The 72,089-nt window shown below is 36.2% G+C and overlaps 4 protein-coding genes, 1 long non-coding RNA gene and 1 pseudogene across 24 annotated transcripts in view; 1 reads left to right on the top strand and 5 right to left on the bottom strand.

Moving 5' to 3' along the window:
• Positions 1 to 6,253: 6,253 nt before the first annotated feature.
• On the bottom strand, positions 6,254 to 9,866 carry LOC127252977 (uncharacterized). Of its 4 annotated transcripts, none has more exons than XR_007839169.1 (6): positions 8,792 to 9,866; positions 8,561 to 8,686; positions 7,877 to 8,435; positions 7,461 to 7,804; positions 7,227 to 7,358; positions 6,254 to 6,987 (listed from the first exon to the last, which is right to left on the bottom strand). It is a non-coding gene; the product is annotated as an uncharacterized LOC127252977 (long non-coding RNA). The 4 variants fall into 4 exon arrangements; XR_007839168.1 differs by having other exon boundaries at positions 7,461 to 7,937; positions 8,064 to 8,435; XR_007839170.1 differs by having other exon boundaries at positions 7,461 to 7,595; positions 8,064 to 8,435.
• Positions 9,867 to 38,120: 28,254 nt separating this feature from the next.
• LOC127252840 (peroxygenase-like) lies at positions 38,121 to 40,581 on the top strand. 6 transcript variants are annotated; one of them, XM_051277165.1, is made up of 7 exons: positions 38,121 to 38,336; positions 39,165 to 39,203; positions 39,379 to 39,528; positions 39,684 to 39,769; positions 39,860 to 39,954; positions 40,080 to 40,205; positions 40,307 to 40,581. In XM_051277165.1, the coding sequence occupies exons 1-7, from the start codon at positions 38,207 to 38,209 to the stop codon at positions 40,488 to 40,490; spliced, it is 810 nt and encodes a 269-aa protein (XP_051133122.1). In that variant the 5' UTR covers positions 38,121 to 38,206; the 3' UTR covers positions 40,491 to 40,581. The 6 variants fall into 6 exon arrangements, with proteins under 6 accessions (XP_051133122.1, XP_051133123.1, XP_051133126.1 ...); XM_051277167.1 differs by lacking the exon at positions 39,165 to 39,203 and adding an exon at positions 38,977 to 39,103 and having other exon boundaries at positions 38,191 to 38,336; XM_051277168.1 differs by lacking the exon at positions 39,165 to 39,203 and adding an exon at positions 38,971 to 39,103 and having other exon boundaries at positions 38,217 to 38,336.
• A 798-nt stretch (positions 40,582 to 41,379) lies between these two features.
• On the bottom strand, positions 41,380 to 46,046 carry LOC127252841 (serine/threonine protein phosphatase 2A 55 kDa regulatory subunit B beta isoform-like). Of its 12 annotated transcripts, XR_007839150.1 has the most exons (6): positions 45,345 to 46,046; positions 43,933 to 44,037; positions 43,763 to 43,840; positions 42,814 to 42,868; positions 41,776 to 41,915; positions 41,380 to 41,624 (listed from the first exon to the last, which is right to left on the bottom strand). XR_007839150.1 is itself a non-coding variant. In XM_051277173.1 (5 exons), exons 1-5 carry the CDS (start codon positions 45,368 to 45,370, stop codon positions 41,898 to 41,900), a joined length of 282 nt encoding a protein of 93 aa, XP_051133130.1. In that variant the 5' UTR covers positions 45,371 to 46,046; the 3' UTR covers positions 41,380 to 41,897. The 12 variants fall into 12 exon arrangements, 4 of the variants coding, with proteins under 4 accessions (XP_051133130.1, XP_051133128.1, XP_051133129.1 ...); XR_007839152.1 differs by having other exon boundaries at positions 41,380 to 41,915; positions 42,814 to 43,147; positions 43,933 to 44,024; XR_007839151.1 differs by having other exon boundaries at positions 41,380 to 41,915; positions 43,933 to 44,024.
• An 891-nt stretch (positions 46,047 to 46,937) lies between these two features.
• Positions 46,938 to 48,247, bottom strand: LOC127252814 (uncharacterized mitochondrial protein AtMg00810-like). Its single transcript, XM_051277143.1, has 2 exons — positions 47,069 to 48,247; positions 46,938 to 47,018 (listed from the first exon to the last, which is right to left on the bottom strand). The coding sequence occupies exons 1-2, from the start codon at positions 48,245 to 48,247 to the stop codon at positions 46,938 to 46,940; spliced, it is 1,260 nt and encodes a 419-aa protein (XP_051133100.1).
• Positions 48,248 to 56,175: 7,928 nt separating this feature from the next.
• On the bottom strand, positions 56,176 to 60,376 carry LOC127252813 (uncharacterized; annotated as a pseudogene).
• A 10,683-nt stretch (positions 60,377 to 71,059) lies between these two features.
• Positions 71,060 to 72,089, bottom strand: part of LOC127252812 (uncharacterized) — a 3,867-nt gene continuing 2,837 nt past the window's right edge. Inside the window, exon 5 of the mRNA XM_051277142.1 lies at positions 71,060 to 71,301. Coding sequence (XP_051133099.1) covers positions 71,060 to 71,301 — 242 coding nt within the window. The remainder of the gene's footprint in view (positions 71,302 to 72,089) is intronic.

The following is a 72,089-nucleotide window of genomic DNA, read 5'->3' as shown; positions in this document are numbered from 1 at the left end:
ACTACAAATGCTCATTTTTCGTAGCAAAAAACTGTGTGTGACGATTTTGTTGCGGAATTTGGTCGGTATGTTTCTCTTTTACTCGAGTAACAAAAAGTATGTGCCGGCACAATTGTTGTAACAAATGACGAGTGGTCAACGTCTGTGGAAGGACTTTTTGTTACGATATTTTGTATGTAGAAAAAGGTCAAATTCTTTTCGGTATAATTCATTGATGTAACAAATAATGCAGTACAAATATTTTTTGACAATTACAATATTTTTTTGTATCAATTTTTGTTACGCTTACTTGTTCATAGCATAAATTAAAAGTTGTTTTGTAACGAAGCATAGTCGTAACAAATAATATATTTCAAATGTTTTATAACATGCAAAAAATCTTTTTGTAACTGTTTTTGTAACAACTTTTCGTGACAAAAATTGATCACTTGTTTCTTAAATAATATTTTGTTACGACCTGAAGAGACAATTGTAATGATTTTTGTAACATATTTTTAAACAATAAACATAATTTTTTTTTTCATATTCCCTACGAAATCCATCATAAAACGTATAGTATAAGGGATCCATAGAAAATTACACTAACGATTGTGCTAACTTACGCGACAGGATTACATAAAGGGCAAACAAGCCAAAATTACATACTTATGAGCAAAATGATCACCCAATAAACTCTAGAGACGGCATAATTATAAACAAGCCTTGTTCAATCCAATATAGTAAAAACAAGTAAGGCATCATTCTAGGTTCAACACGTAAACATGGTGTGTGGATACTCATGAAACGTCAAAAGTACGGCGGAGAAACTCAGGTGTAGTGAACCAGCTGCAATGAATCAGTAGATTATATAAGTATTTAATTGAAAAATGAATAAATTACTACAAAAAATAAACCTTCAAAGATAAATTACATGCATCTTTGTATGTCCATTTGATAGGATCGACATTGACTACCTCACGACGGTACATGCTCCAACAATAGTTGGCAGAATAAATGCGGTCTCCGGAACTGTGGCAACGCCACAACCGTTACAAAGACCTTAACTATTACTAGCATAACACCTACACACATAGATAAAACAAACATGTTATGGTGAAAGTAATCTATCATTTCAACGAACATCTTATAAATAACAAATAATAATAAGAGAAACCATCGCTAGTATTTCATACATAACAAAGATGGTTTGATATGTTTTACAAATGTCGGCAAAGGAGAAGAATTTTCGTTGGCTTAACAAGTACTAAAGGTCAATAATATGAAAGCATATACAACTACACGTTATACCAAAAAAATCCTATCAAATTTATATTAATATCATCTACTAAGTTTGCAATATAATTAACAATGTAACAAAACCGGAATAAAACATTGCATTGTCCAACGACAATAATCAACTCAAAACTTTCTAAGAATACTATATCTAGTAATAATCCAAGACTCACCTAAGTCTCAGCTCTTTAGAATAATAATATTGAAATTATGATACATTTATGGAATATGCACAATTTATATGTACATGCATTCACGAACATGCACAATATTAATGACACTGAAGATCCACCAACAAGACTGCTTAGGAAACACTATACAACAACCAAAAGCACTGCATATATAGGATGCACTGAATAACACTGCATTACATTTAATATTCAACAGTCTATTGAATGGATAAATTCACAATGAAACAAATATAACGAATACAAAAGTAAAACAATCCTAGAAAGCAAGCAGAAATCAAACACACAAACAATGGGTAAAAAAATAAATTTAAATACATTAGATAAATATGTGTCAGGCCCCACAATTATACAAACAACAAGTACGTATTAAAAATTATGCAAACACTTAAAACTCCGTACCTATTAAGTATTAAATTGCGATAACAACCTGAAAGAGGGGTGGACAACATGATCCCAAATCGGTTCCAATATGGCCCTGAATTTACCATCCTGATTTAATCATAGCCATAGGATTTATTTTATAGATTAAGGATTAAAATCATTTGTAGAGGTTGATTAGTAAAATACTTTATATAATAAATAAGACAAACATAAATTCATGCATAATTTAAGGAGATATATATATATAATATTTTTTTAATTGTGAGATCACTTAGACAATCTCAAGCCACAAAAAAATAAAAATAATTATGCTCTCCGCCGATGTTGATCGATCCGAGAAAATAAACTCGTAAAGTTCAAGAAGATGGATCAAAATGATGTTTGTTCCCGTGAGAGTCAGCACCCTGTGGACGAACCTGAGGCTCAATAAAGTCACAAACACGGTAAGTTATTATTATTAGCATTTATCGCAAAAGTATCGTATGACCGATTTATTTTTACATCATATGTGTATTTATTGAACATCAATTATACATATACATACATCATACATTTATTAGTTATCCATCAAATTGTTGTTCTTGTTTTTATGGTGTTGAATCATAACCAAATTCTATAAAAACGAATGCAGATGTGTGGGGGGGCTAAAATATTATTTTTTTAGATCGATTTTAGATTTAATCAAGTTTTGTTGTGGGTAAAATATTACCTAAAAAATCACGATTAATGTGAATGTTATTTTGTAAAAATAATTCCGTTAATTGAGGTTAATCATGCTTTATGTGTAAATTTTGAATTTTATAAAGTGCAGAAGTTAAACTTGCTTATTATAATGATTATTTTAATGTTTAAAAAAACAACATCATAGTGTGAGATTGTGCATATCAATTTACAAAAATATGTATTATGATTACATTACTTTAATATTTGATCGGACGAGTCATATTGTAACAACATAGTTGAAAGATTGATTTAGTATTTACATAGACAATGAGTAGACGAATTAACATCATAATGTTATACTACGTACAACTATTCATGAAATTACATATATCGTATTTTACAATGTTGATTTTCATTCACTTTTCCAGGCGCCGATTACTAGGAGAACGCAACATTTTCAAGCCTAGACGATGCCTACACATTATATTGTAATTATGCACATAGACGGGGTTTTGTTGTGCACAAAAAAAAGCAAAATAATTCGAAGGTCGATCCTCAACAAGTGCAGTACATCCACTTTTGTTGCAGAAAAGAGGGGTACAAAAAAGGAAGTAGGGTTGATCCCAGAAATGAACATCACTCTTTAGAAGGTGTCTCAGGTCCATCTTATACAACCATGCTGAGAAGGAGATACGAAACATGTACTAGGTGTGCAGCAAGGGTGAAGTTGCAATTCAACAAAAAAATCCAAAGATAAACGGTCACCGAATATATGGACGAGCACAACCATGAACTGCATCCACCAGCCCATGCGCACATGCTTATTTCAAATAGGACCATAGATGAAGCCAGATGACAGTAGCTACAATTAATAAAGAGGCGGGACTTTCTTTAAGATCGTCATATGATGTATTGAGAATAGCGGCAGGCAACAAGGAGACGCTTGGCTTTCTTAAGTCTGATCTAAACAATCGAATTAAGAAAAAGAAGAGTGCAAGTCTAAAGTTTGGTGAGGCCGGGGCTATATTGAAGCATTTCAGCCAGAAATCAATTGAAAATCCATTCTTCTTCTACGAGGTTGACGTCGATGAGAAAGACAAGATTGCAAACATATTTTGGGCCGATGCAAAAATGAGGTCTGATTATGCTATGTATGGAGATTCTATTACCTTCGACACCACATATCAAACAAACAAAAACTACAGGCCGTTGGGTGAGTGTGCATTATGCATATGTCTTTTGTTCAATAATGTTCTATAACTAGTTTTGGTAATACCAATTAAATAGCGTACATACATCAATGTATATCTCTTTGCACCGTTCTGATGTCGTATTACATTTTTGAGATATTTGTAGGAGTATTCATCGGGTTTAACAACCACCACCAGACGTGTGTCTTCGGATCAGTTTTATTGTTTGAGGAAACACAAGAGTCTTTTAAATGTGTTTTTACAACATTCTTGAAGTGCATGTCTGGAAAGGAACCAAAAACAATTTTCACTAATCAAGACCTTGCAATGGCTCCTGCCATTAGGCAGACAATGTCAAATTCTTTTCACGTACTCTGTTCATAGCATATCCTGCAAAACGCCAAAAAAATATTTGAGTGCATTATACACGACAAGATATGAAGTTGCGAATTGTGTGATATGTTGTAATTAGAGGTAAAATATAGTGTGTTATTTATTGACGAATGATGTATGTACACGCAACTTTGCTGAAACATTCCAAAGACTCTTCTATGGTGTTCACGATGAATGTCAATTCGAACAAGAGTGGCAAATAATGGTGCAGACATGCTTCCTTAAAGGACAACATAGGTGGGTTGAAGGGATATATTCACTAAGGCATCAGTGGTCTTCTGTGTGGACAAGGAGCCAGTTTACCATTGGTATGCGGAGCACTCAGTTGAGCGAGTCATTGAATTCGTCAGTGAAGAGGTCTCTATACATACGATGTTAACATCGTTATGATATGCTTTCAATACCAAATTAATATATTGGCTTTATACTCATATTATGATGTATATTTAACAATCCATAGGTTCTTGCGTTTGGACAATAACATCGTCGAGTTCTTTGATCAGTTTGAATGGGTTTTGCAGTCTAAAAGAGATGTGGAAGAGTAGAAGGACTTTTACACACGGGATCATCACTTTGCAGCAATAAATCCTTTCAATCAAATTTTGAAATCAGCCTCAAATATTTACACAAAGAATGTCTTTGAGATTTTCCAAGACCAACACCAAAGATCTTTCGAATATATGGTCTAGTGTCTGAATCCAGGGAAAAAGTATGTTGTTTACCACAGTGAATGACTCAATGACCGATACATACTAAATACAGACCTGCAACAGTGCCTGATTGAAAGTACTTGTAAAACGTGGATAGATGTTAGGATATTATGCTCACATTCAATATGTATGATGGAGCTCCTAACAGCAACCGGACATCCGCAATTCAAGACTATTCCCGACAAATATATCTTACGTAGGTGGACAAAGAATGCCAGTCGACTAGAAGGATGTAAAAATGCCACGACGCCTGATATGGACTTCACTACAAGGTATAAGTCACTTTGCCAGCATTTCATGAACTCTGTCAAAACTATTGCATCAACCCAAACTACATATGACGACTTTGAATCAAGTTTTAGGAAGCACTCCGCAGAATATTGATCCATCCATGACTGCTGGTAAATGGTCTCTTACGCAAAAAAACATCTCACTTTTTTTTTATAACATCGTAATGATCTCACATCTTGCATCATATGTTAAATAACCCTATGTCATTATGAACACAGAACATACAAACGAACACATTGAGGCGACAAATCTGTCACTGAAAACAAAGGATACACACTAGGCCAGGGTCCGAAGAACTATGTCCATCAGCATGCGGAAGAAATGTAGACGACTAAACAAAAAGGGCACGGATGTTACAAGGAACACCGAGATCCATGAAATAAATTTGTTCCCACAAAACCCGTCAATGTGAATAGCATGCTTAAACTGACAATAAGAAAAGATCATATTGATATAGTTACCGTCCATTGAGTTTTGAACAATATATCAAACAAGCAATCAACATACATATAGGGAGAACAAAAAAGTTTATTCGTCAATATACCATTCATATAGTATACATATATACAATCGACATCATCTGGTATATTTAGATAGATCATATTAATATAAGATGAAAATCATTGGGTATACCAGTGTAAAAGTTACAATTTGTGCATAAAGATAGGTGTATACATTATATGATTCTATGGCAGCAACCATATCTAATTGCGATATACATCACACAATGAAAATATTTTATGGAAACAAACAACCAGTCACATCTAATATCTACATCATTCAACACTTGTATATATACCAGTAATATATCATACTTATTTAAAAATAGACCTCATCTACTATATACCCCTGATAACGGTATATCCATTGTATGATTCTAATACAGACACCATAATTATTCAAGACATACATCATAAATGCATATTAATTTTAAGCATAAGAACCAAAGTAACATCTAACATATATATTATTTTATCCTTACCTTACTAGAGCATACCAGTAACGTAGCATACCAATTTATGGTTGATATAGTTAAGTCTATATCGATACATCATACAAATATTCAGTAAAAAAAAGTAACATCTAGCATAGTTGTAAATATAATTTATATCCCTGGTTAATATAACAAAAATACATCGTGCAAAAGAGGAAACAATAAGCATTTCATCTATTCGAGATAAAGATATTCAGATAAATTGTAATTTCATCTGCCAGATTACTAACATAGACAAATTTTTTCAACAAGAAAACTAAACAATAATGCCTAATTACGGCCGAGAACATTGCAAAACATATGATGTCATAACAAAAAGGAAACCAAGTATGTTCGCACATCAACCAATCCTGCCCCTGCCCCTCCCCTTACCACGTGCAACAATACCTCTTGTCATATAACGTGATGGACGCTATTTTCTCTTTTCTGCTTCTTCTGCAGCCTTTTTCTTCTGAGCCTTGCCAGCGCACGCTCTTTCGATGCATATGCTCTTCCTTTCTCCCGAACATATTGGCCAAGTGCATTCTCTGGCTGTAAAATTAGCGCAACACAAATCTGTTTCCTCTTCATGTCCAATATGTCGAGTCTGCACATTTGCTCACAGACAACTGGGCAGATTTCGCGTGGCTAGTGCTTCATATAGAACATAGTAAAGACACCACAAATGTTGACATCTGGTTGCGGTATGTGAGGAGGAAGTTCAACGCTATACTCCCCATCCCATTGCCGGTCCGGATATAACGAAGCTCCTGCATGTTTGAAGTGTGAAAACAACTTTGAGAACAAGACCCAGTCACCCTCCCATGCTTCCCTTGGATTCAAGCTATTAAAGTAGGTCTTTTTCCTAACTACCGATATTGCAAACAGTATCCAATGATTCGCATGGCACACGGGAAGAAAAACTGCAACCATACACAAGGTATTCAAAGTTATGGTATTCGAGAAAAGTAAATCACACAATGATAAGACATATTCAAACTAATGTAACAACACTAGTGGAAAAATGATATTCGCAGAAATAAGATATTACGTTAACAATGAACGGCATTGATGTCATTTGTTTGAGCGGGCGTGTGGTGAAAAATAATTTTCCCCAAGAAAGAATCACACATTGCTGTAAAAAGTTGAAGTATTTACTCACATAGTCAGCCTTGAGAACATCCATCCAGTCATCCCCTAGGTCTGAATAAAGGAGAATAAATCTTCAGTCCACAATAACATCATCCAAATCATTTTCAGGTTTTTTGTGCTCAAGCTCTTTCGAAACCAAGTACTACATAAAAAAAAAAGCAGAGTTGATTGTTTGTGTAAGATATGAAGAAAATCAACTAATGAAAAATACACAGCAGAGTAAAAAAAGAAATGTGAAACTCACACTTATGGTCGCGGTAAAACAATATTTCAGCATTGGGCGCTTCTCTTATTTCGAAGCCTGAAGTTCTTTCCGGTTGATGTAAGAAGCCCACATGTCTATTATATTGTTGGAGATGTCGCCCCAAAACTTTAACATCTGCACATCGAATTTGAACAACGGTCGATCATTTTCGTTGTAGACAACAGGCCCGCATTCATCTCATTTGGGAGGATCGCCAAAAAAGGCCCATTTGACAATGCCCTTCTCCTCAGAACCTATCTTAAAAGATTCAGATAGATCATGTGATTTTTCATACGGCGAAGAAAGCATTTTTTACGGCAACCGCTCCCTGTGAAACTTCACTTCTATAACAGGGACAACCGCCATCAGGGGAACATCATTCCTCGTATGATCATAAAACATAGCATCATCCTTACCCATATGTTCACCATCCTCCATGGATTTATTAACCAGGGGATGATCCTTCAACGTAAATTCCTTGGCCAGTGCAATGTCATCAAATGACATGTATTCTTGTTAAGAGTTTTTACAACAAATATATATGCGTTGAACATTATATAATAATGTTGCATACATCATGTAATAGAATAAATTAGTACGTACCATTGCAATTGCAGCCTGGTCAACGATATCGTCTTGAAGCTCTTGTGTCATGCCCAAGAGAATAATTTCTCAACAGGGGTTAGAATTTTTTTAAGACAACTTCTCGAAGGTTTTTTGCTTCTTCATCGGAGGTGTTTCACTGATAGGTATAGATGGGCATTCATTATCCTTCGCAGCATTGTTTGAGGTTCGATATTGCTTGTCCTTCAATGATGGGTCCACAACATCTGTATGAATACGCGGATCAACATATCCTGTCTCCTTAAACTTCTCGTCACGTTCCTCTCTTAAGATACGAGCCTCGTCCAATAATCTTGCGATTTCACTGTCTTACCATTCCTTACTCTTGCTCGTCTCTTTCGCTGGATCACTCTGAAAATGAGTAAGATACAATGAAAAATTTACAATATATTGAATGCATCATAATCGGCATACTAATACATCAAAACATATAACTGAAAACAATATCATTAAAAGTATTAAGGTATTACAACAACCTTTTGATGGGAAGGTTGGGATGGACCCATAATCTCACAAATCTTATCTACAGATAGGGTTCTGAGTGAGCGTGTGTAAAAACGGCCAACCAACTGTTTTTTGTCAACCATGTCAAAGAACATATGCTGCAAAAGTATTGGATAATATATAATAGGTCAACGCACATGGCTTGTCGATCTACCTAACAAATCACAAAAGATGTTGAATATAAACAAGAAAGAGAAACTTACTACAAGAGCGTGCATGTCGCCACTAGGTCTCGCATTTTTCATGTCGTTTGCTTGCATCTTTTTACGGGTAGCCTTTATCCCCGCAATCAACTTGTCCTAGGGAAACCCAGCCCAGTTGTACTCGCTGGCTATTTTCTTAGTTTTAATAAATTCAATAAAGGGATGGCTTATTTGGGCATTTGAACCAGCAGCTAAAAGAGAGCAAATACAATACATAACATAGACTCTCCTAAAGTCTACCTTCCTCACCAATTTTTCACCATCCAGTAAATCTTTCAAATCACTATCTTTCACCACTTTCACATAATCTCCTATTAAACCATACTCCTTAGCAAACTCATCCGCATACCCATAATAATAATCTCCTTCATCTATCGATATAGGGCCCTATCACAACCATATGGCAAGCCATACACCCTATCAAAATCCTCATCTATTAAAACCCACTCTTCCCCACCAGAAAACACAAAACATTTTCGATCGACATCCCAAAAACTAATTAACTTCAAAATAGGATCTACACACATGGGCATCGGATTAACTAAAACAAGACCTCTAAAACTTGTTCCTCTTATAAAATACCTTAAAGCATCGCCGCTAGGGCGAAATAACTTCTCATTGTTGAAGTCGAAAACCTTTTTGGGGACACAAGAAACTTGTATGAACTTACTTCTCTTTGACTTGGACTTCACCGAATGCTTGGGAGCGAGATTCTTAGTTTTGGCCATTGGCGAAAGCGGCGAGTGTGTGGGGAGGGAATTAATTAGGGTGGGTGGCTGGAAATCGTGATTGAGGCTTTCGGTCCAACAGGATTGTGGATTAGGTTTTTTGGGAGGAATACGGGAGGCGAACGATGGCGGGGGTGAGTATTTGCCGGAGGCGACGACTGTCGGTGACGATTCCCGTAACTTTTTTACAACGAATGGGTAGGGCTTGGGTTATTTGGGAGGACAAAGAGATGCGAATGATAGATGTGGGGTGTGGTTCGCGTCAACGGAGTGTTGTCAACGGTGGTGGTACGCGGTCGACGACCGATGTTGGAAGTATGGAGGGGAAGAATCACGCGATGGTTAGGGCTCAGTGATTACCCTGTCGGTCGAAAAGAAAATTATATTAATCAATTAAAAAATATTTTTTTATAATATATTGCTTAACCATCATAACCCATTACTGTAAATATCAATATATTTATGGATAAATATATAATCAGTAGATAATCGTATATTGTTAATTATGAAATATTATTTTAATTAAGGAATATTCTAAAAATAATACATAGAAAGATTGAATTGTGAATATTGATTTTGCAATCATAATTCCGTTAATTGAGGTAAATATTGATTCGTGAATATTGATTTTTCAATCATAGAATCACATTAGTCAAACTTACCCGATATATAGTGCATATTGCCTCTATTTTTCTTATACATCATTATAATGATGCTATGCCAGCATCCGTAAACTGTAAGTACATGATAACGTGTTTTGAATGATTTTTATTTGGAAAGAGTTTAATTGCATACGTTCTTAATTTATTTGGGTTAACATTACCAATTATAACGTAACTATTTAATGTAATTAACTATTCCTAATTAATTGATGTTTAATTATCTTCTTCCAAAATTCCTACAATACTCTTATTGAATAACAACCATTAGATCAGATAATGTTTGATCGGGCGGTTACAATAGGTTTAGGATGGTGCTGAATAAAGGATAGGGTCATAAGGATACCAGCCCCCTTGTCAAATTGTTATGAATTTCAATTAGCCCATTTAAAGACAATAAATGAGGAATCCATTATGAGTTTGTAACCCTAGATAAGGATATTTAGATATCTTGTTTATAGGGTCTTTTCTTTTTTCTGTAAAAAATGATAAATAACCAATTATGAGTTTGTAACCCTAGATAAATACTCACTTCATCACTCCATGCCCGAGCTATTAAGTTCTGAACTATATGTCGGAGTCCAAGGTCCACCATCTGAGCACCAAATGTCCTTTGTGTTGAAAATCCCTAAGAGTCAAGATGACCCCCCTAACAACCTGCAGTTCGACATTCAAGTTATTTAGTTCCCAGTGAAAGATTAGTAATATGTATAATCCATACTCAAAATATAGCCGATATCAAAAGTCTTTCAAAATTGGGAGATTTTTTTAAGTAAACTGAACCATGAAAGAAATAACCGTAAAACTATAAGTTCACCATAATAAACACTATCGGTTACTTTTTCCTTTGAGGAACCTTTAACCAGTTTAATCAACTGTGGAAAGCACCTGGATAGCCAAGTACTCAACTATATAGCAGGAGACACTAGCAACAAATGAGTTCATAATTTATGTCTTTAATTGATACTACAATCAAACACTATAATACAAAAACAACATGTGCAAAAGTGGTGGTTACGATTTGATTTATCCTATGCACATTGGGTATTTGGACACAAAATTTTACATCATAACATGATCAACAAAGGGGCATGGAATTAAATGTTCATCAATAAGTAATTACCAATGCTCTAGAGAACATATATTTCTTGATCTTTATTTTCTAAGAAATTCAATAGTACGTTCTGTCAAATGAAGTCTTTGAGGTCTCGGTTCTAGTAAAACTAATACCATACAAGAAAATAACACCATATATAGGCCTCACTTGAACTTTACTTGGTTCTAGTAAAACTAAAACTATACAAGAATATAAGACCATATATAAGCCTCCCTTGAAGTTTAGAATATAAATACAATATGCCATTTCTGATCTCATAGAAGAGAACTAATACATTTAAGAGCACAAAAACAAACTTGTGAACACAACCATTCAACCAGTTCTTTCAAAATATCATATATAGTTTGATCTTCTTCTCTAAACTTGATGCCCCATTAGCAATGGCACCATCATGAGCTTTAGGTCTTCCACTGGAAATGTAGAAACAAGAATGGTATGTAAGCCATATCTAACTAATAGGATATAAATAGAGAGGCATACCTCACTATAAAAAAAAACAAAAAAAAAAGAAAGTATTTTACAGCTCTTCTCTTGTATAAACCAATTACCTTCAGAGAGCAACCTGCAGAGTAAAAAGGATGAGCATGCAGCTGTTATTATGTGAAAGGAAAACACCAAAATACAAAAAAAAAAAAAAATGCCAATTTTCTGATCATCCTTAAATGTACGAAATTACTTAAAATTTTGAGATATTGAAACGCAAGTTGAATGCATATCAACTATAATAATTCAAACATATTTACAATATTTATTTGTTTTCTATCATCGATAATTCGTGGCCCTGATATATTGTGTTGATTTGGGAAAGTACATCTAAGAGACCTAAATGAACAACAATAGATATAATATGCAACAATAAGTGAATGATGGCCTTAGGAAAAGGCTCGTATATGTCCTCATTAACAATGGTCTTATCATGAAAAAATGTAGCTCTTTTAGAGTTTGCTGCCATTGTAAAATCACAAAAAACGAAAGACATTAGTCACTTGAAATATAAAAGAAAATGAAAATTAAATCCAAATTTGAAAGTTGTACGGTATGGATATGGGTGAGTTGTGAGATTACATTGTAATAGTAAAAGCAGCAGCAGAAGGCAAGCATGTTGGCGTCCCTATTGCCAGTTGACATTTATGTACCACCTATCATCTGCTTTGATTCTAATTTCATTTCTAACTAGTGAACAACTATTGAAATTTTGAACTCCTACTTTATTACTACTACAATTATTTTGTACAGTCCTTTACTCCTAGTGTAGTAAGAATATGGAAATGGTGTAGTAGTTGTCTCCCTCCCATTCCCAGGACAAGAATACAAAATTTACAATCAGTGTGTTGTCTCCCATCTATGATTTATCTTACTTAATTAAATCACCCCACCAAAATAAATAAAGAAATAAATTAGTATTCCTCAATTCTAGCAACTCTGTAAATACTTAGAATGCAAATCTTTTTCGTTGCGACTGAAAATGTGTTATGGCACAATGTGAGATCAGCATTAACATATGCATAAATAGTACACCGCCTAAGCAAAATGGAATCATTTTTCTCATCTGATTTTTCCTTAAGCCTCTAGATGAATGAAAACATAATCACGATCATAGTTCTTCTATGGTTATTGCAAGATAGAAAGTCTGTCAAAATATGGCCAGCAACCTAACTATGTTTACATACACATTTATTTTAATTTCGATGCTATTCGTAAACATTAACTTTATCTCTATTAAATGACTATCTTTTTTCACAAAACATCACATTAAATATAAAAAGTTTCAAAAATTTCAAAGTTGTAACAACTTCTATTTAAAAGCAGCAGATATGAAACTAACTTCCAATGGTCAAAAGAATGAATAAAATAAAATTAAGAAGGTATACATATAGAACAACATGGAATCAAACAATTCCAAGGAAAATCAAACAATATTCACAAATGAATCAACAACCACATCGGAATCTAAGATCACCACATTCCCTCCACATTAAAAAACATCAGACAATCGAAAATTCAGTCAACTAAACTAAAAATAAAAAATAAAATCACAGAAAAAGCCCCAATTACCGTAAGAAAATGAATTCGATTTTAAAGTCTCAGCAGTTCATTCTTTACCTCTTCAAATTAAACTGAACCCTGGTATTAATCCATGCAAGAAGTTTATATCTCCCCACAAAATGCGCACTATCCATCATACCAATATTCGACGCCATTATTCAAAATTTTGACCAGAAAGTAGTACAAATAAAATTTCCCTGTGCAGATTAAATAATTTGTTTCCAAAAAATCAACATTAAAAATTATGGAGAAAATTCAAATATTATTAGTGGTCACAGTTAAACACAAATCCATGGCCAAACGCAAATCCAAATAAAAAAAATTCACAAATTAATTATTCTATGCTTCATTGTCTTTTCCCCTATATAAGGCACGAACACAAATTGAACACAAATTTGGGTTCTACCCCAACCCTGTGGATGGAAAAAATGACAAGCAGTTGTTAAGGAAAGCTTCATGTGGCATTTGTCTAAACTTGCTATTTACCCATTAAATATGTGAACAAGAAGATTATCCAAAAACCTAGAACACTCAACACCTAAAAATTGATTTTCATAGCTACACCATAGAATACCTAGGTTTTAACTCACCGTTTGATTTCATGAGAACAACACCACAGCCAAGAAAATTCACACCGTCAATAATGACTAGCTTCGAACCAAGGACGGATAGAGCAGAGGATGTGACAAAATTATTGTAGCGGATTTGATTTCGCTAGAAAAGGACATTTTTTTTCTTTTTGTAGTGATAATATCTATATACATACTAACATAATATATACTCCATCCGTCCCAAACACCCTGCAACATTTCCTTTTTTGTTTGTCCCAAACTCACTGCAATATTTCCAAATTTAGAAATAATTAATAATATTTATATACATATATTAATATACACTTCACTTTATCTCATCACATCACTCAAATAAAAAAACAAATAATCATTTCTCTCTCCAATCACATCATTTAATATCCAAATTATCTCAAATTACCATACTTAATACTCTCCACCTAAATTCCCGTGCCAAACACAAGTGTTGCACGATGTTTGGGACGGAGGGAGTATAATATATACTATGATCATTCACAAAAAAGTCAATTATTTAATACAAAATATTATTTTTATATTATTGACACGATTTTCTATAACTAATATAAAAAATAAAAAATGAACACACCTATAGATATATGTGTTCATTAATTAGGGTAAAATGTTTTTTAGTCCCGTAAGTGGAGCCTATCGCAAACTAGTCCCATAAGTGAAAAGTTTTCGCTGTTTTAGTCCTCCGGCGCCGGAGATGCCACGTGGCTCGCCGGAGGTGACACGTGGATTTTTTTTATTTTTTTCATTTTTAAAAATTTTTTTTAAAACTTATTTTTAATTTATTTTTTATTTTTAATTGTATTTTTTTTATTTGGTCCAATTAAAAAAATTTAAGAAAATGAAAATAATGAAAAAAAAAAAAATCCGCGTGTCCGCCAGGTGTCGCTAACCTGGCACGACACCTGGCGGACACGTCACCTCCGGCGAGCCACGCGGGCGTCTTCGGCGCTGGAGGACTAAAACAGCAAAAATTTTTCACTTATGGGACTAGTTTGCGACAGGCTCTACTTACGGGACTAAAATGATAAAGGGGTCCAGTTACGAGACTAAAAAAACAGTTTATCCTTTAATTAGAGACCAATTTAGTCTCATTTGAGTGTAAAACTGCTATTTTTTCTTAAATTGAACGGACTGTTTGAGTTAAGATATATTATGGATGTCATTCAAATTTGTAATCAATTTTTTGGTTTTTGAAATGAAATTTTGGAATATTAGCTTTATTTGGCATTATTTTCATATTATTTGAGCTAACGATGAAGTTATGGTGGATTTTGTAAGATCTATACGAAATTTGAGTAAGTTGATCAATTGTTTTTGGTGGTAAGGTGAAGTTCTATCGAACCAAGGTCCACAAATTAGTGGTAGCTGAGTTGGTTAGTTCCCTCTAAGTACGGTAAGTGGTTATTTTGTGCATGCCTGAAATGAATAGGCCATTTAAGTAAGTGCCTAAATTGAATAGGTTATTATGATTATATTTAGTATGTGATACGTGGTGAACTTGTTGTAATATGATATTATTAATTGTTGATGAAAATTGTTATTATATAATGTATGTGATAAACTGTTAGTGGGGTTATTGATGGACATATAATTATCAATAGTTGATGTATGAAAACATTATCTACATGATAAAATATAGTTGGTCGAATTGTTTAAACTATGGCTTTGGCTAGATTTAGCCGTTGATTTGGCAAGCCGATTGATGAATTGTGTGAGCCATAGTTTTGGCTAAACTTAGCCTTTGATTAAAAAGTCTGTTGATATATTTACTGAGCTATAATTTTTGATTAGTTGTAGTTATTGTTTGGCTATCATTAATTGTTGGTATTTTATTTCATGCATTGCTTATTTAATTTCTTACTCAGCTTTAGCTGATATTTACTATATTCTTCCACGCATAGTTGAGTTCCGAACCTTCGTCCAATTGATGTATCATAAGGATGAGACTTTTATCGAGCTTGCATGACTTGTGTATTGGATAATATCTGGACTTCTGATTACATACAATCCATTTTTTTTAGATGCGTTGATAATTTTTGATACATGTAAAAACTTTCTACGATTATGTGTGTTTTTGAAATACTTGTGGATATTGGTAAATGTATTTTAAGATTTCCACAAGGAAAAACTTATATATTCGCTTTTATTGTATTTTAACCTTAACATCGGGGCACGTCACACTTTTGTGTGATGTTGTTATGGTGTTAGCGTGTGACATTACAAGGTTGTTATTTGGGGTGTTACAACTGTACACCTACTGTAATATTGTGACGGGTGATAATATCAAGACTCGAGCATTTGGCCTTGAATCTGGCAACCATCATTATGAAAGAACTTATATTATTCATAGCATGACAAAAATCACAAGTGTTTTGACATATATTGCTACTTTTAGTGACGTCGGTTGTATATTAATTATGTGTTATTTATATACATTACTAAGTATATATTAAAGATGTGCTAATTTTTTTATACGAATGTGCTACTTGATGACCAGTCAATGCTTATTAAAACATATAATCCATCCTTGTCCTTCCGACAAATTTTCAATCAAAAGCATGACCGTCAGTGCCACCATTTTTTGGCATCATCTCTACTACTGAAAATGGCACTTAGAGCCCCGAATGAACCGAAGTTTGGTTCAAAACATTCACTCGCTTCAATCTTCTAGATAAAATGATCAAATTGCACTTCTACGATGTGCAACTGTTAGTTTAAATGAGTATTGCGATAATAAAATCTACCGTGAAACAGAGTCGAGTATGGATCCTCTTTCCGAAAATTAGATACACCCTGGTAGTGCCTCTGGTGGCTGGCGTTCTAACCCAAAGATAAAACAATTTTCATCTCCAATGAGAGTGCTACCTCTGATCGTTGGAGCTCCGACGAACAAAGCGAGAGAGAAACTGAGCTGGGGATGTTTTCGGAAAGCTAGATGAGAGAAAAGACGGAGGAGAGAGTTGTTGGTGTGTTTAGAATGAAGGGGGAGGCTCTTTATATAAGCATCTCCACTCGGCTAAAATGGCAGGGGATCAATTACGATCAAAATTACGACCTTAATTACCAATGTAATTTATTCTAAATTCAAACCTTCCGTTTGAAGCGGAAGTAATTGATTCTAATTATAAACTTTTTGTTTGTGACGATTGTAATTTATTCTAATTTTCAAGCCTTTCGTTTGAACGATTGTAATTTAGTCTAATTTCAAACCTTCCGTTTTAGATTATAATAAATTCATCCAGTGGATAATATTTTATCCAAATAATACTGCGACTTAGGCCATATACCCGGATTTAATTTAGGGATGCACAATTTGGTTTGTTTCGAGACAGACAAAATAGCCAAAATATTAACCAAGCCCCATATATAATAAATAAATAATATTTATTTATTTTTCCCAAACTAATCTAATTAATTTGATACACCTGCCCGTCGCATTTTCACTCACCAATTAATCGGTTGCATAAATAACCGATTATCCAACAATCCCCAACATGAGTGGAAATGCCCATAAAAATGACATAAGCCCAACTCAGACCCTGTGAGACATTGACACATCAGGACAGGTAGCTTATGACTTTGAACGTTCCATAGTCAACATTACAGAGTGTACTGGTGGCCCAGTTGACGTGATGCATTGAACTGTTCCACCTTTGCATGCACTTAGTTAATAATATTGATGTGTCTCTATCTCAGACTCAACTTTATTATTATATTTTGATCTTTTTCGGCCATGGGTCTCTTCTTTGGATTCATAAGTGTTTCATTTGAAGCGGCCCACACTTCACACTTATATAGCTAATTTTATCTCAAGGTATCACACCTTTAGGATCATTAAAGGCCCGCCATTGACTCAACCTTACAACTTTTGCACATTAAAATACTCATTGTTTTTTCAGGGAATTGTAATTGAGTGTTCGTGTCGGGCTCTTACAGCTTAGTTATCCCATTGAACTAAGGCTTGGGATTTCCAAGTGATTTGGTTGGGTTACCACTGTAATTGTCTCTATCTTGTTAATTTCAAACCCATTCCCTTTAGTAGTTTGTACATTTGATCTCTCTGCAACCCTTTGTCAAAACCCCACTGGTGATCAAATGTCTTACAGAGTTATGTCTGCTTCTGATATGTCGGGATTTACCGTTGTAGATTCCATTCTTAGCCTTTGCTATTGCCGTTTGGCTATCGCAGTCAGTCATCACGGGAGGTACTGTTTTTGTCCAGTATGGAATATCATCCATAAAGTTCCTCAGCCATTCAGCTTCCTCGCCAGCTTTGTCCAAGGAGATGAACTTTGATTCCATATGGACCTGCAATTAACGTTTGTTTTGTGAATTTCCACAAAACAGCTCCTCCTCCAATTGTAAATACATATCCACTTGTAGACAGTAAGGTTTTCGCATTGGATATCCAATTGGCATCGCAGTACCTTTCGAGTACCGGTGGATATTTCGCGTAGTGTATGCCTGCCAAAATTCAGAGTAAATTTAAGATAACTTAATACTTTTACTAGCGCATTCCAGTGTTCATGACTGAGGTTGCTAGTGTATCGACTCAACTTTTTTACAGGGCAAGCCAGGTCAGGCCTTGACGAGGACGTCGAATCTTCAAACATTCAAATGCCCGTGGGACCCATCACTCGAAGCCGAGCTCGTCAGTTTCAAAAATCCGTCATTGCATTGATCAGATGATTTTTCATGGAGAATGAATTTAAGGATGATGCTTGGAGACCACTTAGCCCTCACCTGACGCTCCTTCAATGGGACCCGCAAGAATCCCAATTGAAAGATCAAGAGAATCGCTAATCATGGAAGGTTATCAAGGGAATCATCACTTATGAAGAAAATCACTAATCATGGAAGTATATCAAGGGAATCCTCACTTATGGAGAGAATCACTAATCATGGAAGTATATCAAGGGAATCATCACTTATGGAGAGAATCACTAATCATGGAAGTATATCAAGGGAATCATCACTTATGGAGAGAATCGCTAATCATGGAAGATTATCAAGGGAATCATCACTTATTATGGAGGCTTCTAGAAGTACCTTAATATATTTTTCCTTTTATTATAAGTTTCCATATAGTATAATTTCATATCTAAAACTTCCCTAATTATTTATTTCCTTATATTTAGACTTACCTTTTGGTTTGTTTCATTTATTATTTGTTGCCTTTTATTTTCCTTAAGGACCTCTATATTAGCTCCTTGCCTATCATTGTAATGGGAACCTTTTTTACATCTTGAATTGAATTTCACTTTTATAATTTTCTAGTGTTAGGGAGTGATTTCCTTGCATTTAGAATCTCAAATCGGGTCTTTGGAGTGATTCCATCGGTCCGTGGCTTCCAATCCTTTGCAGTGGGATTTAGCCTATTGTTTGTGTTTTACCTATGAATTTATTTCAGGTCCGAGACTTATTCTCATGGTTGGTTATCATCCATACTAAGTCACATTCTCTGCACTATCTTTTCTTCTTCCTTCTCTTTTCTTTTATACATATTCTTAATCCATTTGTTCTGTTGAACTTTGTGGGTAAGAAAGTTATGTTGGTTATAAATATACGCGGCTGGGCCATGTCATCTGGTATCAGAGCTAGTTGATACAATCTCTTGATTAATATCATGGTTCTTATTTGAAAAAAAAAAGAGCAAAAAAAAAAATAGGTAAAAAAAAGAGCAAAAAAAATCGAAAAAAAAGGCAAAAAAAAAAACAAAAAAAAAAGTTATTATCAAATATCAAGATATTTGTTATTTACTTCTAGTTCTCGAATCATCTTTTCTATTATCAAAAAAACAAAAAAATCTATTTAGATTATTTGTCTTTTACCTTCATTCTGAACTTATATTTCTTTTGTTTTCACTATTGTTTTGGATTTTTTGGCTATCGTCTTTGGGAGAATTCCATCGATTTGATTTGAGTCCTTTTTGCGAGATGGAGAGGTACATAAGGTGTGGAGTGATACACGAGAGTTCTAGTGAGGTTATTTTCTTTTTTTCTTTCTTCTATTTCTAATGGCAGGGGGTGTAGGATCCAATTCTCAACAAGTTGATGTACAAGTCTTCTCAATACCATTCTACAAGAGTTCAAAGCTCTTCACTATTCTAGATTGGAATTGATGAATAATAGGATGGATCAACTGGAAGATAATCAACAAAAGTTACAAGAGAATATCCGACCGTTACCGGAAGCTCAGAGGCGAAATGATGTTCAATCGCATTTGAGGCCAAGACGCAACATCCGGCCCCCACCCCCACACAACTTTGACGAACCCGATGATGAGGAGTTTGAAGGAAATTGGGAACGACCTAGGCATCATAATAACTATCACCGACGGGATAGAGATGAGGCTATCAACTCGATCAAGTTTCAAGTGTCACTGTTCCAAGGAAAATCCGACCCTGAAGTATTTTTGTAATGGGAACGAAGGTTAGAACTAATCTTTGATGTTCAAAAATTAACTGACCAACAAAAAAACTCCGTGTGGCCGTATTGGAGTTTTCAGATTATGCCCTTGCATAGTACCAATTGAGCATCAACCGCCACACAAATAGGGAGGCTCCAGTGCGTACTTGGACAGAACTTCGACACTCATGCGAAAGAGGTTTGTTCCTCCTCATTACCATCGTGAAGTATTGCAGAGATTGCAGAGTATACAACAAGGGTCTCAGTCAGTGGAGGAGTACTATGAGGAGCTTGAAACACTTCTTCTACAAGCCGATATCCATGAAGATCAGGAGCAAACGATGTCTAGATTTTCGAATGGGCTTCAAAGGGATATTGCTGATGCGGTAGAGATGTACCAATACGTGGACCTCAAGGAGATGGTACACTTGGCCATAAAGGTGGAGAAGCAACTAAAATCAAAGAGGATGCAAGGTAATTCGTTTAAAGTTGCTCCAATTGTAGGGTTACATAAAGCGCCGCTTCCACAATATATCAACAAAGGAAAAGAGGAGTCCAATTTGAAGTCCTCTTTAGAATCACCCGTAACAAGAGGTACTTTGGATACAAGTGCATCTACTCTTTCATATAGCCTAAGTACCCCACAACCTCTCAAATCTTCATCCTCACCAATAAATACATCTGCCCCAAGCCACTCTCAAAAACTCAACCCTTCTACTCAAAAATCAAACACGAGTGTAGTGATTCAGGGTGAAACTAGCTGGAATCTTAAACACGAGAGTGAAATGTCTAATCTTTTTATGAGTAGGAAGGATGCTTTACGCTTAGAACATGGAGTTCATTGTTTGCTATTACTTTCTAAACCTACTTATTTTTCCATGAATGACTCTAACAAACTTCCATCTAGTTTTTCTAACTTATTGCAGGCATATGATGATATTTTTTCTGATGAAGTACCCCATGGTTTACCACCCACTCGTGAAATTGAGCACCAAATTGATTTTGTCCCGGGAGCATCAATTCCTAAACGGCCAGCCTATCGAGCCAACCCGGATGAGGTAAAAGAAATAGAAAGGCACGTCGAGGATCTACTGAGCAAAGGTTGGATTCGTGAAAGCCTAAGTCCTTGTGTTGTACCTGTCCTATTGGTGCCAAAAACGATAGAGGTTGGCGCATGTGTGTGGATTGTCGAGCCGTCAACGCTGTAACAGTTTAGTATCATCATCCCATTCCTAGATTAGATGACATGCTTGATAATTTGTGTGGTTCTGTAATTTTTTCAAAAATTGATTTAAAAAGTGGCTATTACCAAATTCGGATGAATCAAGGTGATGAATGGAAAACTGCCTTCAAGACTTCTTTTGGTCTATATGAGTGGTTAGTTATGCCATTTGGACTTACTAATGCCCCAAGCACATTCATGCGATTGATGAATCATGTTTTAAGGAATTTTATAAATAAGTTTGTGGTAGTATACTTTGATGACATACTTGTTTATAGTACTTCTATTGAAACACATGTTGAACATTTACAAGCAGTTTTAGATGTTTTACGGGCTATGAAGTTATATGCTAACTTAAAAAAATGCGACTTTTGCGTCGACAAGTGCAACATTTTGGGTTTTATTGTAGGAAAGGATGGAGTATGTGTAGATCCTGCGAAGGTTGCAGCCATCCAAGAGTGGCCTACACCTACTAGCGTACGTGATGTCCGCAGTTTCCATGGCCTTCCAACTTTCTACTGTCGATTTGTGCGGAACTTCAGCACTATTACAGCACCCTTAACTGAAATTACCAAAAAAGAGGATAAGTTTGAATGGGGAAGTGAACAACAAAATTCTTTTGATACTTTGAAATCGAAACTTACATGTGCACCCGTACTTGCTTTACCTGATTACTCTAAACCGTTTGAACTTGATTGTGATGCCTCTGGTGTAGGAATTGGCGCCGTCCTCTCGCAAGAAAAGAATTCCGTTGCATTTTTCAGTGAAAAGCTACATGGCATTGCGTTGAATTACTCAACCTACGATAAGGAATTGTACTCCTTAGTGCGGGCCCTGCAAACATGGCAACATTACTTACGTCCTCGTGAGTTTGTTGTGTACACTGATCATGAGTCCCTCAAGCATATCAAATCCCAAAGTTAGGAACATTTTTTTTGGCCACGAATGAAAGCCAAAGTTGAAGCCGCAATTCGTCGGTGTACAACGTGGCTCTCGTCGAAGTCTACTGTTTATCCTCACGGTTTGTATACTCCGCTACCTATTCCTGAATCCCCTTGGGTTGATATTTCTATGGATTTCATATTAGGTTTGCCTAGGAGTAGGTCTGGTAAAGATTCGATATTTGTTGTGGTTGATCGATTTCAAAAAATGGCACATTTTATTCCATGCACAAAAACCACTGATGCTTCGCATGTTGCTTCATTATTTTCCAAAGAGGTTCTTAGATTGCATGGTGTTCCAAGATCCATTGTTTCTGATAGGGATTCTCGATTTTGAAGTTATTTTTGGAAAACACTTTGGGCTAAATTAGGTACACAATTAATGTTTTCCACATCATACCACCCACAAACTGATGGTCAAACAGAAGTTGTTAATCGAACTGTGGGTAGCTTGTTACGTGCCTTAGTTAATGAGAATTTGAAGAGTTGGGAAGAATGTTTAGCTCATTCTAAATTTGCATATAACCATACAATTCATAGCTCTACGAATTGTTCTCCATTTGAGGTTGTTTACGGTTTTAACTCATTAACTCCTCTTGATCTTATGCCATTGGTACGCAATGAGCACATTTTTTTATGGCAGAAAAAGGATTGAATTTTTTCCAACAACTTCATTCTTAAGGTCGGGATAACCTACGAAAGGTAGTTGACAATTACGCAAAACAACCTAACCGTGGGCACAAGAAAGTTGTATTCGAGATAGGAGATTGGGTTTGGCTACACTTAAGGAAAGAAAGATTTCCAGAATTGCGAAAGTCAAAACTTACTCCCCGTGGCGATGGACCTTTTCGAGTGTTGGAACGCATTAATGATAATGCTTACAAACTTGAAATCCCAGGTGAGTACCAAGTTCATGCTACTTTTAATGTTTCTGACTTAAGGCTTTTTGATGCAGTGGATGATTATTTTGTTCGGGAGAACAAGAAAGCTTTTCAAGAAGGAGGGAATGACGAGGACGTCAAATTTTCAAACATTCAAATGCCCGTGGGACCCATCACTCGAAGCTGAGCTCGTCAGTTTTAAAAATCCATCATTGAATTGATCAGACGATTTTTCATGGAGAATCAATTTAAGGATGATGCTTGGAGACCACTTAGCCCTCACCTGACGCTCCTTCAATGGGACCCGCAAGAATCCCAATTGAAAGATCAAAAGAATCGCTAATCATGGAAGGTTATCAAGGGAATCATCACTTATGGAGAGAATCACTAATCATGGAAGTATATTAAGGGAATCCTCACTTATGGAGAGAATCACTAATCATGGAAGTATATAAATGGAATCATCACTCATGGAGAGAATCACTAATCATGAAAGTATATCAAGGGAATCATCACTTATGGAGAGAATCGCTAATCATTGAAGATTATCAAGGGAATCATCACTTATTATGGAGGCTTCTAGAAGTACCTTAACATATATTTCCTTTTATTATAAGTTTCTATATAGTATAATTCCATATCTAAAACTTCCCTAATTATTTATTTCCTTATAGTTAGACTTACCTTTTGGTTTGTTTCATTTATTATTTGTTGCATTTTATTTTCCTTAAGGACCTCTATATAAGGTCCTTGCCTATCATTGTAATGGGAACCTTTTTTACATCTTGAATTGAATTTCACTTTTATAATTTTCTAGTGTTAATGAGTGATTTCCTTGCATTTAGAATCTCAAATCGGGTCTTTGGAGTGATTCCATCGGTTCGTGGCTTCCAATCCTTTGCAGTGGGATTTAGCCTATTGTTTGTGTTTTACCTATGGATTTATTTCAGGTCCGAGACTTATTCTCGTGGTTGGTTATCATCCATACTAAGTCACATTCTCTGCACTATCTTTTCTTCTTCCTTCTATTTTCTTTTATACATATTCTTAATCATTTGTTCTATTGAACTTTGTATGTAAGAAAATTATGTTGGTTATAATTATACGCGGCTGGGCCGTGTCAGGCCTTGTACAATTTGTTAAGTACATTAGGCTTCCAATAATTTTGGCATAGTCCTCTTGAGCTACGGGGTCTCCCATATTCTTGCTAAACTGCACGCTGAGGTGCATTGGGATTTTCAATGGATTGTTGTCGTAGGCATTGAATTTTCTCTGTATCTGCTTCACATAGTGGGATTGAGTTAGAACAATACATTCGTCTTGTCTTAGAATCTTCATTCCAAGGTTGATGTCGGCTAACCCCAAGTCTTTCATGTCGAAGTTATGATCGAACATGCATTTAACCTCATTGATCAGACTAACATCCTTAGTCATGATCAGTAAGTCATCTACATATAGACAAATTATGATAAGATCGGAAGGTGGTTCTTTGAAGTAGACACACTCGTCACACTCATTTATTTTAAAACCATTTGATAACATGACATTATCAAATGTTAAGTGCCATTGTAAAAGTGCCTGTTTCAGTCCATACAGGGAGTTTGTCTGTTTGCACACATTTTTCTATTGGCCAGGGACAACGTATCCTTCCGGTTGTTCCATATATAACTCTTCTTCTAATTCACCATTTAGAAAAGCAGTCTTCACATCCATTTGGTGGATCTCAAGATTGTTCAAAGAAGCAATCAAGAGAAGCACTCGAATGGATATTATCCTGGTTACTGATGAATATGTGTCAAAGAAGTCAAACCCTTCGGTTTCTCTATACCCTTTACCTACGAGACGGGCTTCGTATTTGCCAATAGACCCATCAGCCTTGAGTTTCTTTTTCAAAACCCATTTGCACTCTAGTGGTTTGCAACCTTCGGGTAGGTTAGATAATAATTAAGTGTTATTATGCATTATTAAGTCTATTTCACTATCTATTGCTTCCTTCCAGAAAGGAGCATCGGGACTAGATAGTATGACATGGCCCGGCAGCTTATAATTATGCCCATAATAATTTCCTTAGCCACAAACTTTAAAAGAACACATGGATTAAGAATATGCATAAAAGAAAAGAGAAGTAAGAAGGAAAGATTGTTCAGAGAATATGAATTTAGTATGGTTGATAACCAACCACGAGAATAAGTCTCGGACCTGAAATCAAACCATAGTTAAAACACAGACAATAGGCTAAATCTCACTGCAAATGATTGGAAGCCACGAATCGATGGAATCACTCCAAAGACACGATTTGAAAGAAGCGAGGATAAAGAAGGAAGGATAGTGCAGAGGATGTGAATTAATATGGATGATATCCAACAATGAGAATAAGTCTCGGACCTGAAATCAAACCATATATTAAAACACAAACAATAGGCTAAATCCCACTGCAAAGATTGGAAGCCACGAACCGATGGAATCACTCCAAAGACCCGATTTGAAAAAAGGGAGGATGAAGAAGAAAGGATAGTGTAGAGATGTGAATTAACATGGATGATAACCAACCACGAGAATAATTCTCGGACCTGAAATCAATCCATAGATTAAAAACAAACAATATGCTAAATTCCACTACAAAGGATTTGAAGCCATGAACCGATGGAATCGCTCCAAAGACCCGATTTGACATATCTAAGTGGGAGGAAGTCACATCATAGCACTAGACAAATCTTAAGAGGGAACAATAAAGAAATTTTATTCAGGATTCACTTTACTCTATTACAATGATATGCAATGACCTTATATAGGGGTCTTTGAGGAAAATAAAAGGCAACAAATAATAAAGGAAACAAACCAAAAGGTAAGTCTAATTATAAGGAAACAAATAATAAGGAAAGTTCTAGATATGAAATTATACTATATAGAAACTTATAATAAAAGGTAATATATAATAAGGTAACTTTGAGATTCTTCCATAATCTGTTGTCTTAGTCTTGAAGTCCCGGTTCTTGTGATCTTGGCCTTGGGATGACTCGGCTGGATGACCTTTGAGTCGGATAATGAATTGTAATGTACAACACATCCATCTTCAATAATCGTTTTTCTGAGCTTGGACGGCCGCGTCATTCCCCTCTTCTTGAAAAGTACTATTGTTCTCCCGAACAAGATATTCATTGACTCTACGGCTCACAAGAAGACTCAATTTTCCCAAAGACAATAGCTAGAAAAATCTGAAACAAAGTAGACAAGGAAAATATTGTAGAGAAAGAAATAGTTAACAAATACCACAAATTGATTTTTTTTATTTATCTTTTTTCGGATTTTTTTGCCTCTTTTTTCGACTTTTTTCCTTTTTATGTTTTCTTTTTTCTTTTTCCAAATAGAACCGTGATATCAGTTAAGAGATTGTATCAACTAGCTCTGATACCAGATGACACGGTCTGGCCGCATATAATTATGCCCATAATAATTTCCTTAGCCACAAAGTTCAAAAGAACACATGGATTAAGAATATGTATAAAAGAAAAGGAAATGAAGAAGGAAAGATAGTGCAGAGAATGTGAATTTAGTATGGTTGATAAACAACCACGAGAATAAGTTTCGGACCTGAAATCAAACCATAGTTAAAACACAAACAATAGGCTAAATCCCACTGCAAAGATTGGAAGCCACGAACTGATGGAATCACTCCAAATACCCAATTTGAAAGAAGCGAGGATAAACAAGAAAGGATAGTGCAGAGAATGTGATTTAATATGGATGATATCCAACCATGAGAATAAGTCTCAGACCTGAAATAAAACCATATATTAAAACACAAACAATAGTCTAAATCTCACTGCAAAGTATTGGAAGCCACAAACCGATGGAATCACTCCAAAGACCCTATTTGAAAGAAGGGAGGATGAAGAAGAAAATATAGTGTAGAGAATGTGAATTAACATGGATGATAACCAACCACGAGAATAAATCTTGGACCTGAAATCAAACTATAGATTAAAACACAAACAATAGGCTAAATCCAACTGCAAAGGATTGCAAGCCACGAACCGATGGAATCGCTCCAAAGACCCGATTTGACATATCTAAGTGGGAGGAAATCACATCCTAGCACTAGAAAAATATTGAGAGGGAACAATAAAGAAATTTTATTCAAGATTCACTCTGCTCTATTACAATGATAGACAAGGAACTTATATAGAAGTTTTTGAGGAAAATAAAAGGCAACAAATAATAAATGAAACAAACCAAAATGTAAGTCTAACTATAAGGAAACAAATAATAAGGAAAGTTCTAGATATGAAATTATACTATATAGAAACTTATAATAAAAGGTAATATATAATAAGGTAACTTTGAGATTCTTCCATAAACTGTTGTCTTAGTCTCGAAGTCCCGGTTCTTGTGATCCTGGCCTTGGGATGACTCGGCTGGGTGACCTTTGAGTCGGATAAAAATGAATTGTAATGTACAACACATCCATCTTCAATAATCATTTTTCTGAGCTTGGACGGCCGCGTTATAGTTTTTTCTTGATCGTTGTTGGATCATTGTCTAGCATATACGTAACAATATGCAGACCAAAGATTTTCTTGACCCTTGTCATTTTGCTACGCCTAGGTTCTGAAGCCTCTTGATCAGGGCTATTGGCCGTTTGTCTCTTTACGCCCCGTAATTCTTCATCTACGGATTTTAGGTTAGACTGTATCCTTTCCTTACAAGGGTAGATATTTTCAAAGAATATGACATTCCTTGATTCTATCGTAGTTCCCTCGGTCATCTCAGGGATTTTCGATTTATGAACTATGAAATTATAAGCACTACTGTTTAGTGTGTATCCCATAAATATGCAATCTACCATTTTTGTGCCGATAGCGAGTTGCTTTGGAGGCGAAACTTCCACTTTTGCTAAGCATCCCCACACTCTAAAGTATTTGTATATGGGTTTCGTACCTTTCCATAGTTCGTACGGGGTAGCATCCTTACCCTTACGTGGAATCTTGTTCAGGATATAATTTCCAGTAAGCACCGCCTCTCTCCACAAGTTTTGCGGAAGTCCTGAACTTATGAATAAGACATTTATCATTTCCTTAAGTGTTTGATTTTTGCGTTCTGCAACACCTTTCAATTGAGGTGAATATAGAGCCATTATCTGATGAATTATGCCACTTTCGTTACATAAATCTTCGAATGGAGCCACGTACTCTCCACCTCTATCACTTCGAAATGTCTTGACTTTACAGCCAAGTTGATTTTCTGCCTCATTTTTTTAAGTTCCTGAACGCCTCAATTGCTTCGTTTTTTTCCCTTAATAGGTTAAGATAGCAATATTTTGTGTAGTCATCGATGAAGGTGATGAAATATTTCTTTCCACGTCTGTTTTGCACAAATTTCAAGTCACATACATCAGTGTGAATTAATTATAATGGCTTAGTTTTCCTTTCGACATACGGGAAGGGTAATTTTGTCATTTGGCCTCCACACAAACTTCACATTTGTTTTGAGTGCTCACCTATTTTATATTTAATAAATTCATATTTACCAATCTTTTTATGACATTTAGGTTTACATTTACATGACTTAATCTACAATGCCATAAATCAGAACACTCGATCAAGTACTAGGAAGAAGCAATATTTTTATTATCAGTAGGTGGTGATCGGCGCACGGCCATTACATTCAACTTGAACAACCCATTTGTAAGATTAACCCCTAGCTAGGAACATCTCGTTTTTCGATTATATACATTTATCTGCTACAAAGACAAGTTTAAAACCATGCCTAACTAGCAGTGATCCTGATATGAGATTTTTCCAAATGTCTGGCACATGCAGGACATCCTTCAGGGTTAGTTATTTGCCAGATGTCATCTTCAGCACCACGTTCCCTACGCCTTGGACCTCAGAAGTTGCGTGATTTTCCATGTGCAGCTTCCTCCCTTCGGTCTTCTTGTAGGTCGAGAACTTTGTTTTGTCGGAGCAAACATGACAAGTTGCTCCGGTGTCAATATCCCAGGCTTTCGGACTTTCCACATTATTTTTTTCATACACAACAACGATAAGGTCATCACTATTCAGGTCACATCAGTCCGGTGGCTCGTCTCGACAAGTTAGGAACTCGGCTTCTTCTTTTTCGGTGCTTTACAGTCCTTAACTTGGTGTCCTGTTTTACCACAGTTAAAGCAGTTAGTTACCTGTTAACTTGGAATTTTTGTCCTTGCCCTTGTCCGCTTGAGTTGGGCGTGCACGTTTCATAGATGGATCTCCGACCAAGTTGGCTTTAGCAATATCTCTGCCTTTAGCCTTGTGTTGTTTTTTGTTGTCCTCCTCTCTTCGAATTCAGACAATCAGATCTTCAAGTCCCACTTGCTTTAGCTCATGCTTTAACCCGTGTTTGAAGTTGCTCCAACTCAGGGGCAATTTCTCCATCATCAACTCGTGTTGAACTTTTCTGGAAATGACATTTCCTCGTCGATAACAGAGTGAACAATGTGTTGAAATTCTTCCACTTGTTCCATGATGGACTTGACATCTACCATTTTATTGTCCATAAACCGGGTTACAACAAACATTTTGAACTCAGCATTCTCGGACTGATATTTTTTCTCAAGGGCATCCCACAACCCTTTCGCACTCTTTATTTTACAACATACATTATAAAGAGAGTTAGAGAGACTACCTAATATGGTTCTTGTCATGTAGTCTCCATGTGCCCACATGCATAATTCTCATACGTCTCCTGGTCTGGACCGGGCTCTGGGGTAATTAGGCCATCGTGCAAAACGAACGTAGCACATCCAATCGTGCAGTCAGGTAGAAGAGCATCTTCTCCTGCCACCTCTTAAAGCCCACTCCAGAGAATGGTTGTGGAACTTGTACATGGGACATCATCCGCGGGCCAAGCCCAGGACCAACAGTTTGGGCCGTAAGGGTAGCAGAGGGTGCGGCTACAAACCCAAAAAAATTTTCACATCCACCTGGGGAAAATCCAGAAAACATAAGGCTACCCTTAAAGGGAATTGGCCCAAGGGGGGAGTAGCAACTCGGGCGGCAGCTCCGACAACTCTTCCGGCGTCGGCTCCGGTGACTCCACAAGTGGCTCTTCCGGCGGCGGCAGCTGCGGCTATGGCGACCCTTCCGGCGGCAGCGGCGGCTCCCGTGACTGTTCCGGTGGTGGCGGCGAAAGCTCCGGCGGCGGTTTTGGCGACTTCGGTAGGAGTTGATATTCTTGCAAAGTAGTATCTAATTTTCGTTTGTTAGTTTAAATGGGTATTGTGAGAATAAAATCTACCATGAAACCTAGTCGAGGATGGATCCTCTTTCCGAAAATTAGATATGCCCCGGTAGTGCCTCCGGTGGCTGGCGTTCTAACCCAAAGATAAAACAGTTTCTATCTCCAATGAGAGTGACACCTCGGATCGTTGGAGCTCCTGCAAACAAAGCGAGAGAGGAACTGAATTGGGGAGGATGCCGAAAAACTAGAAGAGATAAAGGAATGAAAAGAGAGTTGGTGTGTTTAGAATGAAAGGGGCGGCCCTCTATATAGGCATCTCCACTCGGCTAAAATGGTAGGGATCAATTACGATAATAATTGCGACCTTAATTACCGATGTAATTTATTCTAAATTCAAACCTTCCGTTTGAAGCGGTCGTAATTTATTCTAATTACAAAGTTTTCATTTGTGAAAATTGTAATTTATTCTTATTTCAAACCTTTCTTTTGAAATTATAATAAATACATCCAACGAATAATGTTTTATCCAAATAATATTGCGACTTAGGCCATATACTCGGGTTTAATTTAGGGCTGTACAATTTGATTTGTCTCTAGACAGACAAAATAACCAAAATATTAACGAAGTCTCATATAAAATTATTTATTTTTTCCAAATTAATCTAATTAATTTGGTACACCAACCCGTCTCATTTTCACTCACCAATTAATCGGTTGCATAAATAACCGATTATCCCACAGTAACATGATCACTTCTGAGATACATAGTACAGAAGAGGACACACATGAAGACAAAAAATGATTGAATCGTATTTTTAGAAAATGATAATTTTATTGTTTTATTATTATAAAAACTATTCAATTCGTCATAATTCAAAATACATTTTTTACTATTTTCGTTCGTCTAACTCCTCATTTTCTATTTTAGTAAAGTTAATCATACACTAATACCAAAATACTCTTAACTTTTACCTAAATTACAAGCATACCATTATATATACAATTGTTTTATAAATAAAGTCAAAGGAGAAAATGTCAAATCTCTTATATATTTCCACTAACTAATAAAATACTATTATTTTAATTTACTATAAAATTCCAAAGAAGCTATTTGAAATGGGAGAAAGAGAGTACTCTAATAAATTAAAAATTAATCAAATAAATTTAATTTAATACTCCATCTATCTATTTCAAAGGGATTCTTTGAGATAAATTAAATTTAATCCGTACGATGTTGATTAACTAAAATGAACATTGTATTCTTTTCTTTTAAAGATGTACTATAGTTACAATATAAATAATAACTATATTTAGGCAAAATTTTTCATAATTCCCTTTTAGTTTTGAAACTCACGTAAACCTCACATTTACTTTAAAAATTGCATGGCACCCCCTCATACTTTAAAAACTATTGCAGAAACCCCACTGTGGTTTTAAAACTCAGCGTAAATCTCTACTTTACTTTAAAAAATTGCATAGCACCCCCTTATACTTTCAAAAACATTGCATGAAACCCCCGACCATGCAAAACATACAAATAGGAAACATCTTCTCATAATACAAGGGAGTTTTTATGTTAGTGGGGTTTCATGCAACATTTTTTAAAGTATAAGGGAGTGCTATGAAAATTTTAAAGTATATAGAGATTTTATGTTGAATTTCGAAATTATAGAGGAGTTATGAGCAATTTTACGTTATATTTATTTAGCTTACAAACTATTCGACCCACAGCCCATTTGAGTGAATACATTTAAGCTTCCATTTTAACATACGTAGAAAATTATATCCCAAACACAAAAAAATAAGATAAACTATGCAAATCTCAAGAGTGCAGGAGCGGTATTACATGAGGGCAAGCCGTGTCCTTGTCCTGACCCTCTATTTATTTTTTATTATATATTGATTTCTTTAATATTTATATGTAGAGAAAAAATTAAAAAAAAAATTAAATTATATATATTAATAATTAAAATTTGATTTTTTCTTATTTTAGATTAAAAAATTATTATTATGTGTTATATATATTTTTCTAATAAAAATATATTATTTTGTTCTTCATTGTGTGTTTGTTTGAGGGATTTGTTTGGATTTTCACTATTCATCCTATTCCCCCCCCCCCCCCCAAAAATCAAATCAAACACCTATTTTTTATTTTTTATATTATACTAAAAATCAATTTTACATTCAAAACATCACATCAACACATATTTATATCACATCATACAACAATTCAAATTCAAATTTTTTACTATTCAAATCCCAACTCAAAATCCAAACCCTCAAACAAACACACCAAGAATACTTCATGTCCCATATCTAATATTTTTAAAACTTCTTATAAACTGATAAACAAATATGAAACGGAAAAAATTTTATTTATCAAAGTTTTAAAATCAGAATACTTAACAATATTATATATTGCGTATCAAATTAAATAATTATATTTTATAATATAGCAATTCGAATAATATTGTTGAAGGAAGACATAACTAACAACTGCATACATCAAAACTATACGCTCTCTAACTCACTCCCAACCAACTCTATAACTACCCACCCAAATTGCAATTGTTGTTAGTTACAACCATGCATCTATTAATTTTAGATGCAATTGTATAAATTCAAATTACTGCAAAATAAATAAAGTGATCTATTTCTCCTTGCCTTATTTTCTATTCTGCCTTTCTTTTCTACATGGTATCAGAGCACCTCTGCTCCTGGTGCTGTGATTTTCACTTTCCATGCGGATGAAATGAATTCTTCTGCTGCTGCTGCTCGCACTGGTGATTCTGGAAATAACATCAACTCCCAACCATGGCCTGGATCAGCCTACCTGCTTGGAACAGGGGATCACCCTGGAATGGCGCTTACTTCAGTTCCTCTAAACACTTTTAACTACCTATCATGGAGTTTCAATGTAGAAACATCTCTCATGGCAAAATTGAAACTGGGATACATAGATGGAACTCTTCCCAGACCTGTCGAAGGATCTGCTCACTTTGATGCATGGAGGGCTTGCGATGCCATGATACGATCTTGGCTCAGAAATTTGATTTCTCCAGAATTGCAGGAAGGATTTGTGTATGTCTCATCTGCACGAGACCTGTGGCTTCGAGCAAAAGAAAAGTTTGGACAATCCAACGGCGTCTTAATCTACCAACTCAAAAGTGAAATTACTGCTCTAAGACAAGGTAATGACTCCCTAACCATATACTACACAAAGTTACAGAAATTTGTTGATGAACTCAGAGTAATTGAGCCTGGAGCAAAGTGCAGTTGTGGTCTCTGCAGATGCAATATTAATGACCACTTGAATAAGACACATGACAGGGATTATCTAATCCAATTCGTCACTGGTCTTAGTGACATTTATCAACCGATCAAAAACCAAATATTAATGATGGATCCATTGCCAACTATGAGCAAAGCTTTTTCTATGATTCTGCAAGTGGAAAAAGAAAACAACATACCTGATCTTGTTGATTTGAAAGCCTTCAATGCAATTCAACAAAGTGTTTCTTAGGCCATCAGTAATACTGGAAGAAAGCCATTCGATAAAAGAAAAGCTCAACTGGATAAGAGGAATATGATCTGCGATGTCTGTAAAAGGAAAGGACATTCAAAAGGCACATGCTTCAAAGTTCATGGAGTTCCTGATTGGTTCAAAGAGATGCAAGAGAAAAGGAAGAATCCACTAACCATGAGTACCACCATATCTAAGAAAATTGGTATAGCTGGAGAGAGCACCTTTTTCAACAAAAGATTTGCAAGCTTTGGTCTCTGAATTAAAGAAAGTAATGGCTACAGTCCCTGAAAGTCCCACTGCATTCAGCAACTCTGTAATTGAATATGCAAGTACATTCGAACAGTTCAACTCTTGTGTTGTGAATAACATGTCTTGGCTTGTTGACAGTGGTGCATCATGTCATATTTGTATCAACTACTATCTTTTTCAAACTCTTCGACCAATTCAAAGCCACACCAGAATCTGCTTACCTAATGGAGCCACAACTCATCCCAAATTCACTGGTTCTATAGCCATTACACCTGCCATCACATTACATAATGTGTATTTTGTGCCTGATTTCAAATTCAACCTCATTTCTGTGAGTTGCCTTACGCAAGATTCAATACTAACAGTGAACTTCTATTTTGATAAATGTGTCTTTCAGGGCCAGAGTCGGGATGAAATTCTTGGCATAGCTGTGCAAAAGGATCACTTCTACGTCTTCCCTGGATCCCACCATTCTCTCTGTGTTCCTGAAACTCACAAAGATCAAGTGTGGCACTTGAGACTAGGCCATCCTGGCATTGATGTGATGTCTCATTTACCATTCAATTCCTTGCATAAACCTAGACCTTGTGATATATGCCACAAAGCCAAACATCATAGATTACCTTTTAATGAAGATTCATCTCATGTTGAATCTCTTTTTCAACTTGTCCACCTTGATATTTGGGGACCCTACAAGATTCCCACCTTAAACAATTGTCATTATTTTCTTACCATTGTTGATGATCACTCAAGAAGTATGTGGACCTTCCTTCTGCCCTCCAAAGCCAACCTATACCGCACAATTGAAACTTTATTACTATGATACAAAACAAATTCAATAAAACCATCAAAACCATTAGATCTGACAATGGTTCAGAGTTCTTGAATGAAAAATGCAAGCTGCTTTTCCAAAATCTTGGTATTGATCACCAATTATGTTGTCCCTACACTCCCCAACAAAATGGGAGAGTGGAGAGAAAACATAAACACCTCATTCAAGTCACTAGATCCCTTCTTTTACAAGCCAACCTTCCACAACATTTTTGGGAAGAAGCTCTTCTGCATGCAACCTTTCTAATAAATAGACTACCCACTCGCATCCTACAGTGGAAATCCCCTTATGAACTGCTCTTCTCCAAACCACCACCCTATCGGGACATCAAAACATTTGGTTGTCTATGTTATGCTACAAACACTTCTCCTAACAAATCTAAACTTGATCCTCGAGCCCACAAATGCATTTATCTTGGCTACTCTCATAACCAAAAGGCTCACAAAGTATATAACCTTGAAACCTCCACCTTATTCACCTCTAGGGATGTCCATTTTTATGAAGGGGTCTTTCCTTTTGCAAAGTTATCTCAGGAATTTCAGAAGGACTCTTCTCCCTCTCCAAATGTCCCAGGTACACTTTCATCATTCTCTCATTCTTATGATTTTATCACTGCACCACAGAATATTTTCCATCATTTTCCTAACAATCCACCATCAGATCTTCAACCATTAGATTCACCTCCTACAACCCCTCAACCCAACTCTCCTCTTGCACCTACACATTCTCAACCCAACACTTTTTCTACACCTCCAACTTGCTCTCTCCCTATACACTCACCAAGACCTGCCAGAACCCGACAACCACCTAAATACCTACATGATTATATCCTTAACTCTATACCTTCCTCCACCACTCTCCCTAATAATTCTATATGCGTTGATGCACCCAACATCCCCATGCAAGAACCTCATTCTTATTCACAGGCTAGCAGGAGTGCAATTTGGCGGCATGCCATGCATGAAGAGTTGGATGCCTTGATACAAAATCAGATATGGAACTTAGTATCCTTGCCGCCTGGTAAGAAACCCATTACATGTAAATGGGTTTACCGGATCAAACGAAATGCTGATGGCTCCTTTAATAAGTGCAAAGCTCGATTGGTTGCTAAGGGTTTCTTACAGCGATTTGGCTTAGATTACACAGAAAGTTTTGCTCCAGTAGCGAAAATAGTCACTGTCCGGATCCTTTTATCCATTGCAACATCATATCGGTGGCCTGTATCTCAACTTGACATCAACAATGCCTTTTTACATGGTGAATTGGAAGAGGAGGTCTTTATGGTTCCTCCTTCAGGTTTTATTCACCCACCTGACCAGGTATGTCGTTTATCCAAATCCCTCTATGGCCTAAAACAGGCTCCTCGCCAGTGGCACAAAGAATTTACCTCCAAACTATTCATCTTTGGCTTTGTTCAAAGTGCTCATGATCATTGCCTGTTTCTTAAGCGCACAGGGGAGGACTTCACTGCTCTTATTGTATATGTCGATGACATCCTCATTACAGGCAATCATCCTCCCACTGTTCAGTCACTGAAGGAATTTCTTCAAAAAGAATTCACCATTAAAGATTTGGGAGAGGTGGACTACTTCCTACGCCTTGAAATCATTCACTCAAATGCAGGCATCCTCATCTCTCAAAAACAATACATCCTGGACATTCTGCAAGAGGAAAACATGACAAATGCAAATAGTTGCTCCACTCCTCTGCCTCCTGGTGTAAAGCTCACCTCTGATCAAGGCACTGAACTAGCCAAACCCGAACACTTTAGAAGACTAGTCGGGAAGTTGATCTATTTGACAATGTCTCGGCCAGATATTATGTATGCGGTTCAGCAACTGTCTCAGTTCATGTCCAAACCTACATCTTATCATCTCAAAACTGCTCAGCGCGTCCTCTGTTACCTCAAAGGGACCTTGTCTTTCCAATTACTCTATAACCACAATTCTACTCTGGATCTTGCTGCCTACATCGATGCAGACTGGGGCACTTGTCCATCATCCAGAAAGTCCATCATTGGATTTTGCATCTTCCTTGGCACATCTCTAATCTCCTAGAAGTCCAAGAAGCAACCTACTTTGGCTAAATCCTCCGCCGAGGCAGAGTATCGTGCGATTGCTCAGACTCTTACAGAATTGTTATGTATTTCTTATATTCTTCGTGATTTCAACGTTCAGATCCACCTTCCCATTCGCATCTTCAGTGATAGCTTATCTGCAATCCAAATGATCCACAATCCCGTCCACCATGAACGCACCAAGCACATCGATATTGATTGCCACTTTGTCCGTGATCAATATGCCAAAGGGTTCATTGCTCCAGCTCATGTTTCCTCCAAAGATCGGTGTGCAGTTTGAGGGAGGTGTGTTGAAAGAAGACATAACTAACAACCGCATACATCAAAACTGTGTGCTCTCTAACTCACTCCCAACCACCTTTATAACCACCCACCCAAATTGCAACTGCGGTTAGTTAGAACCATGCATCTATTAATTTTAAATTCAATTTTATAAATTCAAATTACTGCAAAATAAATAAAGTGATCTCTTTTTCTTTGCCTTATTTTCTATTCTGCCTTTCTATAAAATAAATAAAGTGATCTCTTTCTCCTTGCCTTATTTTCTATTGTGCCTTTCTTTTCTACAAATATAAATAAAATAAATATGTATCCGAACCCCAATCAAGAATCCGGAAATTCTCGCCATTTAATTACTTTCCTCAATAAATCGAAGTAAAAAGATAAAATTCTTGTGTAAGTCAGAATACGTGTCAAGTGAGGCCGCCGTCTGTGCAGTGCAAAGTTTGCATGTTTGCCACGCACCTAGCACGTGGTTTTTTTTTTTGTTTTTTTTCTTTTATATAAAAACATATCACATACCTATAAATAGATTATATGGCTTTTCCTGTTGACGAATTCCATTTTGTTGTCTCCTCGAAGGGGTTTGGTTGTGCGTGGCGTACACAGGTAATTTCTTGAGGGCGCGAACATGGAGAAGAGCGTGGCTCTTGGAGTTGGAGTGGAGAAAAATGTTCACTTAGCAACGCAGGCGCCGCTTGCTCCTGAGACCATCAAGCGGCCGGTGCGGACTGACTTGGAAACTTCAATTCCAAAACCCTGTAAGTTGTTGAAATCCATCTTCTCTCTTGTGCAATGATGATCGAATTTTATGTATTTTGGGGGCCTCTATGTTTTGGTTATTTACAGGGTGAATTATCTCCTCGTCCAGGGGGCTACTTTCCTTGACTAAGTTGTTTGCTCGTAACAGTAATTTAGATATGAAGGTCATTGATGTACGAGCTTGGATTTTGTCTTAAAGATGATTATTATTCACCTACAGTCGGGATTCAAAGTGATGCAGCATTAAATCATTTCCCCATTTTCATTCTTGTTATCCTACTGTTCATACTATTTCTCTGTTTGTATTGAGATTTCGGTGTCCTGTCAGTGCCTAATTCAGCATGAAATTGATGACTTATTTGCTACCAAGCAAACTGATGCTATTCACCTTTATGCTGATTATTGATGGTTATCTTCTTCAATCTGTCGACTTGGGTTAGTATTGAATTCTGTGGTGTCCCAACTCCCAATTCGTATAATGGATGGAAAGCCTATATTTATCTATATATCTATCTACTAGACCTTTGGATTTGTTTGGTGGATTACGGCACTGGATCCCTAGCATCGGAATGGCCTGCGTATAGATATATGTGTGATAAATAAATATATATATATATATATATTCGGTTTGAGTGGCAGGGCTCAATGGGTCTGGGTCATTACGATGGATCCGGTGCCAACATGGTGATGGTGTTTGAGCATACCATACATACAGCCATACAGATGTGGACGGAATCAGTGAATGATCTTTCAAATATTTTGATATGTGAGGTTTTTCAGAATCTAGAATTAATCTAATTAAATTGCACAACATTTCTATTTGCAAGCTGGCCGTACTAAAAGCTTGATACAAAAAGTTTGTTCAGGTAAAACCATTTTTTATAAATATTATTATAAAAATTTAATATACACTATTAACACGATATATATCTACATCTACAAAAGTGAACAAGCCCAAATCAGACAGCTTGGTGGTTCATTTCTGGTTGTATCGATACGTAGATCATCTAGATTTGACTCATACGGTTGCAATTAATTCAGATATGGCTCGAGCTTTGATTGCACCGGATATGGACCACCCTAATGGAACCCCAGGCCATATGCATAATGACTTGAGCGTATTGCAGCAGCATTGTGCCTTCTTTGATCAGGATGGTAATGGGATCATCTATCCATGGGAAACATATGCAGGTAAATACCATATCATAAGGATATATTTTACTTGATTCCAGAATTTGGAGCAGCCTGGTTGGCAATTGTAGTAAAGTCTCAGGCAGATCATACCTGTCATAGCTATGCCTATGCATACATAAAGCCATGTTGGTGGGCGTGATATTGCTTTGCAGGACTTCGCCAAATTGGTTTCAATATGGTTGCTTCTCTTATTATTGCCCTTGTCATCAATGTGGGGTTGAGTATTCCCACTCAACCTGTAAGTTTGTTACTTGTTGCCCTGTCCAGTCTCGTCTCCCCAGCCTTCCTCTGACTTGTTGCTGATAACTAGTTGTATATATTATGACAGAGTTGGATTCTTTCTCCATTTTTCCCAGTATACCTCTACAATATACACAAGGCAAAGCACGGAAGCGACACTGGAATCTACGATAACGAAGGAAGGTAAGTATGTATGTATGTACACTCTAGTCTACTCCTGAACTGAAGTGCTGTGAATTGTGGTGGTGGTACCTTATACTTGAATTCAGAATGCATTCTCAAGATTGCTATTTGAATTCCATATTCAGGTACATGCTGGCGAATTTCGAGAACTTATTCAGCAAGCATGCGCAAACATTTCCAGACAAGCTTACACTGCGGGAGCTGTGGAACATGACTGAAGCCAATAGGGAAGCACTAGACCTCTTTGGCTGGTGCGTCGTGGAAATTTAATGGAACCCAAATGCATGCTGGACATTTCAGATTGATTGATATATATATATATATATATGTGTGTGTGTGTTTGCGGTAGCAGGGTGGCAAGCAAAATGGAGTGGGGCATGCTGTACGTTTTGGCGTGGGATCAGGACGGATGCCTATCAAAGGAGGCAGTCCGACGTTGCTTTGATGGGAGCTTGTTTGAGTACTGTGCCAAGATGCAGAGGGAGAGCAAAAACCATCAACAACATATAGATCTTGTCTCTCAATATGAATATTAATTTTACAGTGAGAACGCAGGAGAAAAGAAATGTGTACCCAAGCTGTCTCTCTATGAATATGAATAAATAGCGTTCAAAATCGTCAGAAAGACCTCTGCTCTGCTCACACGAGAATTTTATTTATTTCTTCTTCTTCTTTTTCTTTTTTTTTTTTTTTTTTTTATAAGTAAGAATATGTTGAAGAGAATTTGGGAAGATGATCTTTTGTATTTCTCACAAAATGAAATTCATTTAATGTACATCACTATATACATACACAGAAATAAGAAAGAGAATCTAATTCTAACAAATTATTATAATTGGACTTAAATGAATAAATAGTGGGCTACAAATAAAATAAACATAATAATACACAAGAGCCTCACCAAACAACCCAATGTCCTAACCTCCATCTTCTTTCTCACCTTCTTCTTTCCTTCGGTTTCAATTCATTCACTACCAAAAAAATGGTCATTGGTAGCGGTTCCATTTTTAGCGGTTCAATGGCTATTTTTTGGTACAAAAAGCTATTTGTAACGATTTTGTACCGGATTTTGACCGGTGCATATACTCGAGTTACAAAAAGTTTCTGTACCGATTTTTTCCGCAACAAAAAATGGGTGATCAACGCGTTTATTGTAACAGTGTTTGTAACGCTATCACTGTACTTTCGATTTATTTGTAGCAGCCATTTACCGTTATAAAATAATCGTTACAATAAACGCTTATCCACTTGTAACGGCTTTTGTTACGGTAGTAATTCGTTACAATAGGTGGTTTTCAGAAACTTGGTTAATATTTTTTGTACCTTTATTTGTAACGACCAATTTATTGTATTGAAAAAAATTTCCTTATTTTTTCAATAATAACTTAAAAAAAATGGTTTCGGGACCGAAAAACCTGTACGATGTGAGAAAATACTGCCAAATGATATTACAAAATATGAAAATATTACAGCAATTCTGTATCACCATAAGTTGTAGCAAGTACGCACTGTGTGGAAACATAAATATTTCGCAATGTAGCCTAACATATATGGCAAACGTAGCAACAAAAACACAAAATGAGCAGAGACAGCAAGTTCAACCAACATAAAGGACTCAATTAGCATCAATCCACAAACAAACGTCAATCATCATAGAATCACGTGCCATGCTGCAACGCCCCATGCACCGTCAAAGTGGCCGTACACCGTAGTTACGGGCGACGAACAAGTTGCCAACATTGTGCAAAATTATATAAGAATTTATTTGTGAGATGATTAAGTTGTAATCCATTAGAAAATCTTCTAAATGTGGTTGCGTACATCTTTAAATGTCCAGTCGATTGGCTCGGCGCGGACAACCTCACCGAGTGTTTGTGCTCCGGAAGTTGTCCGTAGAATAAGTGCAGCCTCCGGAACAGTAGCAGATGTAACAAAAACCCTTACTATTTCAACAATGTCACCTATGGACATATAAAGAAAACATGCGCAAATCATCGGAAAGAAAATAAGACTCACGTTTTACATAATCAATATAAAATATGTAAGATATTAACTAAAACATTATAGCATACGTAAGAGAAAAGGTCGGAGATGATCACCTAATTTAACCATCCATACAACAGCGTAATCAAAATTGTAAAATATAGATTAGTATAATTATAATTATAGCATGGATCCTATCTTGATGACATCTGGACCAACATCTGTACAACCCCACAAGTATAAAACAACCAGCAACGTGATCAATTTATTTGATACATGTGAAAAGCTGTTTGTTTAAACAACCAACTTAAACATGTACCAATTTAAAAACAACAATTAATTGGGTACTGTTAATGTATCCAAATATCTAAAACATAAGTTACATAAAAAATCAAAGTGGTTTGGGGAAAAAAAATCAATTTACCCATCAGCCTACAAAAATATTTAATTATAGATTTATATGCTACCCAACAAGGTCATACAGAGCAAACAACCACCCAATTACAGTTCCATATAAATTGCATTGTCACTATATCATGTATTAGTATTTTGACTAACTAATAACCATAGAATATGCTTTACTCAAAATGGCTGCAACCAAAACCGATTTCATATAGATAATATAACTAGGTTGACAACAAACTAGGGGTAGGGTCGGATAGCAACACCCCCTCACCAACAATGCGTTTTTCCAAACCACGAGATATGAGAAGAATACGAGACCTGATCTACATGAAAATCGTTATCAAATGTCAATCATATAATCTACATGCATGTTCTCGAAGGTGGTGGTGATGTATTAGTAGTGGATGTTATTATCTAAAAGGTGATTCAGTTAACAAGTACAAATAAAATTAGCAACGAAAAATTACTAACCGTCAACGGGGTAAGGACATCAGTCCCCGGGGTCTCTGACCTTCCATCTGTGCGGCTAGAACAATGCAAAACATGTGAGTATGAAACGACATGACTCGCCCCAAATGGTACAATTCAAAACTAATTAATACACGAGATATGCAATTGATGTGGTGGCAGTTGGATTTAAATTTGGAGGTGGTCCCCAAACCTTATATTCCAAGTAATTCTTGTGGTTGATGTACCCAACCCTCCCCTTTTCTGATTGCAATATTAATTCATACAAACAATACACAGACATATATATAAACTTATATATGTGTTCTGCCTCCACCAACTATATAGTAAATTGTACCTGTAAAAATAAATTTTATGCTAATCATGTGCTTCAGGAACAAGTTGACATGCCATGAACAAACTTCCCACTTACAAAATTATGAAATTCAACATGCATTCTTCTTCGATGCTCGGAACTAATTTTACATAATTAATCTCACATGCATGCTACACCAGTTCTTGGGGTATGCCAACCCGATATCATAAAGAGTAACATTTTGAAATTTTGAACCACCATTGAACATTTAACAAGAACTAAAAAAAAATGCTTGTGGAATCCTTAGAGATCTCACTAAATTAAATGCATATAAGTAGTTGAATTGGCCCATTTATGAAGATGTTTTTGCTACCTACAATTTTTATATGTAGGAAAGGACAGACTACCATATAGTTTAACTGGTTGTTATCTCTAAGAATGACTGAACTCAGAAGTTCTCAATAACATGTTAAAACACAATCATAACAATAATAAACCAACAAGAATCCATGGTTTGCAAGTTCACCCTAACTTTACTTATCATAAACTCTTGCATTCATTATATATTTTTTTGATATTATGATATATGTTGGTAAGTCAGTGTTGGGTATCAAGCAAATTGTTGAATAGAAGATTTTAATATAGTGAATTAATTACCTCACTGGATTTTTGCTTTCTTCCAATGTTCTTGCTTCGGGTCTTCTGGGAGAACAACCAAATACGCAGAACAAATTGCTGAAATTGGACAGAACAAATTGTTTGTTCAGGGATGGAGATGGAAAGAATTAGTGAAGATTAGATCAGGAAGAAATGTGACAAAAAAATACCTATATGAACTTGTGGCCACTCGCTGGCAGTCACCACTTAAGTAGCACTCAAATTTGTATAAAACAGAGTCATTTTCATACAGGTCACATGGCTGGACATTACCGCTATATTATTTTCCACATATAATATTGCAGTTACAAAATAGTTAGTTATAAAACTTAAACATGCAGATCCAAGATGTGTGTCCTTAACCTCTTATCTAATTTGGTTCATAGTTAGGTTTCTTAATAGTATAAAGCATATTGAAGGTTATCATTATTTACTAATATACTTCCAAAATTAATTACCATGCATTTGCACAACACCTCATGAGGAATTAGTCTCATGAATGACTTTAGGAGTTTGAATTTGAGAAGATATAGTCGAATAGCCCACCATGTACCACAAATACTACTGACAAAATCTTAAGCATAACAGATTTGTGGTACAACACCATAATTATTTGACACCTCGAATAATATTATGAAGGAATAAAGAAATAATTAGTGTTTGGTTTAAAAATAAGTACTATCAACTTGAATTTTTGTAATTCAAACTAGGTACATAATTCTGAAAGCTAAGGAGCCCAACCTTGAATTTTTGTATGAATTATAATGAAGAACAGTTTCGGTATCAGAACTAGCAACCTTAAGAAACTTATCTAAGAGTTCTCGTGATTCATTATGCACTGCATAAATGAATCAATCACTTCCAAATTATATGAATACATGAAACATCAGCGACATAAAGTATAATTAATCAACCCATGCTTCTGTTGATCATAGAATGAACAAAATGATAGGTATATATATATAAATATCATTTTTCACCTGCAATTTTGGAGGATAACTACATCCATTAATATAAGTGCATCATCATCTGAAATCTTATTCATTGAATGATGAAACCAGGATGCAAAACAATTTTGTCTACTCATAATACAGTTTTTTTATGATCTAAACTAATATTTCTAACAATTATATTGATTTTACACTAATTTAATCCTAGAATCTTCATCAAAATAGCAGTTACATCTTAACATGTTGTAACACAATGAAAAGCATAAAACATCTTACCATCTTACTTATTTTATCTTCCAGTCTAAACATTCTTTTCATTACAAAAGTGTACTTATTTTTCTTAGGCAAATAAATTGTAATTTCCTCTATAAAATTGAATAATTCAGCTAATCTAATTGTGCCTTAAAGTTAAAAGAAAAAAATAAAAAATAAAAACACTTCTGTTTGATTGATTTTGCTCATCATGAGCAATTTGTGTTTCTAATTCTAATGTTGGATGGATAGTTAAAAATATTTCAAGAAGTTCCAATAGTTTCTTCTTTTTTCCCCAAACCCTCCGTTAAAACCCTATATAAATCATCGCAATTCACAGATCAATCAGAATTACCAAAATGGAAGCATCAATTAAGTACCTGCTTATCCTTGGATTCCTAGGCATCAATAGCGTTTACAGAGGCGGGGAGTGCCTAGATCGACGCCTAACGCAGAAGCGATGAAGCTGTACCCTTGTGCAGCGTAGGATGCGAAAGCGGTTGTTTCCCTCAAACTTCTGCGCTCAGGTGAAAATCAACCACACAAGAGATGATTGCCAAGCTCTGGTTGTTTTTAGGCTGCCTTGAAGCGGCGCCCGGCAGAGCAGATGGTCGACGAGGGCGAGCAGATCCGTGAGGGCAGAATCGGTTGGAATTGGAGGGGGATATTGGACCAGGTTTAGGATATATTTATTTTAGTTTTTGCCTAAAATGAAAAAATAATTTGTAGAGGAAATTTAAATCTTTTTCCAAAATCCCTTCCTAATAGCGATGGATTTGAAAATCTACTTGTCCTATCTGCGAGCGAAATAAAATTGGTGAACAAAATCCTTCGCTAATTGGCTCTTTTTTTTTGCAGTGGACGTCTGCGGGCAGCAGTGGAACGCGGTCGACGGCCGAAGACAGTGAGGCGGTGCGAGGCGGTGCGAGGTTCAGGGGTGTAGGGCGGTGGACAGCCAGTCGGTGAAGAAAAACACGAAGAAAAAGACGACCACGAAGAAGAATAAGACGAACCAGAAGATCCACAAAGAAAAAGAAAACGAAAGAAGACGAAGGGGGCTGCGGCGCACGATTGCTGCTTAGGGTTATGGTAGAGTTTTTTTATTTTTATAATACTTTTAATTTAAAATAAATAATTATTTTAATTTTAATTTGTATATTTCAATATATAAGTGTTATTTATGTATTATATATGACATACATATATATGTAAATTAATATGATATATTATTCTAGATTATTTTAGATTTATTTTGAAATTTTATTATTTTAAAATAAATAATTATTTTAATTTTAAGTTGTATATTTTAATATATAAGTATTTAATTTGTATGTTTTAATATATAAGTGTTATGTATGTATTATATATGACATACATATATATGTAAATTAATATGATATATTATTCTAAATTATTTTAAATTTATTTTGAAATTTTATTATTTTAAAATAAATAATTATTTTAATTTTAATTTGTATATATTAATATATAAGTATTTAATTTGTATATATTAATATATAAGTATTATGTATGTATTATATATGACATACATATATATGTAAATTAATATGATATATTATTTTAGATTATTTTAGATTTATTTTGAAATTTTATTATTTTTAAATATATAATTACCTCAATTTTAATTTGTATATATTAATATATAAGTATTTAATTTGTATATATTAATATGTAAGTATTATGTATGTATTATATATGACATACATATATATGTAAATATGATATATTATTTTAGATTTATTTTGAAATTTAAAATAAAATTATTGTAGTTGTAACGGAAATATACCGCAACAAAAGAATATGTGTTGACCATACCAAAAATACCATTTGTTACGGTAATATCTGAAACAAAAAATAGCTTTTGTAGCAAGAAAATTGTAGCGACTAAGATTTCACTACAAATGACCATTTTTTTTGTAATGATTTTGTAGGATTCAGCTTCTAATGCTCCATTATTCTTCAATTCTTGACACCCTCTTCTCGAACCAAGCGTGATCATGCACAGCTTGGAGTGCAAATTTTTGAACATTGGACTGCATAAGTTCTTAGTGAATATGTCAGCAATTTGAGATTTGCTTCTAACATGAACCAAAGATATGAAACCAGTCAAGACATGATGTGTGACAAAATGGCATGCAATCTCAATGTGTTTTGTTCTTTCATGGAACACCGGATTACGAGCTATATGTAGTGCTGATAAGTTGTCACAGTGCAATGGAATAGGTTGTGACACAGTCACCTTCAATGAATTCAGAAGATAGGAAATCCAAAGCAGTTCGCTTGTTGTTGTGCTCATACTCCTATACTCGGCTTCTGTTGATGAGATGCTTACTGTAGACTGCTTCTTAGCTTTCAAAGAGATAAGATTAGATCCAAGGAACACACAATAATCAGTGATAGATTTTCTTGAGTCAGGGCATGTGCCCCAATCTGCATCACAATAGGCTTCCAACTGCAATGAAGATGTTGAATCAAATGCCAAGCTGTGATTCATGGTTCCCTTAAGATATCTTAGTAAGTGTGTTGCTGCCCTCCAATGAGTGATAGTAGGTTCACTCGTGAATTGACTCAATTGCTGTGTGGCAAAAGTTACATCCGGTCTAGAGAAGTTCAAATACAGCAACCTTCCAATTAATCTACGGTACCTTGATGCATCAGCAAGAGGTTCACCATCTTTAGCAGAGAGCTTCAAACCAGTAGGCAAAGGAGTGGCTGTAGATTTGGTTTCTAGCATATTCATATCATCAAGGATATCAAAGATATACTGCCTTTGAGTCAAAATCATCACATCTGGTAGTAATTTTATTTCCAATCCAAGAAAATAGTTGGCCTCTCCAAAATCCTTGATTGTAAAAGCTTGGTGAAGATATAGTTTGACTTCATCCATGAGTTTTGGTGAGGATCCTGTCAGCAGGATGTCATCCACATAAACAGTTAAAACCAAAATTTCTGCACCAATATACTTGAAGAACAGACAATGATCATGGGGGGATTTTTCAAAACCAAACTGTAAGACCTTATTAGCAAGAGTTTTATACCACACACGTGGTGCCTGTTTGAGTCCATAGAGAGACTTCTTTAATCTACACACTTGATCTGAAGTAGCAGAGTAACCAGGTGGTGGCTTGAGATATAGTTCTTCCTCCAAAGCTCCATGTAAGAAAGCATTATTCACATCAATTTGTTGAATTCTCCATCCTCTTGCAACTGCAACTGCTAAAACCAATCTTACAGTGACCTTTTGGCCACAGGTGCAAAACATTCGTCAAAATCAACTCCATGAACTTGTAAGTATCCCTTTGCAACAAGCCTAGCATTATACCTGTTGATGGTTCCATCCTTATTTCTTTTTGTTCTGAATATCCATTTTCATCCAATTGCTTTCATTCCGTGTGGTAGACTGGTTAATTCCCATGTCTCATTAGCTTCAAGGGCCTTAATTTCCTCATTCATTGCCTCAACCCAATGTGATTTTTCTGCAGCTTCAATATAAGTAAGAGGTTCTTCACCTGCATCTTCGGGAGTGTCATGAGAACAGACATAATCTTTCATCAAGCATGGCTTTCTTTTGGCTCTATGAGGTCTATCAAACTCATCTGAAGTAGTTTGTGTAGGACTGAGACCGAGAGATGCTGGTGGTACGTAGTTTTCATCAATATTTTGGAAATCCCCCACATTTGAGTCATCAGTGGGAATTGATGCAGTCAGCGGGCTGTTCCCTTGTGTTGCCTCTGTGTTTTCAATATTTATGCCTGATGACAAATTATTAGGTGTGTGAGGGACACTTTGGTTCTCTCCCACAGTAGACAGTGTATGACATTGTGGCATCTCAAGGTTGCAGCCAGATCTATCTTCAAAACCAGGGAAGACATCCTCATAGAAGATGGCATCCCTAGTAATTAGAACCTTATTTCTTTCGATGTCCAAGACTCTATAACCCTTTGATCCTTGCTCATATCCCACAAGTATGCATTTTACTGCTCTCTTCCCAAGCTTTGACCTGTAAGGATCAGTATTCAGGGCAAAACAAAGACATCCAAAAACTCTCGAGTGGTCTATATTTGGTTGTGTGCCATGCAGCACTTGATAGGGACATTTCCACTCGATCACTGGAGTAGGAAGAAGATTTATAAGATATGTTGCTGTCAAAAGTGCTTCCCCCCAAAAAGATGTAGGCAAATTAGAATGCATTAACAATGATCTCATTATAGTCAAGAGATGTTGGTGCTTTCTTTCCACCCTTCCATTTTGTTGTGGATTGTAAGGACAGGTCTTTTCTGCATAATGCCATTTTCATGCAGTAGGTTCTGAAAACACTGACTTAGATATTCTGCACCATTGTTTGTTCTCACCTTTCTTACCTTAGTTTTGAACTGATTTTCAACGAGTTTTAGGAAAATAGTAAAGATTTTCAGTGCTTGTGACTTTGATTTCATTAAGTAAGTCCAAATTGCTCTGCTATGATCATCCACCACAGTTAAAAATATCTACTTCCATTAGAGGAAGGAACACTATATGGCCCCCAAATATCCAAGTGAAGCAAGTCAAAGCAACATGAAGCATATGAATTACTTTCATTAAAAGGCAACTTCCTTTGTTTAGTAGAGTGACATGTATCACAAGGTTTATTAACTGCAGCAAAATTAGAAGCATAAGGCATGTGTATTAGCACTTTATTGGACGGATGTCCTAGTCTGTGATGCCAAGGAAATTCCTTTTCTGCAGCGAGCACCTTCAAAGAAGACTCACGCAGTAGATGGTATAAGTTCCCATTGAGTTTTCCCTTTCCAACATCAGTTTTACTTCTCTGGTCCTGAATCAAGCATTCATTAGCTCTGAAACTCACAGATAGATTAGAATCCAAACATAATCTAGGCATTGATATGAGACAATATTTGAAATCAGGGATGAGATAAGCATCATACAGAATGATGGAATCATTCAACATAATATTTCCTGTATGTGTTGCAATTTGCACTGATCCATTAGGCAAGTGTATCCTCACAGGTTTCTTCAAAATATTCAAGGACTTAAAGTGCAAGGGGTTATTGCTAATATGACATGTTGCCCCAGAGTCCAATATCCAAGAATAAGTCATATTGATATCAGAAAGCACATTTAATCACCTTTTACCTGAGTGATCAACCTCCAGCATATTGAGATGATCAAGAGATGATTTCACTATGTCAAAGGCCTTTTGAATCTCTTTTTGAATTAATTCTGTGAGTGCACCAGAATTCCAAACAGCATTTTTAGTTAATTTCTCCTCTTCAATCTGGAGTGCGCTCTCAGCATACAAGTTTGAAGAGCCAACTCCGTGTTCTCTTTTCTTTTTCTCTTGAATTGTCTTAAACCAATCAGGAGTTCCATGTAATTTGAAACATGTCTCCTTAGTGTGCCCAGTTTTCTTGCAGTGCTCACACATCAGCCCTCTTTTGTCAATTTTCTTCTTGTCAAAAGGCTTGAGGGTTGGCCTGTGGGAGCTGAAGAGGACAGTTGGATTGGTATCATGAACAATGCCATGAATCTCTTGTTGTTTTTCAGTACTGCAGAGCATTCCATAGATTTTGTTAAGTGAAGGAAGGGGATCTTGCATGAGGACTTGAGTCCTAACTGCATCAAATGTGTCATTCAGCCCCATAAGGAAGTCCATTATATCCTGCCAATGAATGTACTCCTCAACTTCCTTTCTTTCTTCAGGAATGGGTGCCAAAGAACACAGTTCATCCTTTAGCTTCTTAATTTTAGTGAAGTAAGAGGCTATACTCATGTTACCTTGGGTTAAATTTGAGATTTCCCTTTTTAGTTGATAGATGAGAGGACCATTGCACTGCCCATATCTCTCTTTGAGTATGTTCCACAGTTCATGGCTTGAGTTTACATAACCAAAAGCATCTGTTAGCTGTGGTGAAATAGAGTTGAGCATCCACTGGAGAATCATGTTATCAGTTCTCCTCCAAATGGCTGCAGCCACAGGTTCCTTAGGCTTTTGAGTTTCTCCAGTAATGAAGCCTTCTTTGCCCTTAGCTGCAAGTGACCGCAATATGCCACGGCTCCAAATCAAATAGTTTGAGTCATTGAGTAATGTGGTCACTAGACTCATCCCTGGATGATCAGAAGGAGAGAGTTCCAAATATGCCATTGATGAGGCAGCAGTATTACCAGGGGTCAAGTTTGATGAAGCACCAGATATGGGGGAATCAGTTGCCATTGAAACACTGAGATCACAATCTCACAGATAGGATGAAAGGGAAATAGGATCGAAGTAATGCCAGGATAATTCAAAGCTCTGATACCATGAAGAGAATTTGGGAAGATGATCTTTTGTATTTCTCACAAAATGAAATTCATTTACAGTACATCACTATATACATACGATTCTGACAGAAATAACAAACAGAATCTAATTCTAACAAACTATTATAATTGGGCTTAAATGAATAGATAGTGGGCTACAAATAAAATAAACATAATACACAAGAGCCCCATGAAACAACCCAATTTCCTAACCTCCATCTTCTTTCTCACCTTCTTCCTTCCCTCGGTTCCAATTCATTTTGTAGGATTCAACTTCTAATGCTCCATTATTCTTCAATTCTTGACATATGTGTACATGATAAAGTATGATGGATCTGGAGGAGGCGTCAAGTTTACTCCACACGAAACTTCTTTTTTTGTTTTTGTATTATTATGTTTGTGTTGTATCTGTAAATGTAAATATTTATTTTTTCTGACAATAATGTCCGAAAATCAATCGGAAAATAGATGTTCATAAAATTCGTAAGAAAATAAAAGTAGACATTCCTTCACTTGGAGAAAAAGGATTCGCAAGATAAACAAAAGAAGAAATTATTAATTATGAAAGATTATCAAGCTAAATGTAATTATAAAAAATTATTAAGAGAATCATTATTAAATTGTTAAGAGGATCATTAATTAAGGAAAATTGAGAATGGTTTTTTATGAAAGATTATTTACGAAAAATTTAAAATTTAGCTTTTAACAGAGAATTTTTTTTATTATAAATTTTTACATAGTGTAATTTTAATCTAAAATTTTCTTTATTATCTAATTTTTTTATTATAAATTTTTACATAGTGTAATTTTAATCTAAAATTGTCTTTATTATCTAATTTTTTTATTATAAATTTTTACATAGTGTAATTTTAATCTAAAATTGTCTATCTTTTGATTCGTTTCTTTATTATTTGTTATATTTTATTTTTCTCATGGATTTTTATATAAAGTGATTGTCTATATATCATTGTAATTAGACAACTTGCATCTTAAATCAAATTTAATTTAGTGTTAGATTTTTTTTTTTTTGCATTTAAACTCTCAAATCGAGTTCATGTTCGTGGCTTTCAATATTTTGCAGTGGAATTTAGCCTATTGTGTGTTTTATCCTATGGTTTTGATTTTAAGTCCGAGACTATTTTCGTGATTAGTTATTATTCATGTTAATTCACATTCTCTACACTATTCTTTCTTCTTTCGTCTCCCTTTTTTCATCTACGAATTCATTGGTTCTATTGAGCCTTGTAGATAAAGTAAATATTCTGGCTATAATTATACACGACTTCTACTCAAATGCATATTTCATCATGCACATCTAACTCTTTTTGGGTAATTGATTCATAAGCCACAGACCAAAATAGTAAGAGATAAAAGGTCTCTTTTTATAGTATCACAAGATTCCACGTGGATCTAAAATGCATATTTCATCATGCACATCTAACATACGCGTGGCTTGAAGTGGAAGGGGTGGGAGCTTGTAAAGTTTCTCTTAATAACGGGCGGATTTTTATTTTGAATGACTGCCTATATGTACCAGTCATTCGGAGAAATTTAATCTTTGTTTGTAGTCTAATGCGTTTTGGTTTGTGCTTAAATTTTCACCATAATTTACTTGATACCTCTTATGGTAATGAAATTTTGTGCTCTTGTTATAATTGTGATGGTTTATTTGTAATAAATTGTGATTGTGCAAGTCCAAGTAAATGCCTTATAGCTGAACCTGTTTCACTTGGCATACAAGACTTGGACAAATTATAAATAAGTGAGGAAAGAAAGAACAAACTAGCCAAGAGAGGCTTTCTTGTTCTTTGACTAAGATCAATTTTCCCACTTATGAAGTTTGTCTTCAAGGGAAGCCAACTAGACAACCAAATCGCACACGCCATGAGAACATTTTTGAACTTATACATTCGGACATATGCGGTCCCTTAAGTGTGCCATCTAGATATTGATGCAAACGTAACCGAAGGATTCGGTAACTCGCAAACCATAGGAAATAAAGTAAATAGAAGGGTGCGGAATTCGGTGGAAGAATAGAGATTAAAGAATATGGATAGAATGATACTTTGGTTTCTTGATTCACAAGGTTGATCGGATAGGCACCACGTGAGAAGTAAGAAAAACGCAACACAAAGTCTTTAAACCAAACAAGAAATAAAGAAGGATAATATGGATTCTCGATCCACATGGTAGGTCGGATGAGCACCATGTGAGAATTAGGCAGCACGCAGCACAAAATCTCCAAACCAATCAAGGAATGGAGTTGACGCAACAAGCGGTCCAACACCGATTGAGAGGCGACAAACAGTCTCGAATCACTCGAAAACAACCCGATTTTGAAATATTACCGAGGATTACATCTCACAATCTCGAATAACCAAGCAAGCAAAAATAACTCTTGAAAGCAAATAAATTTTATAAGAAACATCATCGTGGTGTTAACAATGTTAAACAAGACCTTTTTATATTGAGGTCCTTGAGGATAGAGGAAAGGAAATATTATGAAATAAGAAATTAAATTAAAAGGCAACAATTAAACTAGGAAATATAAAATAAGAAAATATCTAAAAACGAAGCTAGTAAAAAAGAAATAAATATTAAGGAAACCTAATCTATAGGTAGTATGGTGACGTAACCCGCGTGGTTCGTATATTTTTTCCAGGTTGAAGAAGAATAACATTAATCAATGTAAGAAATTCGAGAAAGAAAATAGATAAGATAGAACATAAATTTGGTACCCAACCTAGTTGATTAAGAACCTCAAGAATTTAATCTTAGATCCAAAATCCTAACTATGGAAAAGGAACAAATCGATAGGCTTAATTCCTCTGCAAGAATTTACAAACGAAAAACACAAGTTTTCAAATGAAGAGAAATATATTATGACAAAATTTGATATGAAAATGGATACAAAAGACTATATATAGGCCAAAGGGGAGGGGGACAAAGCACTTACTACAATTAAATTGGCAACACATTTCCTTGGAGAACAACTCCAGTATACATAATTGCTACATGTTCCCAAAAGTATATTACCAATATCACAATACTGATAACACATTCTTAAAAGAATATATTTTCAAGATTGTAATTAACGGTAGTACATTCCCAAGGAGTGATGTAAACAATGACATCATCACATGTGATGTGAGCAATGATGTCAATGCTTATGAAGTAAACAATGACATTATCACATGTCTTTAGTTATTTTGATTTGTATAACCGTTAAGCTCAAGCCGATAGGTCTCCATGCTTCATCTTTGTTTATATTCTTCATCTTCAGCTCTCGGATTAAGCCGAACAATTGATCTTGAAGTTTAAGATCTTGGCTTTGGGTAATTGGTCCAAGTGGTTCGTCGGAATGTTTTTGGACGTCCACATCATCCCCCCTTCTTGAAGAGCACTACCAAAAAAAAGTCTTTTTGTAACGATCAAATATTCGTAACTAAAAGCCTTTTTTCGTGCAAAATCGCTTTTTTGTGTCGACTTTGTTACGGATTATGACCGCTACGAAAAATCGCGGTACAAAAAGTTCGTGTCGCAACAAAATCCGTAACAAATATTAGGTGGTCAACTCTTAAAATAAGCACATGTTAATTATATTTGTTACGTTTTTTGGTATGTAACAAAAACATCAATCATTTTTTTGAACCGACAAATATCCGACACAAATACTGCAGAACAAAAGTTGAATACTGTCGGAAAAATATTTGTTACGACATATGTCCGAATGAACAAATGTGTTACAAATGTCTAATCTCGTCAGAAAACTTTTTGTTACAAGATTTGTCCGTAACAACAATACAGTACGAAAGGACTGCCCCCTAACAAATAAGTTGCTTGTTACGAAATTACTCTGCAACAAAAAGTCATGACAAAATTCAGGCAACCATTCATTACCATTTGTACCGGCCACTGTCTGTAACTAAAAATACGCTACAAAAGACGTCCCTGTGTGGAATAGTAGTTTTGTCACCATAAATAAATTCCATTTGTCTATATTATTAATCCGCGAGACAAATAATTTAAAACTTAATCTTATCATAAAAACTTCTAAATCCATCAAAATACTACACATGACCATGGTCATCAATACAACGATGTTCATAGTCCAGCAAAAAATAAAATATTAGTCGTCAACAGTGCTAACAAAACATCCCAACAAAACACCAATCCGTACACCAACATAACAACCTACTAAATAACGATACGCAAAACCAAAAAGTAATACGTAAATAGGTAATTCTGATATCATACGGAAGTATGATCTTAAGGGCAACTCCTAAACACTACTATGAATGACCCAGCTAGTCGAGTGCAGAATCATGAAGGCTGCAATCACGGGCGGCGAACCAACTGCAATGTGTTTTTAATAATATATAAGCATTTATTACAGAAATTGAAGTAATTTAATTTCCAAAAGAATAACGTAAATAAAATATTGCGTACATCCTGGTAAATTCACTCGATATTATCTCTGTCGAGTACATCACCGAGAATTTTCGCTCCTGCATTAGTTGGGAGGATAAGTGCGGTCTCCGGGACCATTACAGCTGTAACATACACCTTAACAATGGCTAGGGTATCACCTATATAAATAGGTTGAACGAGCGCTAGTTACGATGATGAATATAATAAAATAAAACTTACGCTTTAGCCTGATCTAGGGACCCTAACTTAAATACAAGTATAATAACAAATAAACTCGAAAAGCACTAATAAAATAGGCTGACCCTTGAACATTATGAAAATAAATAACACAACATGCACCATAGGGGCCAACTCCCCTTACACATACACTAATAATTATAAATCACCACGATAATAGATGGGCAATCCTTCAGTAAAAAAAAAAATGAACACAGCCTCCAATAGCAACCAAGTAACCACCAATCAAGCCCTACAAATAACGTTCAACCATACAACTACCTTAAACGCAAATAGACATCTCCTACAACAATAAAACCAGATGCTAGATATAACAGTCTTACACATGATCCATTTTATGTCCATTTCACACCGTACAACTACACAATCAAAAGGCAACTTATCAAGAGCAAACGAACCTGGTGTAGGGAGGCTTAGCATCACTCCTTCGCCGACCACACGTTTCTCCAATCCTCGAGAGAGCAAACGAACACGTGTCCCAATCTACGCCAGAACATTTCTTACTATTATCAACATTCCTTTGTGTTAAGAGCATGAAACAAATTAAAATTTACCATAAAACCAATATACGGCATTATTGTAGACATCAATCATATTAATAACACAAACCGTCATCAATTCAAGTGAACTAGTGCCAGCTGACTCGCCCCTCCTTCCAGCCAACCGGGTAGTTCACTTCATAATAGACATTGGATTCACATCAACTAGTAGAGTCGATATTTTCCCCCCACGTTACATATAGAATCTACCATACTTACCGGGGCTTCTGGAGATGGTCCAATGGAAGGTGTCCACGAAGAAATTTATGCCTTGTACATAGTCACTTCATCTCTAATAGCTTTAATTTCAGACAAGACCGCCTTCATCTCAGCAATACCATTGCGAAATTCCTCCATTTGTGATTGCATGGCTTCACTGTCAACATGGCTGGCAGATTGAGTCTTGGTTTGGGCAGAGGTTGCTGCGACATCAACCGCCGTTCGCTGTTTTCTTTTCCCTGCAAGCGCTCATCGGTATAAAGATTCACGGACGGCTGGTGTTCTCTGATCTGTTGGGATTTTGTTGAGTTCAGAATTGAGATATTCCTGCATAATACAATGAGTTTGAAGACAAAGGTAATAACATTACATGAGGGTGAAAACACAAAAAACTGTGTTGCTCTTAACAAATAAGTGTTGTTACCAAAATATCATCAGTCTCTTCATTATTCGCGTGTTGTCCCTTGGTGCGGGATGCCATCCATATTTCCAGGCTATCGGGTTCTTTGCCTTTGGCCTTTATCTGCAAGCAGCAGGTTGATTTTGATTTTGATTTCTAAAATCCTTAGAAACATTGTTTTGAGCACTATTTCTGTGCTGATAAGCTGAACTGACAGAACCAGATTTGACTAAAAATCTAATACTATTGTTATATATAGATTTCTTCGAGGGATCTGAAAGCTTTGAATTCGCTTCACAAATCAACTTAAAAGCACCCTCGGCTCCAGGAAATTGGTTCTTGTCGGGATGGAGATTGAGGGCCAACCGTCAATATTGTGTCTTGATCTTCGATTCATCAGCTAGCTTCTCAACTTGAAGGATTCCATACCAATCCTTTTCAGATCCTAATCTATTTTGAGTTGAACACTGAACATCACAGATGCTTAACAACTGGCTAGTACTGTCCTGGGTAAAGGTTTTGCGCTTTCAAAACAAACTTTGGAGCAGCTTCAAACTCATTCTCTTCCATCTTGCGCTGACCAATTGACCTTGCCCGTATGGCCTCATATTTGTTGCACTCCATTCTCTATATGAAGATCGGGAAATTTCAAAGAGACAAGTAATAATGAATTCCTCTCTTTGCTTAAATCAGATGCCTCGGCAATAAGAAAACTGAAGTTCAAAAATCTGTTTGGACTTATGATTGTTTGGAGCAGTGCAATGCCATCCACAGCCAAGAACGTGGTAGTCCGTTGCATGCTAAATGCTGTGATAATCAATTAATCATCACCACCGACTTTCACCAACTTGAATATCAAGCTTGTAGTTTCCCAATTGCAGCTCAAGTGTTTGAAAGGGGTAAAAAAATAATCTGGTGTTGGGAGTAGATTGAGACAAAAAAAAAAAACTACTTCTTAAACATATCTAAATAAGCTCTGCACTATGAACAAGCTAATACCACGTGCTTTCCACGTGCTTTCCTACGCTCACTTCAATATCCTGTTCCCAGTTCTCCTCAATTCCATGCAGGTGGCCCTTCCCGACTACTGCTACCACTGAATTTTGCTCACGAGCAACTCTAAGTCAATTGATTGACATATATTTGTCGCGCTCGTGGATAATATTTTCCATAATAGTTGGAAACTCCTTGCTTACTTCTTGAATAGTTGGCATGTGACCATTATCTATTTCCTTTAGCTTCTTATTGATCACTTCAGAACTTGGCGAGAAAAATAATTGAAACATAAAGGTGGAAAACAATTTTATCTTGTGCCTAAGAGGCATCTTCATCCATATTCTATGTAATGTGTACTGAACAGGTCGATCACCAAGGACAACCTTAACGCCATACTTTTTTGCTTCTTCATATGCCACGTGAAACTCATCCCCACATTGAACTTCCAGTTTCGTAGCAAGCTTAAGAGCAAAAAAGTTGTAAATAATGGCAAAAAGTTTCCTGTTTCTCTTCCACATCGGCACCATTTCTCCAATTGTTGGAACCTTAAAAAGAGATGTACGAGTAGGGCATAACTCCAGGAAAACAACCTCTGGTTTCAAGAAATCAATCACAGCTTCAACTTTTTGGCAAGATTCCTTCGAAAGATGAGACGTTCCAACCAAATAAACATAACAGACACCGCCATCCACAGTTGAATCACAATTGAGCATCACCACATTCTTCCAAAGCTCCGGGTCCAGAAACTCCCCCTCATCATCACTACTTTCAGACAAATCCTCGAAATTCTCAAAATCCTCGCCAAAAAGAGAGTCCCCTTCCTCCGCGTGCACAACACAATCAATCCCGGTAGGTGCCGTTACAAATTCAAACCCCGTCACAAGGCGGCGAGAAGGACAAGAGCGCAGGAAAACAAATCCTGCTAATCCTCTCCAAAAATTCAAACATTACAGTAATTCCCTCCAAAAACTTGAGGAAGCCCTGATACCACTTCTTCTATACCCATTACATTTGTGTAATTAGGTATGAAATAATTTCAACCATAAAGATATCCAAAAGCCACAAAATCGATTTTTACGCAGTCAATGAAAAACCTAGGTTTTAAATCCAAAAACCTACATTACAAAAACTTAATCGAACAAATGAACATCAAGTAGATGAGTATTATACTATATAAAAAATCCTCAAACACACAAATACGTTGGATTAACAAATCGTTTTAACTCACCCGTCAAATTTGCGCCCTAGAACGTAGCCCGAACGACCGCCTTGAAACCTAGGTGATGAAGGTCGCTAGCTTAGGGTGAATTTTGGGTTGCCTTCCACCAGCAACGGCGGCGCGAAGGTGGAGGCGACGGCGGAGCGAGGGTGGAGGTAACGGAGGCTCGAGTCTGAGGCTTCTCTGTAAATTCGTCTAGGGAGAGAAACACTTAATAATTTGATTTGATTTATTGTATATGAAACGTTGGCTCAAGACACAAAAGCGCATTGACGCTTTTTTATTTTTAATTTTGTTTTTAGTAATAAGTTTTATATTGAATTTCTTTTAATTTAAAAAAACTTCCCTTAATAATTTATTAAGTAATGAAAAGCTTGTATTTAATTATTTTTTAAATTATTTTTAGATTTAATTTTCAGAAATTTTTTAATTTATAATACTTATTTTTTTTTGTTACGGTCGGTCCACGTAACAAATATATATAAGATAACTTTTTGTCAAAATTGTATTTGGTACGGATAAATTTTTGTAACAAAAGAAAAAAAAGGTTGACCACCGTCCGTTTTTTTTTGTTTTGACATAAATCGTAACATAAATCACTTTTTGTGACGAGATTATTGTTACGGAATATTAGCCCGTTACCAAAAGACCTTTTTTTGGTAGTGGAGGTTTGTTGTTCTCCGAAACAACATCATCGTCTCCTACATTATACAAAGTCAAATAAGCAACACTAAAGGTACTATGGACTTGGTACTCACCTGGGAGTTCGATGCGGTAAGCATTGTCATTCACTTCCTCCATAACATGGAAGGGGCCATCACCACATGGTGTTAACTTCAACTTTCTTATCTCGGGAAAGCATTCCTTACGAAAATGCAACCAAACCCAGTCATCCAGATGGAGTTGAACTTCCTTACGATCTTTGTTTGCTTGCTTTGTGTATTGCTCAGTTGACTTTTGGAGTCTTGTGTGGACTTCATCATGCAATTGCCGAACAAATTCCGCTTTCTTCCTTCCATCAAGATTCGTTTGCTCATTGCAAGGTAATGGCATAAGATCAAGATGTGTCAGTGGGTTAAAGCCATACAAAATTTCAAATGGTGAATAATTTGTAGCCCTATGAATGGTACGATTGTAAGCAAACTCAACATGTGGTAACGTTCTTCCCAAGATTTCAAATGCTCTTGAACTAAGGTACGCAGTAAACTACCTAAAGTTCTATTCACGAATTTAGTTGGCCATCCGTTTGTGGGTGATATGAAATTGAAAATAGCAATTTTATGCCCAATTTAGCCCACAAGGTTTTCCAAAAGTAACTTAAAAATCTAGAGTCACGATCAGAAACAATGGTTTTTGAAATACCATGCTATCTAAGAACTTCTTTGAAAAACAAATTTCCTACATGTGAGGCATCAGTAGTTTTAGTGCATGGTATAAAATGAGCCATCTTTGAAAATTGATCAACAACCACAAAAATCGGGTCTTTTCTACCTCTACTTCTAGGCAATCGTAAGATAAAGTCCATAGAAATATCTATCCAAGGTGATTTAGGAATTAGGAGGGGTTTATAGAAACCATGAGGTTGAGAGTTGACTTGGAAGATAAACAAATGGTGCATTTTCGAATTGCCTTCTTGACGAGGATGTCCAATTTTCAAGGATTCAAATGCTTGTAGGATCCATCACTCGAAGCCGAGCTCGTCAGTTTCAAGAATCCGTCACTGCGTTGATCCGACAATTTTTCATGGTGAATCAATTTAAGGATGATTCTTGGAGATCACTTAGCTCTCATTTGACACTTCTTCAATGAGATCCGCAAGAATCGAAATCGAAAGATCAAAAGAATTGCTAATTATGGAAGATTATCAAGAGAATTACAAATTATGAAAGATTATAAAGAGCATCATCACTTATAGAGGCTTCTAGAAGTTACCTTAATATATATTTCCTTTTATTATAAGTTTTCATATAGTATAATTCCATATCTAGAACTTTCTTTATTATTTATTTTATTATAGTTAGACTTGCCTTTTGGTTTGTTTCATTTATTATTTGTTGTCTTTTACTTTCCTCAAGGACCTTTATATAAGGTCCTTGCCTATCATTGTAATGAGAACTTTTTACATCTTGAATCAAATTTCACTTTTATAATTTTCTAGCGTTAGAGAGTGATTTCCTCGCATTTAGAGTATCAAATCGGGTCTTTGGAGTGATTTCATCGGTTCGTGGCTTCCAATTATTTGTAGTGGAATTTAGCCTATTGTTTGTGTTTTAGCCTATAGATTGATTTCAGGTCCAAGAATTATTCTCGTGGTTGGTTATCATCCATATTAGTTCACATTCTCTGCACTATATTTTCTTCTCTATTCTCTTTTCTTTTATCCATATTCCTAATCCGTTGGTTCTATTGAACTCTGTGGGTAAGAAAAATACATTAGGTATAATTATGCATGGTTGGGTCGTGTCATTTGGCATCAGAGCCTTACGCTCAAGTTTTCTATCAATTTGAGTCGATCGCAGTCAAGTTTTGTTTGAAAAAAAAAAGAAGAAGTCCGTGCTAATCAACAGATGGCACGGGAAAAAAAAACAAAAAAATGGGCAAAAGAAAATGAAAAAAATTTATTATCAATTCTTAAGATATTTGTTGTTTACTTCTATTTCTCAAATAATCTTTCCTTTTATCCAAAAAAATAAACCTATTTGGATTATTTGTCTTCTACTTCCATTATGAACTTATATTTCTTTTGCTTTCACTACTGTTTTGGATTTTTTGGTTATTGTCTTTGGAAGAATTCCATCGATTTGAATTGAGTCTTTTTTGCGATACGGAGAGGTACATAAGTTGTGGAGTGATACACGAGAGTTCTTTTGAGGTTGTTTCTTTTTCTTTTCTTTCTTCTCTTTCTAATGGCAGGGGGTTAATGATCAAATTCTCAACAAGTTGATGTACAAGGTCTTCTCAATACTATTCTACAAGAGTTTAAAAATCTTAACCATTATGGATTGGAATTGATGAATAATAGGATGGATCAACTGTAAAAGAATCAACAAAAGTTACAAGAGAACATCCGACCGTTACCTGAAGCTCAGAGGTGAAATGATGTTCAACCGCATTTGAGGCCAAGACGCAACATCTGGCCCCTACCGCAAACAACTTTGATGAACCCGATATGAGGAGTTTCAAGGAAACTGGGAATGACCTAGGCATCATAATAACTATAACCGACGGGATGGAGATGAGGCTATCAAACTCGATCGAGTTTCAAGTGCCACCGTTCTAAGGAAAATCTGACCCTGAAGCATTTTTGCAATTGGAACGAAGGTTATAACTAATCTTTGATGTTCAAAAATTAACTAACCAACAAAACATCCATGTGGCCATAATGGAGTTTTTATATTATTCCCTTGCATGGTGGGACCAATTGAGCATCAACCGCCGCAGAAATAGGGAGGCTTCAGTGCGGACTTGGATCGAACTTGGTACACTTATGCAAAAGAGGTTTGTTCCCCCTGTTTGCCATCGTGAAGTATTCCGGAGATTGCAGAATATACAAAAAGGGTTCCGGTTAGTGGAGGAGTACTATAAAGAGCTTGAAACACTTCTTCTACAAGCCCATATATGTGAAGATCAGGAGCAAACAATGTCTAGATTTTTTAATGGGCTTCAAAAGGATATTACTGATGCGATTGAGATGTACCAATACATGAATCTCGATGATATGGTACACTTGGCCATAAAGGTGGAGAAGCAACTAAAATCAAAGCAGATGCAAGGTAATCCATTTAAACCTTTTTCAATTGTAGGGTTGCCTAAAGCGCTGCTTCCAAAACATATCAACAAAGGAAAAGATGTAACCGGAGTTGTTTTGATGCACCCTAATCTGCCAAAAAACACCCAAAAGACCACCACCGGTAGCCGAGATGTGTTATGCTTTAAATGCCAAGGCTGAAGACATTTTGCAAATCAATGTCCAAACAAGCGTACTATGATTCTTATGACCTTCGGTGAGTACGAATCCAAATAAGAAACTGAAGAGGTGAATGAGGCAAATTCATACGACCAAAAAGTTGGAGAATCAATACCATAGTCCAATTTGACATTAGTCACTCTCCGAGCTCTTACCATCCTTCTAAAGGAGGTTGAAGATACCGAACAACGAAAAAATTTATTCTATGGAAGGTGTAAGATTCCAACTAAGGTATGTAGTCTTATCATTGACGGTGGTAGTTGTACTAATGTCATTAGTGACCTCGCAGTGAAAAGACTTAATTTGATAATGAATTTGCACCAGATGCCTTACAAACTACAGTGGCTCAATAATTGTTGGGAAATCAACGTCACCAAACAAGTGTTGTATGGAATTGAACTACAAGGTTACAAGGATGAGGTAAAATGCGATGTAGTTCCAATGCAAGCATGTCATATTTTTTATGGGAGACCATCACAATTTGACAAAGAAGCTGTACGTGATGGCCGTTGTAATCGATATATTTTCACACATGCCGGACGGACTATAGTTCTAAAGCCGTTGAGTCCTTGAAAAGTAAATAAAGATAAATAATACTTGTACAAGCAGTTTTCCGCCGAAGCAAGAGAGAAAAGAAACCAAAAGAAAGACAACAAGATGGTGAGCTATGTTGTTGAATCAACTCGATGTGAGGAGTCTAATTTGAAGTTCTCCTTAGAATCACCCGCAACAAAAGGTAATCCACATGCAAGTGCATCTACTCTCTCAAAAAGTCTAACTGCCCCACAACCTCTCATATCTTCATCTTCACCAATATATACATCTACCCTAGCCACTCTCAAATACTCTACCGTTCTACTCAAAAATCAAACACAAGTGTAGTGATTCAGGGTGAAACCAGCTGGAATCCTAAACACGAGAGTGAGAGGTCTAATCTTTTAATGGGTAGGAAGGAAGCTTTACGTTTAGAACATGGAGTTCATTCTTTTCTATTACTTTAAACCTACTTATTTTTCCATGAATGACTAACAAACTTCCATCTAGTTTTGCTAACTTTTTGCAGGCGTATGATGATGTTTTTCCTGATAAAGTACCCCATAGTTTACCACCCACTCATGGAATCGAGCACGAAATTGATTTTGTCCTGGGAGCATCAATTCCTAATCGGTCAGCCTATCGAGCCAACCCGGATGAGGTAAAAGAAATACGAAGGCAAGGGGAGGATCTACTGAGCAAAGGTTGGATTCATGAAAGCCTAAGTCCTTGTGTTGTACCTGTCCTATTGGTGCCAAAAAAAGATGGAGATTAGCGCATGTGTGTGGATTTCTGAGCCATCAACGTTATAACAGTTAAGTATCGTCATCCCATTCCTAAATTAGCTGACATGCTGGATAATTTGTGTGGTTCTGTAATTTTTTCAAAAAATGATTTAAAAAGTGGCTATCACCAAATTCGGATGAATCAAGGTGATGAATGGAAAACTGCCTTCAAGATTTCTTTTGGTCTATATGAGTGGTTAGTTATGCCATTTGGACTTACTAATGCCCCAAGCACGTTCATGCAATTTATGAATCATGTTTTAAGGAATTTAATAAATAAGTTTTTGGTAGTATACTTTGATAACATACTTGTTTATAGTACTTCTATTGAAACACACTTTTAACATTTACAAGCAGTCTTAGATGTTTTACGGGCTGAAAAGTTATACGCTAAGTTACAAAAATGTGACTTTTGCGTCGACAAGTGCAAATTTTTGGGTTTTATTGTAGGAAACGGTGGAGTATGTGTAGATCCTGCGAAGGTTGCGGCCATCCAAGAGTGGCATACACCTACTAGCGTAGGTGATGTCTGCAGTTTCCATGGTCTTGCAAGTTTCTACCGTCGATTTGTGCGGAACTTCAGTATTATTGCAGCACCCTTGACTGCAATTTCCAAAAAAGATGATAAGTTTGAGTGGGGAAGTCAATAACAAATTGATTTTAATACTTTGAAATTGAAACTTACATGTGCACTTGTACTTGTTTTGCCTGATTTTTCTAAACCGTTTGAACTTGATTGTGATGCCTCTGGTTTAGGTATCCGCGCCATCCTCTCGCAAGAAAATAAACCCGTTGCATTTTTCAGTGAAAAACTATATTGTGTTGCCTTGAATTACTCAACCTATGATAAGAAATTGTACTCCTTAGTGTGGGCCTTGCAAACATGACAACATTACTTACGTCCTCGTGACTTTGTTGTGTACACTAATCATAAATCCCTCAAGCATATGAAATCCCAAAGTAAGTTGAGTACGAGACACATCTGATGGATCTTCTTCATTGACACATTCCCCTCTATTGTTAAATACAAAAAAGGTAAGGAAAACATCGTTGCGGATGCATTGTCACACATGTATGCACTTGTTATCACACTTGAGTCTAAGCTATAAGGTTTTTCATATTTGAAAGAATTATATGCAACTAACCCTGATTTTTCCGATATATTTGCTAAATGTAATTCACATGCATTTTAAAGGTATCATGTACATGAGGGGTATTTGTTGTGTGAAAATAAATTGTGCATGCCTAAATGCTTTTTGAGATAATTGTTATTTTGGAAAGTCATTCGGGGGGTTTGATGGGACACTTTGGTAGGAACAAAACACTTAATTTGCTGCAAGAACATTTTTTTCCATGAATGAAAGCCGAAGTTGAAGCTGCAATTCGTCGGTGTACAACGTGCCTCTCTTCGAAGTCTATTGTTCATCCACATGGTTTGTATACTCCGTTACCTATTCCTGAATCCCCTTGGGTTGATATTTCTATGGATTTCATATTAGGTTTGCCTAGGAGTAGGTCTGGTAATGATTCAATATTTGTTGTGGTTGATCGATTTTAAAAAATGGCACATTTTATTCCATGCACAAAAACCATTGATGCTTCACATGTTGCTTCATTATTTTTCAAAGAGGTTCTTAGATTGCGTGGTGTTTTGCGATCCATTGTTTCTGATAGGGATTCTCGATTTTTAGGCTATTTTTGGATAACTTTTTGGGCTAAATTAGGTACAAAATTAATATTTTCCACATCACACCACCCACAAACTGATGGTCAAACTGAAGTTGTTAATCAAACTGTGGGCAGCTTGTTACGTGCCTTAGTTAATGAGAATTCAAAGAGTAGGGAAGAATGTTTAGCTCATGCTGAATTTGCATATAACCGTACGATTCATAGCTCTGCTAATTGTTCTCAATTTGAGGTTGTTTACGGTTTTAACCTATTAACTCCTTTGGATCTTATGCCATTGCCACGCAATGAGCATGTTAGTTTTGATGGCATAAAAAGTGCTAAGTTTGTCTAACAACTTCATTCTCAAGTTCAGGATAACCTACGAGAGGCAACTGACAATTATGCGAAAAAATTTGTCACGCTGAAATGGCGGACAGAGCGCAAGGAGATTGAAAGGAAATAAAGAAAAAAAAGATAGGTAATTGGGTGTTTTTCTTCTTATTTCCTTTTTTTCAAGTACAATATATTATTTATACTGCAATTACAGACTAAGAAGCGTAATTACATGACTCACACTTTTATTAATATGACAGACTTCTTTCTCTTTCATGACAATACCTCCCCCTTAAACGCAGTTTGTCCTCAAGTCGCAAAACTAGGGAAGCGTGAGCTGAAGTCTTTGAAAAATTCACAAGTAGCTTCTTCTTCAGGAAGATGTGCCCATTGATCTAATAGTTGGGTTGCCGGTAAGGATCCTCACCTGACCAAATGGCAGGCCAAAATTTTGATTGGTTGCAACAAAATCCTCCCATCATCATCAAACGTAGGCAAGGAAGCAGTGACAATAGACAGAGGGCCAACATGTTTCTTCAGAAGGGAGACATGGGAAACTGGATGAATGCGAGCAGAGGTGGGTAACTCCAAGTGATAGGCAACATAACCAACACGAGCCAAAATCTTGAATGGGCCAGCATATTTGGGGCTCAACTTCCAAACATCTCTGGAGTGAAGTGAAAGCTGGCGATATGGCTTCAACTTAAGGTAAACCAACTCTCATTCTTTAAATTCCCGTTCACTACAATGAGAATCTGCATAATATTTCATATGATATTGTGCTGCCAATAGGGCTTGCTTGAGTAGATGCTGAGCTTGTTAACGATTGGCTACCAACTCATGAACCCCTTCCACATTGGTAGAAGGTATAGGGCCAAAGAGCCATAGTGTAGGATGAAAACCATATAATGCCTGAAATGGAGTGGTGCCCAATGAAGTGTGATATGAAGTATTGTACCACAATTCCGCCATAGGAAGCCAATTGGACCAATGCTTAGGATTAGAACTACACATGCACCTGAAGTAGGACTTTAAGCACTTATTTACTCTCTCAGTCTGTCCATCACTCTGTGGATGGTAATGCAGTGCTTAGCCTCTGCTCAATCCCCAACACCTTAAACAATTGTTGCCAAAATTGACTAGTAAATACCTTGTCTCTATCAGAAATCACATTGTGGGGCAAACCATGCAACTTATAGATGGACTGTAAGAATACTTGGGCAAGACTTGAAGCTGTAAATGGGTGAGCAATGGCAACAAAGTGAGCATATTTGGTGAATCTGTCAAAACTCACCCAGAGAGTGTCTTTGTTGGGTGATCTAGGTAATTGCTCAACAAAATCCATGGAAATATGAGTCCAAGCCTGTTCTGAAACTGGTAGGGGTTGTAACAAACTGGGATTTTGTACATTTTTATGCTTACACATTTGGCACACCTGGCAAGAGGCAACAAACGTCTGTACATGCTGCCTTATCCCTGTCCACCAGAACACACTACATACCCTCTGAAATGTAGCATTAATCCCTGAATGACCACCCATACTGGAGTTGTGGAATTGGTGCAGAATATGATTCCTTAGATTCCCAGAACACCCTACTACCAACTTGCCTTTGTGCCTCAATAACCCATCATGATAGTTGTAGAGAGACATATTATAAGACAAGGTGACCAACTCAACTATTATGTCCTGGAGGAATAAATCAGTACTATAACTACTGATAATCTCACCCATTCACATTGGCTTAAAGACAATAATAGTTGAACACTCTCCCTTCACCAATTCCTCTTCATTTGAAATATGAACTCTAGACAACATATCAGCCATTTTATTTTCAATTCCTCTTTTGTGCTCGATAGTGTAATCAAACCCCATAAGTTTAGTCAAATACTTATCTGTAGTGGTGTTGAGATTTTCTGTTCTAGCAAGTATCTCAGGCTTTTCTGGTCTAATCTAATATTGAATAGAGCATGAAGCAAATAAGACCTCCACTTCTCCACAACCAATATGATGGCCAAGAATTCCTTCTAATATATTGATAATCCCAAATTCTTACGACCTAAGGCTTTGCTTAAGAAAACCAAAGGATGCTGGTCTTGCATAAGAACAGCCCCTAAACCCTTGTAAGATGCATCGGCCTCCACAACAAAAGGCCTGGTGAAATCAGGTAAGGCTAAAACTGAAGCTGTAACCATTGCATTTTTTAGCCGATGGAAGGCAGCTTCAGTCTCTGAAGACCACACGAACTTTCCCTTTCTTGTTAGATCGGTTAAGGCCCTAGCAATCACTCCATAATGTTGAATAAACTTCCTGTAGTATCCAGTGAGGCCTAAGAATCCTCTTAATGCCTTAACATTAGATGGAGTTGGCCAATCTAACATTGCTTGGATCTTGGACTTATCCGTCTGTACTCTCCCACCTCCTATTACGTGCCCTAAGTACTCAACCTCCACATTGCCAAAGTTGCACTTCGATTTTTTAGCAAACAAGGTGTGCTAGGACAGAATATTAAACACTTCTCTTAAGTGTTTCAAATGTTCGGTCATGTTTGAGCTGTAAACTATGTCATCAAAGAAAACCAGGATGAAATCTCTCAAATGAGACTTAAAAATCAGATTCATGGCTTCTTGAAAGGTGGCTGGTGCATTTCTGAGGCCAAAGGGCATCACAATGAACTCATACAATCACGAGGTAGTTACAAATGCTTTTTTAGGTATATCCTCTTCGTGCATTCTGATTTGATGATAGCCAGCCCTTAAATCTACTTTTGAAAATATAGTTGCTCCACCTAGCTCATCCAATAAATCCTCCACCAAGGGGATAGGAAAGCTATCTTTTATTGTAGCTGCATTGAGCTTTTGGTAATCAATACAAAACCTCCATGAGCAATCCTTCTTTTTAACTAGTAGCACAGATGAGGAGTATGGGCTGCTACTAGGTCGAATAATCCCTGTTTGCAACATCTCATTCACCAATTTCTCAATTTTTCTCATTTAAAGCATAGAATACCTATAAGCATGTTGTTTAATAGGTCCTATATTGGGCTTGGTGGGGATTCTATAATCCATGTTCCTCTTAGGGGGTAAACCAGTGGGGACTTCGAACAGGTGCTGAAACTCCTAAAGTAATGACTAAATTTCTGGATGACAAGCAGATGTCTTCTCTTTTGTTTGTCTAAATATAATGCATAAGAAGCCCCCAGTGCCTTCCCTTTCCAGCTCTTTACTAAATTGAGTCATAGTTTACATACTTAGCAAGTTTACCCCAATAACCATGTCGCAACCCCCTAACTTCAACAATCTCACAGGGGCGCTAAACTTGTGACCCCCCATTTCCCAAGCAAACATAGGGCATTTAGATTTGCATTCAACTTTATTGCCATCAGCAATGGTTATTAACCAAGGATCAATAAACTCCATTGTACACCCCAACTTTGAAGCTGTTTTTTGGTCCAAAAAGGTGTGAGTGTTGCCTGAGTCCAGCAAGATGACTAAGTCACAATTATTAGACTTTCCTAACAACTTAATGGTGTTAGAAGGAACTTGACCAGCCACAACATTCAAAGAGATTTGGGGTTCCTCCAACCCTTGCTGGCCTTCTCCCAACTCAAAAGTCCCACTGTCATCCTCCCCACTTTCTTCTCCCAACTCAAAAGTCCCACTGTCATCCTCCCCACTTTCTTCTCCCATGATCAAGTATACTCTTTTGCACTTGTGTCCTATATGGAACACCTCATCACAATTGAAGCACAAATTCTTCTCTCTTCTAGCCTTCATTTCTTCAGGAGACAACCTTCTAATAGGACGTAACCTTGGCTTAGCAACATCGGAACCATTCTTAGTTGTTGGCACTGCTGGTTGAGGATTGCCACTTCTGTTCAGTCCTCTCTGTCCCTTAGTGAGGAGATTGACTATATCCTCACTTTGGATGGCCAATTGAATAGCATTTATCAAAGTAATAGGTTTCTACATAGTCACAAACTTTCCAATCTCTTCCTTCAATCCACCAATAAAACTTTTTACAAAATATTTTTCTTTCAAAGATTTATTATCCTCTCTTACTAAAACTCTCATTTCTTCAAACTCCTGAATATAATTCTACACAGTGGTATTTTGCCTCAATTTAATAAACTGAGCAACTAAACTCCTTCAAGCCGGATTTAGAAACCTTTCCAATACTAATCCAGAGAATTCAGGCCATGACAGATAAATGTTTTCCTCAATATAGTCCACAAATCAACTATCAGATGCTCCTTCTAAATTCATAGCAACGAGGCTGAGTTTATCATAATCGGACACTGGATTATAAGCAAAATACCTAGTGCATTTTCTAAGCCAGAGCCTAGGATTATCTCCATTAAATTTTGGAAACTTCGATCGCAATTTATTATTGTGTAAAGCATGGTTCAACTCGTTCAACCTAGTCATAGAAATAGAAGACAATATTTCCCTTCATTCCCTAGGCTTAGTAGCATAGTCAAAAGCTATATGTGCAGAAGAAGGATCCAAAGGTTCTTTACCTCTGGTTGAAGGTCCAGCTTGTTTTTCCTTTATGAAATTCACAAATTGAGTCTTCAGCATGTCTCCTAGACTCTTCAGCTTCGCATTTTTCTTAGATTCAAGTCTAGATTCCATTTGAATTTGGCCGTGGACTATAGCAGGTTTCCTGTCCATAACTTCTATCACTTGTTGTTCTAGAGTATCCAACCGTTGTGATTGAGATCATGTCATCATAGGAGCATCAAAAGAGCAGCGAAGAATACCTGCTCCGATACCAAATTGTCACGCCTTTAGTAATGTGGACAGAGCGCAAGGAGATTAAGAGGAAAAAAAATAAAAAAAAGACAGGTAATTAGGTGTTTTTCTTCTTATTCCCTTCCTTTCAAGTAAAATATGCTATTTATACTGCAATTACAGTCTAAGAACGTAATTACATGACTCAGGCTTTTATTAATATGACACGCTTCTTTCTCTTTCATGACACAAGATAACTATGGGTGCAAGAAAGTTGTATTCGAGATGAGGGATTGGGTTTGGCTACGCTTACGGAATGAAAGATTTCCAGAGTTTTGAAAGCCAAAACTTACTCCATGTGGTGATGAGTCATTTCGAGTATTGGAATGCATTCATGATAATGCCTACAAACTTGAACTCCCAGGTGAGTACCAAGTTCATGATACTTTTAATGTTTATGACTTAAGCCTTTTTTATGTAGTAGATGAATATCTTGTTCGGGAGACAAGAAAGCTTTTCAAGAAGAAGGGACTGACGAGGACGTCCAATCTTCAAGGATTCAAATGCCCGTGGGACCTATCACTCGAAGCCGAGCTCATCAGTTTTAAGAATCCGTCATTGCGTTGACCCAACGATTTTTCATGGAGAATCAATTTAAGGATGATGCTTGGAGACCACTTAACCCTCACCTGACACTCTTTCAAGGGGACCCACAAGAATTAGAATTGAAAGATCAAGAGAATCACTA

The sequence above is a fragment of the Andrographis paniculata genome, unplaced genomic scaffold, assembly GCF_009805555.1.
Source record: "Andrographis paniculata isolate CXL003 unplaced genomic scaffold, ASM980555v1 Contig49END, whole genome shotgun sequence".
Lineage (NCBI taxonomy): Eukaryota > Viridiplantae > Streptophyta > Magnoliopsida > Lamiales > Acanthaceae > Andrographis > Andrographis paniculata.
This window is presented reverse-complemented; position numbering and strand designations above follow the sequence as displayed.

Excerpts from the sequence above, each read along its gene's own strand:
- LOC127252841 (XM_051277171.1), bottom strand. The coding sequence starts at position 45,370 with ATGCCTAGGAATCCAAGGATAAGCAG. Across the intron at positions 44,038-45,344 it reads AGGAATCCAAGGATAAGCAG|CGGTAATGTCCAGCCATGTG; the intron begins GTACTTAATTGA and ends AAAATAATATAG. Across the intron at positions 43,841-43,932 it reads GTGGCCACAAGTTCATATAG|CAATTTGTTCTGCGTATTTG; the intron begins GTATTTTTTTGT and ends GTCCAATTTCAG.
- LOC127252840 (XM_051277165.1), top strand. The coding sequence starts at position 38,207 with ATGGAGAAGAGCGTGGCTCTTGGAGTTGGAGTGGAGAAAAATGTTCAC. Across the intron at positions 39,204-39,378 it reads GATACAAAAAGTTTGTTCAG|ATATGGCTCGAGCTTTGATT; the intron begins GTAAAACCATTT and ends CAATTAATTCAG. Across the intron at positions 39,770-39,859 it reads TGAGTATTCCCACTCAACCT|AGTTGGATTCTTTCTCCATT; the intron begins GTAAGTTTGTTA and ends ATATTATGACAG.
- LOC127252814 (XM_051277143.1), bottom strand. The coding sequence starts at position 48,247 with ATGTTTTGCACCTGTGGCCAAAAGGTCACTGTAAGATTGGTTTTAGCA. Across the intron at positions 47,019-47,068 it reads GTTTCATATCTTTGGTTCAT|TCCAATGTTCAAAAATTTGC; the intron begins GTTAGAAGCAAA and ends GAACTTATGCAG.